General features: G+C 37.7%; 3 protein-coding genes and 2 pseudogenes across 4 annotated transcripts; 3 read left to right on the top strand and 2 right to left on the bottom strand.

Moving 5' to 3' along the window:
• The first annotated feature begins 15265 nt into the window (after window positions 1-15265).
• On the top strand, window positions 15266-16289 carry LOC143529905 (putative receptor-like protein kinase At5g18500 pseudogene; annotated as a pseudogene).
• Window positions 16240-17613, top strand: LOC143529890 (synaptotagmin-2-like). The gene is made up of 4 exons (XM_077025573.1): window positions 16240-16251; window positions 16345-16575; window positions 16794-17114; window positions 17208-17613. The coding sequence occupies exons 1-4, from the start codon at window positions 16240-16242 to the stop codon at window positions 17343-17345; spliced, it is 702 nt and encodes a 233-aa protein (XP_076881688.1). The 3' UTR covers window positions 17346-17613.
• Window positions 17614-35462: 17849 nt separating this feature from the next.
• LOC143529906 (uncharacterized) lies at window positions 35463-37802 on the bottom strand. 2 transcript variants are annotated; one of them, XM_077025588.1, is made up of 5 exons: window positions 37724-37802; window positions 37041-37309; window positions 36730-36968; window positions 36502-36650; window positions 35463-35692 (listed from the first exon to the last, which is right to left on the bottom strand). In XM_077025588.1, exons 2-5 carry the CDS (start codon window positions 37217-37219, stop codon window positions 35480-35482), a joined length of 780 nt encoding a protein of 259 aa, XP_076881703.1. In that variant the 5' UTR covers window positions 37220-37309; window positions 37724-37802; the 3' UTR covers window positions 35463-35479. The 2 variants fall into 2 exon arrangements, with proteins under 2 accessions (XP_076881703.1, XP_076881704.1); XM_077025589.1 differs by lacking the exon at window positions 37724-37802 and having other exon boundaries at window positions 37041-37384.
• Window positions 37803-39042: 1240 nt separating this feature from the next.
• Window positions 39043-41091, bottom strand: LOC143529907 (GDSL esterase/lipase At1g74460-like). The gene is made up of 5 exons (XM_077025590.1): window positions 40825-41091; window positions 40042-40172; window positions 39713-39952; window positions 39392-39641; window positions 39043-39303 (listed from the first exon to the last, which is right to left on the bottom strand). The coding sequence occupies exons 1-5, from the start codon at window positions 41060-41062 to the stop codon at window positions 39062-39064; spliced, it is 1101 nt and encodes a 366-aa protein (XP_076881705.1). The 5' UTR covers window positions 41063-41091; the 3' UTR covers window positions 39043-39061.
• Window positions 41092-53696: 12605 nt separating this feature from the next.
• Window positions 53697-55299, top strand: LOC143529922 (geranylgeranyl diphosphate reductase, chloroplastic-like; annotated as a pseudogene).
• Window positions 55300-72089: the final 16790 nt, after the last annotated feature.

The raw sequence follows: 72089 nt of genomic DNA on the forward strand, positions 1-72089 counted from the left end.
CTACCTGATGGTGACGAGGATTTGGGTGTTTGTACAGATGCCTCGCATCGTGGGTTAGGTTGCGTGTTAATGCAACGAGGAAAGGTGATAGCTTATGCGTCCAGACAGTTGAAGGTTCACAAGAGTACTTATCCGACGCGTGAATTAGAGCTAGCAGCAGTAGTGCATGCTCTTAAGATATGTAGACATTATATGTATGGTACCAAGTGTACTGTTTACACCGATCATAAGAGTTTGAAGTACTTCTTCTAGCAGAAGGAGTTGAACATGAGACAGAGGAGATGGTTAGAGTTGATAAAGGACTACGAATGTGATATCAAGTACTACCCTGGCAAGGCTAATGTGGTTGCTGATGCGATAAGCCGTAAGAACGAAGAAGTCATTCCAACAGTGAAGTCGTGTAAGTTGATCATTAACTCATATCTCTTTGAAGAAATCATCAAGGCGCAGTCTGAGGTGCTTACAGATGAAGGATTAATGAAAAATGAAAGAATATTCGGGCAACAAGACGAGCGGATAGAAAACACTCACGGAGTTAAGATTAGGTTTGACCGTATCTGGATTCCACGCCATGGAAATCACATAGGTCGAATCCTAGATGAAGCTCACAAGTCGAGATACTCGATTCATCCGGGATCCACCAAGATGTATCAAGATCTAAAGAGAGAATATTGGTGGCCGGGTACGGAGAATGATGTAGTAGATTATGTTAGTAAGTGCTTAACTTGTTTGCAAGTCAAGGCTGAACGCCAGAAACCTTATGGAAAGATGCAGCCTTTAGAGATACCAGAATGGAAGTGGGAACACATCACCATGGGTTTCATAACTTAGCTATCCCATACATCTAAACATCATGATACCATTTGGGTGATTGTGGACCGTTTGACTAAAAGAGCTCACTTTCTGCCTATACGAGAGGTCATCTCATCAGAAAAGTTAGCGAATGTGTTCATTAAGGAAGTCTGGCTAAACATGGAGTGACGTTGTCAATAGTGTCTGATATAGATAGTCGCTTTACTTCGAGATCTTGGAAGAAGTTCCATGAAGCTAGGGGAACCAGACTGGACATCAGTGCGGCGTACATCCTCAAACAGATGGGCAGTCTGAAAGGATTATCCAAACCCTTGAGGATATGCTACGTGCTTGTATTTTAGACTCTGGAGGAAGTTGGGATGATCATTTGCATCTGGCAGAGTTCTCCTATAACAACAACTACCATTCAAGTATTGGTATGCCACCGTTGGAGATACTATACGGTAGACGTTGTAGAACCCCTGTATGTTGGGGAGATATTGGTCAGAAGGAAATTGGAAGTTTGGAAGTTGTGCAAGAAACCTCTTCAAAGTTTGATCATATCAAAGCAAGAATGAAAGCTGCTCAAGATCGTTAGAAGTCCTATGCTGATAAGCGGCGACAACCGATCGAGTTTAACATTGGTAACAATGTGATGCTCAAGGTCTCGCCGTGGAAGGGAATTATCCGTTTCAGGAAGAGGTGGAAGCTAAGTCCAAGGTACATTGGACCGTTTAAAATTGTTGAGCGTGTGGGTGAGGTAGCTTACAAGCTAGACTTACCTGAGAAGCTAGAGGGAATTCACTTGACCTTTCATGTTTCCCATCTGAGAAAATGTTTGGCTGATGACACGTCGCATGTACCATTAGTAGACTGTTGGTGCATGATGTCAGTAGTTCAGTGTCGAGTGTCTGTAATCGTGTTAGTTAGATTTGAGTTTTGTATGTAAGCGAAGTTACTAACAAGTTCGCTTATATGGGCGAACTTGTTAGACAAGCGAAGTTAGGGACAACTTCGCCTGAACATGCCAGGCGAAGTTGTCGTGTCTATATAAGCTATCTTGTATACGGCTTATTAAAAAAATCAGAGTTTATTCGTGTATTCGAGTCAGAGAGTTTTGTATTCAGTGATCATAGTATCACGTGTTTACGGTTGGAATACAACGTGTGTTTGGTTATCGTATTGTGTGTTAGCTCGTATTGTTTTCTATACTCGTAACGTCATACGTAGGGATTCCGCACCTACGTAGTACGCGATATCTCGTGTAGATCCGGCTGGGAACCTACAATTGGTATCAGAGCATTTGCTCGATTGTGTGGTTCGGGATTATCACGAGGGTATAGAAATCGTTATGTTCGACTATTCGCGGGACGAGTTTTCTGAGCTTTTGTGCTATACTCTCCTCCTACAATCATAAACAACCCATAACACCTTCACAAACCTCGAAAAACCCAGAAATCTAATCTGCAGAAAGTTCGTGTTCATCAGGCGAAGTTGCCGTCACTGTTAGTAGGGTTTCGGCGAAGATATAAGGTTAAGCGAAGTTATCCACAACTTCGCCTACCTCTTCAAGTTCGCTTACCTCAAGCGAAGTTATCCACAACTTCGCCTACCTCCCAAGTTCGCTCAACTTAAGCGAAGTTTTTCTCAAGTTCGCCAATCCGGCGAATTTAAGAAAGTGAGCGAAGTTACAAATTCACGCGAAGTTAAGTTTTAAACGAAGTTATCCACAACTTCGCCTACAGTGCTGTTTGAAAATAAAATTTTTATTTTCGGATTTCTTTGAGTTTAGAAAAGGATGTCTTCGATAAACATTATCGAACTGGTAAAGATGGAAGTAGAAGCGGGTTCGGCTACAAAGGCACCTAAGATGCTTAAGAAAACTGATTATGTAGCGTGGAAAGATCGTTTTGAACAATATGTCAAGTATCAAGATGCCAAGATGTGGGTGTGCATACAAGATGGTTACATTCCACCTACTGCTGAGTATGAGGGTCGTGATCAGATCAAGAAATACAAAGAGATGGAAGAAGAGGAGAAGAAAATGTATGAGGCCGAAAGCAAAGCTCATGCAGCAATTACAATGGCTCTTCCACAAGAGATACTTCACACCTTCCGAAAGTATAAAACTGCTAGAGAGCTTTGGGAAGCACTTGAGAACCGGTTTGAGGGCAATGTGGGAATTCGTGCATCGAAAATTAAACTTCTAAAAACCCAATTCTCGGTCTTCAAGTATCTGAAGAATGAATCACTTGATGATATCATCAGACTGAACTCAGCAACTATTCAATTGCTTACAAAGAAGGTGAGATTGTTGAAAAGCTTCTTGATGCTCTCCCACCGAAATGGGAGATGTATACTGTGTTGATGAGAGAAGACAAAGACTTTGCTGACTATGACCTGGAGACAGCAGTTAACAAGCTAAGAACGTTTGAACTGAACATGGTACGAAAGGAGACACCTACCGATCAGGTTCAAGATCCGGGTATGTATGGTGCAAAGGTTAACTCTGGATCAAGTTCGAAAACTGAATCATCTGCTTATTACTCTAAGGGAGAGTCAGGAGCTAGCTCAACACATGAAGGACATGTATCTCTCAACATGAACGGTGATGTGTGCTTTGTAGCTGGAGGATCAAATGCTTCTCAACCTCAAGCGACCAAGAGTAGTTTTTCCCCAAGTGTGTCAAACAACAACTACTCGAAGATGCCCATGAGTGTTAAATCTGCTGAACAGCAGTTTGCTCTCTATGCATCTTTTATTGCTTCGTATGAGAACTACATTCAGGGTAAGATTGTTGATCCTGCAATTTTGGATGAAGACTATGATCAGATCGATGCTGATGGATCTGCAGTGGCAGATGGCTATGATTGTCAGAAGGGTGAAGAGGTTCATGAAGAAGACTGGCCAGAAGTTTGTCGGAGAGAGGCCAGGGTTTGATAAGTCGAAGGTACGCTGTTACAACTGTCAGCAGAATGGCCACTTTGCAAAAGAATGCAAAAATGAACGTGTAGAACGCAGTCAAAACAGATCTACACAGCAGAGTGGTAGTGGTAATGACTATAGAGCCATGATTTCCAGACAGAATGAGGAGTACAACTGGAATCTGCATGTTGAAGAAGTATTTGAACAGGCCAATTTGGCAAACATCGAAACTGCAGATAGTGAGAAGAAGGGAACTGGCGAAAATGAAGCTTACATGGCAGATGTAGCAGACCAGCTCTCCGAGGTAAGTACCGAACTCCCTTGTACTAAGTGTGAACATCTGTCTGAACAACTGACAACTATTACTGATCAGTTTGTTAGTTTGGATGCGCAATTTAAAACTTTAAAAGAAGATCATCATTTCACTAAAGCTAGAGAAAATAGTTACAAAGTAAAAATTAAAGCTAGTGAGAAAGATATTAAAAGTCTTAAAGCAAAGCTTGCTGAAAAAATTCAAGTGATTGATCTTAGCTATGAGGTTCTAGAAGAGAAAACCAAACTAATAGCTGAAAGGGAAAAACAGATAGCTGATCACCAAGTAAAAGGGGTGGAACTTAACAGGAAACTTGAGCAATTCAGAAATTCCTCCGCTATACTTGATCACCTTGTCAGTGATCAAGGTTCCCCAAAAAGGGGAGGAATTGGTTATCATGAAGTTCCACCACCTTTCAATCATAATTACACTTATGACCCTAGTAATCAGAAATTTGTTGATGTTGACTATGGTCAGACAGTTCCAGTTCAAGTTACTACTAAAGAACCAGAAGTTAGTAAGACTGTTGCAAGTGTTAAGATTTCTGTTCCGAGTCCTGTCTCATCTAACTCAGACAAGTCCTCTGAGTCGTGTGAGACAAAACAAGAGGAAGTGTTACCGAAAAGTGGAGAGAAAAATAAAACACCTGAAAAGAAGTCTCCACTAAACCCGTATGTCCCACCATATGTGAGACAAACGGGCAGTAATACAGCCTCAACATCTAAGACAACTATTGATAAGAAAGTTGAACACAGGAGTTGTTTTAAATGTAATCTAATAGGACACCTTGTTGCTGATTGCCCTCTGAAGCAGAAATTCAGAGGTGTGAGAACTTCAAAATCTAAGAAAAGAACTAACGGTAATCAATATAATGGTAAAAATGAAAACCCGTCAAATTTCAGAAAATGGACTAATCCAGGTTTTCAAAAAAATAGATCTCAGTTTTACACTGCTAACAACCAAACCTTAAGTAATAATTCTCTTAATTCACGAAGGTTTGGATGGCCTCATAGTCAATCCACAAGAAGGTATCCTGTTAGGACTCACAGAAATTATTATGATACTAACTTTGGACAACCAAGGTACGGAATGTATCGACCCCAGATTTTAATCATCTGCTTTAATCGTGCAGGAACAGTTGAACAGGGCTGCCAACAATCAATGGGTTGTGGATAGCGGCTGTTCCCGGCACATGACGGGTAACAAGAAATTGTTACACGACTTGAAACCTGTTCAAGGAGGAAGAGTGAGTTTTGCAGGAGAGAGCGGTGGAAGAATTACAGGAATAGGGACGGTGTCGAATGGAAAGATGACTTTGGAGAAAGTAAACTTTGTTGAAGAACTGAAGCACAATCTGCTGAGTGTTTCGCAGATTTGTGACAAAGACTACACCGTACATTTTACAAAGAATGAAGTGATTGTGTTGTATCCTGGTTTTAAGATACCAGAGGATTGGATTGTTATGAAGGCTCCAAGAGTGAAGAATACGTATATCATGGATATGAGATCGACTGAGATGGCCACAGAAGAATCGTGTCTTCTGTCAAAAGCAACTGAATCGGAGTCCGAGTTGTGGCATAGGAGAATGGGGCACATTCATCTTCGGAAAATGAACTACCTTGTCAAAAATGGGCTTGTGCTGGGTGTTCCCTTGAAGAATTTCAACTTTGAAGACAAATGTTTATCATGCAAAAGGGAAAGCAACACAAGAAATCCCATCACACCAAGAAGGTCAATTCAATTGTCAGTACCCTAGAATTACTTCACATGGATCTCTTCGGTCCCGTGAATGTAAGAAGTCTAGGAGGAACATCGTATTGCTTGGTGATCACTGATGATTTCTCTCGATATTCCTGGGTATATTTCCTGAAGTCAAAGGATGAAACAGTGCAGATGGTAAAGAATTTGATTACCAAGGTTGAGAATATCATGGGGAAACGGGTTAAATTCATCAGGAGTGACAATGGAACTGAGTTCAAGAACTATGAGATGGAGATCTTCTGCTTACAGAAGGGGATAGAACACCAATACAGCGCACCGTATACACCGCAACAAAATGGAGTGGCTGAGAGGAAGAACAGAACTTTAATTGAAGGAGCCAGAACAATGCTGGCTGATTCGAAACTTCCCGTGGTGTTCTGGGCTGAAGCTGTTGCAACAGCCTGTTATATCCTTAATAGAGTGTTAACTGTTAAAAGATTAAATAAAACTTGTTATGAACTTATGCATGGGAGAAAGCCAAACTTGAGTGGTCTTGAACCATTCGGGTCCCCATGTTCGATATAAAAGACCAATTCTAAATTTGGTGAAGTAGCCGACGAAGGAATCTTAGTCGGATACGTTGTTGGGACTCCCAACAGACGGGTCTTTAATACATCGAACAGCAAGGTTGAGGTGGTGTGTAACACTGATATCACAAGTTACAAATCACCAAAACCAAGCTCGGGACCCGCTGGGGTTTTCGACTATGATAGACTTTTTAAATCTTTTAACATACCTTATCTGGATTTTGCAGAAGTTGAGGAAAGAATTGCTACAAAGATGATATGCGATGAGGAAGACACTTTGGTGCAACGACCACAGTATGATGAATGTCAGCCTTCCTCGTCAAATGCTATCAATACCCCTGCTGCCTCTACTGAAGAGGAATTCATCAATCCGTTTCACTCTCAACATCAATCACCCATTGATGAGCTATCTTCGAACTTGGAAGATAATCTGAATGTCAGTTCGGTTCCGACTACGAGAATTCACAAAGATCATCCTTTGGAGAACGTGATAGGTGATCTGTCCGCCGGTGTACAAACAAGACAAAGCTTGAATGAGCACACATGTGTTTACTCAAGCATTAAAGAATCAGGCATTATCAACGAATGCTTGTACACCTGCTTCATCAGCCAGATTGAACCAAAGAACTATCAATTGGCTCTTAAGGACAGCTCGTGGGTCGAAGCCATGCAAGAAGAGTTAGCTCAGTTTAAGAAAATGGAAGTATGGAACTTGGTTGCAAAACCAAGAAATGTGCATGCGATTGGCACGAAATGGGTCTTCAAATGTAAGAGAGATGAGAAAGGGATTGTTATCAGGAACAAGGCGAGACTGGTTGTTAAAGGCTTTAATCAACAAGAGGGGATTGATTACAATGAGGTGTTTGCTCCTGTGGCAAGATTGGAAGCCATTCGGCTGTTTTTGGCATTTGCTGCTCATAAGGAGATGAAGGTCTTTCAGTTGGATGTGAAGAGTGCGTTCCTAAACGGTAAAGTCGATGAGGTTGTGTATGTTGAGCAACCTCCGGGTTTTCCTGACCCTGACTTTCCCGATCACGTGTACAAGCTAAGTAAAGCGCTGTATGGACTACATCAGGCACCTCGTGCCTGGTATTCAACCTTATCAGATTACTTGCTTGAGAATGAGTTTGAAAGAGGTAAAATTGATAGCACATTGTTCTTCAAGAGAAAGGGTAGCGACTTTCTGCTGGTGCAAGTCTACGTGGACGACATTATCTTTGCTGCATCAAAGGTCGCCATGTGTCAGGAGTTTGAGGCCGTCATGAAGAAGAGATTTGAAATGAGTGCTATGGGTGAACTAACTTTCTTTTTAGGATTGCAGGTTGATCAGAAGAAAGACGGGATGTTCATTCATCAGACGAAGTATGTCCATGATGTTCTCAAACACTTCAAGATGGAGGACAGCACTCCATATGATACTCCAATCTGCATCAATCACAAATTGGGTGCTGATTCAGACAACGATGCAGACGTGGACCCAACCCAATATCGGGCAATTATAGGTTCTTTAATGTACTTAACTGCTTCTAGGCCTGATATAATGTTTGCTGTTTGTCTTTGTGCACGCTTTCAGGCAAACCCAAAAGAATCTCATTTGAAGGGTGCGAAGAGGATACTGCGGTATCTCAAAGGCAAGCCGAATCTGGGGTTGTGGTACTCGAGAGGAGGAGACTTGGAGCTAGTCGCTTACACAGATTCTGATTATGGAGGGTGCAATCAGAGTCGGAAGTCTACAACTGGTGGATGTCAGTTTCTTGGTGGAAGACTAGTGTCGTGGCAATGCAAGAAGCAGACCTCAGTCGCAATTTCAACCTGTGAAGCAGAATACATGGCAGCATCCAACTGCTGCTCCCAGGTTCTTTGGATTCAACAACAGTTGCGCGATTATGATATGGCTGCTGTTGCTGGAGCAGGTGGTGCAGGCGGTGATGACGGAGGTGATCACTAGAGACAGTTCTTCCCGGGTCATAACATGTACATTACATTAGACCCGGAGGCGAGCGGAGTTGATGATTTCCACGAAATCATCACATTTCTTTTACGCTCGAGGATATTCCACGCGATTACAACAACTCTGCCAATATCCTTGCCCAATATTGAGGATGTTTGGCAGACCGTGGAATACGACTGCAGAGTCGAGCCCCCGGTGATGCGCGCAACAGTCAACAATCAGATTGTTCAGTTCTCTTCTGAACGAATCCGGGCGGCTTTACGATTTGGGAATGAGACAAGGGATGACCCAACAGAGTTTGTAGCTCCTTTCCGTGATGGAGCGTTTTTGAGAATGGGATACTCTGGTCCCTTGGGGGATACGCAGAGGAGGAAAGGCTTTTTACTTGACCAGTGGCGCTTGCTCATGCATGTTATGATCGTTTGCATGTCAGGGAGAAAGGCGGGCACTGATGGCATGGGCGCGACCATGCAGTCAGCGATGACTGCTCTGACTTACAACAAGCGATTCAGCTTTAGTCAGATGGTCTTTTATGAGATTGATCGTCAAAGAAGAGCGATGGCGCGTGAGCGATTCATCATGTATCCAAGATTCCTACAAATGATCTTGAATCATGTTGCTCCAACGCTTCCTCAGCGCCGTCCGATCCGATATGTAGAGAGTGTGAACAAACGGATCTTCGCCCAATGTAGATCCTCCAGTGTGAGAAGCAAACCTGAGCTCCGTCCTCGACATACTCCACTCTTTGGGTACTTGATCAACCCGGGGTATGTGCCTGCTCGAGAGGATGAGTTTAGGGACCCGGCACCACAACAGGCAGGAGCACCTCAAGCTATACCTGCTGCTCCTGTTGTGTCACCGGAGGAGAACGTGGACCTTGATGCAGAATTTGGTGGTCAAGGCTTCTTTGATATGGATCGGGTGGATCCAGAGGAGATCGTACATGTCCCGGTTGAACGTGCTTCGACTGTGAATGTTACTAGGACAGCTGCTACGGTGGCTGGTTCTGATTCTGATGATGAAGTGGCAGAGGCAAGAAGGATTATGGTAACTCGAGAAAGACTACATGGGAAGAGAAAGAGAACTGTTGATGACAGCGAGTCAGATTATGAAGAAGAGGTACAACAGTTGATCCGGAGGTCAAGAAGGGAACGGATAGGTGCAGGATCGGGAGCCGGTGAGAGCTCTAGGGTGGTACGTTTCACTCCACCAGCACTATCCGGTATGACAATGGTTCCCTCATCACTACAGGTTGCAAGGCCAAGCGCTACGGTTGTTCCCGTGGTGGCTACCTCATCTACATTTGGCCTCCCACCCACTACTTTCCAACTTTCGACTCCTGAGATCGTTTCATTGTCGCCTCCGACTGTTACTCCATCGGAGGTTGTGGCACAATTTATAGAGTCGACTGTTGTGGCCACTGCAGGGCTATCGGTGAGGATACCACCTGCGGTTACGTCTATCTCTACTTCTGAGGTCCCGGTGACATCGGAAATCCCTCCTCAGTACACTCAAGATATATCACATTTGAGGTTCGATTTCGATGCAACCCTATCAGACTCTGAACGAATAGCAGCACTGGAACGGGTCGTGGCAGAGCAGTCAAGGATTAATCTTATCCAGACCCAGGCTATTCAACGCCTAGTTGCAGAAAATCAGATGCAGTCGTCCCTGCTGGTACAACATGGAAAAATCATAGATGCTTTCAAGGAGTTCTTGGCATCTCAGGGGGAGACGAGCTGTAAAGGCGATGAGTTGAGGACAAAGAGACGAAATGATAGAGACGATGATCCCAATGCATCGAAAGATGCAGGTGGTGAGATGCCAAGAACTGATCAAGCTCTTGGAACTTCCACAGCTCAGGGGGAGTCGACAACTGCAGCTGGTGGTGATGATGTGGTGGTGGTGGACGTAGAGGAGATGGATGATGGTTTGGTTGGTGATGATGATGTACTACCGAGTGATGTGATAGAGAAGATTGGTGAAGAGATTGTGATTGATACAGAGATAGAAGATGGAGAGATAGTTGAGGAAAATATTGAGCATGACATTCCAGATGTTGAGAAAGCAGATATGAGTAAAGAGATGGCAAATGATGAGTCTGAATGGGAAGAGCAGCCTAGATGGAAGGAAGGCTATGCTCAGTGGTTCGTCAAAACGAAGAAACCGGCGGTCCCTACAATGTTTAAGAAGAGTTACAACATTAAAGGCTATGCTGAAGCGAAGAAAGGGATTATATGCTGGATATATGATGAGCAGTTGAGGCTCTTAGTGATTAAAAGAAGTGACGATAATATGGCTAGAGTCATTGGGAAAATTGTGTGGAAAGAGAGTATAAAAGAGAAGAAATTTGAGCTGTTGAAGCCACAAAAGGGAAAACTTGTTGAAGACAAGGATAGAGGTTTGAGAGCTGATGGAAAGCCTTGGATGATTATGAAGTATAAACCGATTCGGTGTTTGAAAGAAGTACCGATGAAGCTAATGCCCAAGGATGTGCTTAAAGACCTGAAGTGGTGGTTTGTAGATTGTGAGACAGCTGAGGCAGTGATGGAAGACGAAGATGAACAAGAGCTGCTTAGAGTGTACGATCCGATGCACTTGGTAAACTTATCGCAAGCTGATTTGCAGGTGTTGAATGATAAGAAGATATTTTATATTCCTGCTTGGAAAGACGAAGCGAGGAAATATCAAAGAGTTGTCTCGGTTTGTGTTCGAGAAGGAGTGCATGCTTGAAGATAGAAGATTGAAGATTACAAGACACGTGTTTGAAGTTAAAGAGATGAAGCTACTGCCAAGGGGGAGTCTGTTGGTGCATGATGTCAGTAGTTCAGTGTCGAGTGTCTGTAATCGTGTTAGTTAGATTTGAGTTTTGTATGTAAGCGAAGTTACTAACAAGTTCGCTTATATGGGCGAACTTGTTAGACAAGCGAAGTTAGGGACAACTTCGCCTGAACATGCCAGGCGAAGTTGTCGTGTCTATATAAGCTATCTTGTATACGGCTTATTAAAAAAATCAGAGTTTATTCGTGTATTCGAGTCAGAGAGTTTTGTATTCAGTGATCATAGTATCACGTGTTTACGGTTGGAATACAACGTGTGTTTGGTTATCGTATCGTGTGTTAGCTCGTATAGTTTTCTATACTCGTAACGTCTGTAGGGATTCCGCACCTACGTAGTACGCGATATCTCGTGTAGATCCGGCTGGGAACCTACATAGACATTGAGGTTGATGAATATTAAACTATATAGAACATCCCGTAGATATCGTCGACCGCAAGTTGAAGCTGCTTCGTCATAAAGTTATCCCTTTGGTGAAAGTAATATGGAAGCATCGCAAAGGATCGGATACCACTTGGGAAGTAGAAGAAGATATGTGTGAGTTTTTTCCTGATTTGTTACTGTAATACTTAGGTTTCGAGGACGAAACCTCTTTAGGGAGGGAAGACTTGTAACATCCCATTTTCCGTTTCGGTTAATAAAATAATAATAATAATAATAATAATAATAATAATAATAATATTTGATGTTATGAGATGGGCTTGTGTTGGGTTAAGTAAAATGGGTAATGGACTTGGGTTAATAAGGAAAGGAGAAAGACCATGGGCTTAAGCCCATGACTCATAGTATATAAACCTTAATTAACCCATAATCCATTCATTTCCACTCATTCCATACACCATCAAAAACACACACTTAAGCTCTCTCTCATCTTTCTTTTTCTCTAACCGAAACCAAGAGGGAAAACCGAGCATCGATCCGAGGTAATAACATTTGATATCATATGGATCCAAACCCGCTAGACCTAGTCGTGAAACGACGAGCCAACACCCTAAACTGTTAAAGTCACGAGGTCAGGATGGAATCGGGTATAAACTGATCAAAAGATGAGCTTAGGGGTCACCCTAGCTCATATCTGGATCGAACGGGACAAAAAACGATGAAAAACGAGTGAGATATCGTTTTTCCGGCGAGATCCCAGTTTTCCAGCGATGATGGCTCCGGAAAAGCGGCGCCGGAAAACGGCGTACGAGGTTAAAGGGAATGTTAGAGAATTTTCGATTATTCTCTGACCTAACCCTAATTCGTTAACGGAAGAATAACAGATTAACAACAATTCGTTATGCCCATGAAGAATAACGAATTAACAGCAATTCGTTATGCCCATTCGTTAAGGAGAAATAACTAATTAGCAGCAGTTCGTTATGATCATTAGTTAAGGCTAGTTCGTTATAAAGTCCAATTCGTTATAAAGGCCAGCTCGTTAAAAAGGCCAGTTCGTTATAAAGCTCAATTCGTTATAAAGATCCATTTGTTAAGAAGTAACGAATGAACCTCATTCGTTAAGGGGCAGGATAACGAATTATACTTTGAAGGAATGACAGAAAGGTCCCTGAACTTAGAATACAATGATTTAATTACAAAGAAGCTCTCGAACTTTATGAATTAGCAAATAAAATAATAAATTAGAATTGTAATGAAAAATAGGGGTTGCCGCCCCTAGAACTCCGCTGCCAGGGGCGCTGCCCCCTGGACCCCCGTTCGTTGAGGGTTATAATTAAACTAGAAACGTGATATGGGTAGTAATAGTAAATTGATACGTGTAATTGTTATACAGTGAGTCGCGCACAGCTAAAGAAAGGAATAATCATTAACGTTGAACGTAATAGAACGCAGGTGAGTTTCTAGACCCATTTCATTGTTATGTTTTCGGGGTTGTGTGCATACTTAATATAAATGTTAATACATTACCTTAAATGGTAAGTGTATGCTTTGGTGATTGATGTGATAGTATGTATGAATGTTATGAATATATGCTTGTCGGTACGTGAACGATCTTCGGATATTGCACGTATCGCCAGGAAAGGTGTGTCTTATATAAGATGCATGAATGATGTATGAATGAGTAAGATAATATATGAACATATATAATAGAATGTATGTATGAAGAAACGTAGGAATGGTAAATTAGATAGAGAATGAAGGGACCAGTCCCTAATAATTTCTGAGATAGAGAATGAAGGGACCATACCCTAATAATATATGAGATAGAAAAGGAAGGGATCAGACCCTAAAAATATCTGAGATGGTAAAGATAGATTGTGTATGTATTATGAATGTAAGAAAGACAAAAGGAAAGTATGTATGTACGAATGAAAGAAAGATAATAGGCTAAGTGTGTAATGTATATCTACGGATACGTATATATAAATATGTAAATGTATTGTATGTTGTCTGATTAACTAGAACTCACTCAGCGTAACTTACTTTTAGTATGCACGCAGGTAGGTAGGATGAGACAGCTGATAGACATGTTTTAAGTTATGTTTTAAAGACAAGTCATGAATGTTTTGTAATGAATGTTTAACGTTTTATTTATTCCGCGAATGTTTTAATTAACACTGATATTTAGAACTATGTTTATGAGTAAATCTAACGCTAAAGTAGGGCAACGGGACCGGGGCCTTACATGGTATCGTGGCGATAGATGATAGGTTTGTAACTTGTTGTTGGTGGTGATGAAACATATATGGTAGGTTCGTTTTTGTACATAAAATCCTTGAATGTTATAAATGAACGTTAATCGATGTCAATGTAATGTTTTGACGTCGTTAGGGTATTCGGTTATTGTTTGACACCCAACCCATTAGAGACAGCACACCTCCCACTTTAACCGCACCTCTAGATAGATTTGAGTTCAAGTGGCAAAGAACCTTCGATGCAACTACTGCACAACCAAGCCTGGCGCAACGTGCCGGATCGACCACTAGTTAAAAAACAATTGGAAAAAAAATAACACTAGAAGAAAACCAGGCAAGGGGTGGGATTTGAACCAGGACAGCAACACCAATCACCGAGATTTAACTAGCTCAACATCAACCAACATGCTACCTATGCATTATATGTCTGTTTTACCAAATATATTTCTAATATTAGAATCCTTAAAAGTAGTTGCAGCTAGGGTGTTCTTAGGTTTGTTTTTCGGGTTTCGGTTTTTTCGGGTCGGGTTTATCGGGTTTCAAAGTTTTAAATCTTGACCCGAAACCCAACCTGAATCTCTCACAGGTTTTTCGAGTTTGGGTTTTTTTCTGTTTGGGTTAATCGGGTTTTGGAGTATCCTAGAAATCATCACCATCATCATCGTACTCAGTAAATCTCACCAATAGCAAAGCTATATAGGGTCTGAGTATCCTAGAAAACAAAACAAAAAGAAAAATAAAAACTACAATGCTAAAACTAAAATAACATATTATTTTTTGCTCGTAACTCAAATAATTAAATAATAAACCAACATAACTTAATAAAACAATTCAAAAGAAGAGTAAAACTAACTCGAATCATAATCGCCTTCAATCGGGCGTGATTTGGTTGCTCAATTACGGTTACTATTAGTAATAAACGGAAACATAAATTAACAATAAACAATCGATCCATAGTAGTTGGAATGATAGCAATCAATTAGGACCGTATTCTAATAACTTTAGTTGCTAAGACTAAGCCTATTATACCTAAAAATGTATTTAATTTCAAAACTAAAAAGTTTATTCGAGTTGACCCGAAACTTTTAAACTGAACCCGAGAACCAACCTGAATTTCTTCGGTTCGGGTTCGGGTTAGCCTTTTCTCGGGTTCAGGTTTTTCGGGTCAGGTTAGTTCGGGTTCGGATACGAGTTTTCTCGGATTGAGTTTTGGATTTCGAATAAACCTGACCGCCCTGGTTGCGGCAATGAGCATTGCTATTTATCTATAGTATAATTAGATAATATTCATAACAAACTGATAACATAGAATAACAAATTTCAAATAAATCTTAAGAATAGTTTAATATTTTTGTCAACTTGTTATCACATGTACTTATCAACCCAATTTTAAAAACAAATTAAAATCTTTAGATGATCCGAAATCAAATAAACAAATTCTTTCTCCTAAAAAAATCAAGATACTTATCTATTGTTAAAGGCATTCCCCTTCAAAGTCTCCGTCTAAAAAACTAAATTTGAAGCTTTTTATTAATTTTGCTGTGTGTTTCTCTTCAATCATCAAAATAATGTCTCAGATATCCCAGTTTCAACACCTCAAAATAGAACTACAAGCTATCCAATCTGCAACTAACAAGTTTTCTGATGACCATTTCATCGGGTATGGAGGATTCGGACGTGTTTATAAGGGAAAACTTGTTCTATCCACGGGTGAGACCATGAGCTTTTGGATCCTGAATCCGGGCAAGGGGATTCCGAGTTCTGGAAAGAGATCATGACGCTTTCCTTTTATAGACATGAAAATATCGTCTCTCTTTTAGGGTATTGTGACGATCATGGTGAGAAGATCCTGGTGTACGAGTATGCATCAAAGAAGAGTCTTGATTCTTATCTTGCCAGCGACTATCTCACGTGGGCCCTGCGCCTTAAGATATGTATTGGGGCAGCTCGTGGACTAGCGTACCTCCATAACCCTGCTGAGACTCAACAAAGAATAGTGCATCGTGATGTTAAAAGTTCAAATATCCTACTAGATGATAACTGGAATGCCAAGATATCAGATTTTGGCCTCTCCAAACTTGCTCCTACAAACAGTCAATTCACAATTATGTTATCCAACCCTGCAGGCACACTTGGGTATATTGATCCCCTGTACCAAGAGGAAGGGATACTAACGAAAGAGTCGGATGTGTATTCTTTTGGGGTGGTGATGTTCGAAGTGATGTGTGGGAGGTTATGTTTTGGCAGCAAAAATCTACAGCCTTTAATAGGATTGGTGCGAGAGTACTATGAGCAAAACAAAATAAATGAACTTGTTTATAGTAATATAAAGGATGAAATAAATGCAACTTCTTTGAATTTGTTTGTGGACACAGCTTACCGATGTATAAGCAAAGTGCGTAAAGAACGCCCATTGATGATCGAGATCATGAAAACACTTGTAAGGGCACTTGACATTCAAGTAAGTTTTATTTGACTAAACCATTTGGTTTGATGTTTTCCTATGTGATCTGATATCAGTATGTAAAAACATGTGTAGTAACAAAAGAACAACCCCTTGTACAATCGTAAACTATAACATGATATTACTTTATTCAGGAAAACGCAGATGAAGAAGCTGTTTATGGAGATGGAATCTTGAATTTGAAAGTGCTTAAAAAAGAGGATGAAGGAAATAAAAATCAGTTTAAAGTTCCTGATAATAGTTACTTGATACTAGATATGGGTGATCGACAGACGGTGAAATGTGGATGGGATGAAGTTGTTACTCTGTATGTGGAAGAGTTTCATCATCAATGGTTAAATGTATTTCTTAACAAAGTGGAATCGGTATGTTTTCTGGAACCAAACGAGTATAATTCTTTTGATAGCTCCATCTTAAATAATGTCAAATAAAATCCTAAGGTTAGTTAGACGATTGTTTGCTATATGCTAAATCAGATGTAATAATACTTTTCAAACAAGTCATGTATATATAATACCTATAAATCAAAATCGAATTATGATTTACGACTTGAGTAGCTAAAAGATAGTTATTTGATTTCTAGGTAGAGAAGCATCGTCATCTAGGAATGGCTATTTTTAGACTGAGTGATCTTACTTCTGAAATTCCAGTAAATTGGTCCGACATGATATGGATGAATATTAATGGTTGGTTCGTAGGAAACATTACAGTCGAAGTGTTGTACAAAGCGATGGCATATACCCGTATTCCGACTGTAAGTAGATCAATTCAAAAAGCTCCTGTTGGGACCCCTAAGGATGGAGGATTGCTTGTCATCATCATCCACCGTGCCGATTTATCACATGTAAAGCACAAACATTCTTCGGTTACACTGCTTTTCCATGGCGAATTAAGAAAAACCCCGGTTTGTTTTTTGTTACGTATTTGCAAGAACTTCTTAATTTTCACTACTCGTCTCTTAAATTGATTTCTTGGGGTTTGATTTGGGGTTTTGCAGACTATGATGAGTACCACCAAACCAATATGGCTACAGGAGTTTACATTCATCTTAGAACAGCCACCAACAGATGAACATTTGCATATAGAAGTCAATGATGATTCATGGATGGGACTAATTCCTGGAAAGGTACAATAATCATTAACTATCGCTACGAGGCTTAATACGTATTTTAATGCAAAGCAACGCCTTTTTGCCATAGGGATCTCTTGGGTGCGTCGATATAAGCCTTGCGGGTGTCATTAGCAAGAAATGGACCAGCGAGACATACGCACTTACACCAGGTTATAAACCTGGTGATGGTCATTACGTATACAATAGTCTTAAAGTGGAGTTGCGTTGGAGAACTTGTGATTAAATAAATACATGTAATTAAATGACAGCCAAGAAGTTGGTACAAATTCTTATATTTTATCCACAGTGGTAGCTTTTTGGGTTTAACTATTACTGTTAGAGCTACTTCTGTTAGTAGTGTAAAGGTTATGGAAGAAAGATGGAGTCATCCCGATTTGGGTTTGCTACAAAGAAGAAAAAGGATGGAGCTTATTAATTACTATCTATCTATAACCTATATAAATGAAGACATAAAAATCCTACGTGTCGTGATGTGGTCATTCCCTATTTTTTTGGAGTCACCAGATTTGCTTGATTTTTAAATGGAGGCTTCTCATGCATTTGACCCGAATTCATAGCTATGGGTCTTACCAAACCCAGATATTCCTTAAACGGGTTATAACATCTCATTAAATTAAAAATTATTCTCACCAAATTGTTGATGTAAAAACCCTATAAAATAGAATATAATAAAAAGTAATATCTTATTTATTTTAAAATATATATATATATATATATTATTTAAATTAAAAAACCAATTTGATAGTAAAAGAAATAAACGGGTCTTGGGTCTCATCAAACTATAAGTATATTATTAACTTTCATAAATATTATTTATAATTAAAATACCAATTTTATAGTAAAAAAAATAAACGGGTCTTGGGTCTCATCAAAACCATATTACTTTCAAACGGGGTTATAACATCTCATTTATTTGTGAAACAATTTATCATCAAACCATAAGTATATTATTAACTTTCATACAATAAAAAAATATAAATTCAAAAAATAAATAAATATTAAAACAAACAATATAAAACACCCCGTAATACAAGGGATAAAAACTAGTACAAATATATATAGATATGTGTATAGAGATGCCTTGTATTGTAGGTTATCAAGAAGCCGATCTTGGTGATGAAATTGAAAGAACTGATAAAGGGTTGAGTGAGATACAGATTGAGACAGGTTGTAAATGCATAAAATACAATTTATATATCAAATATAAGAATAACACAGACTAAGAGGTCTAGTGTTAACTTTTTTGTAGTGTTCATGTGATCATCTCGATCTCCCTTTTTAAAATTAATGTCAAGCTCTTCTATTGTCCTTAATGAAAATAATGCATGGTTCGTCTACGGGTAGCAATTGTGACACGACCCAAATCTAACATGAAAAAAACAAGTTTTGGGTCGACTAACACATCCCATTTAAAAAACGGTCGGGTCACGTTAACCCGTTAACTATTAAAAACACACTTTTATAATCATATTTTTATTTGTGTTTTTTTCGTTCTCCATTTTTTTTTAAGATACACTTGTAATTTTTAATTCATTTTCAAGACTTTTAATAATTTATAAATAATATAATATTACTCATTTACTTTACCGACTTTATATTATATCAATTTTGTTTGTATTTTTTATTTTGAAAATGAGTTAAAGAGGTCGTGTTCGGGTCGACCCGTATTTTTACGTATGCAGATTAGGGTTGAAGACTTTGAAGCGCGGATTGCACATTTCAACTTATCAACATTTTAATCCACCAACCCATCAACTCAACACAATTGACACCATTAGGTTTGCCACTAGTAAAAAAGATTGTAATTTATGTGTGTGATTAAATTGTTTTGTTTCTTTCATTTTCATTATTTACCCTTACACTTTATTGTAATTGTTATAATTAGTTTAGTTCTTTTCTTTGATAATGACGTATATATAGCTTTTTAACTTTAATAAGGTTTTAGTTTTAGTTTTCACTAGTTTAGCTTATACTTTGTTATAGTTACCAGTTAGACCCTTAACTTTTATCTTTTACCTTTTACACTTTACTGTAATAATTATTTTAAAACGGGCGTGCTTCAACGTTATTTGGTATTAGATGATGGCCGATCCACAATATCATAATCGTATACTTATACATAGAGGTGCACAACTCGGTTAAACCATTAACCGGTTAATATGCTAATCAGGTTTTTTTGCGGGAATTAACAGGTTAGATCGGTTTTTCGGGTCGGGTAGTAACCGGATTTGACCCGAGAAACGGTTTTGACCTGTTAGACCGGACCAGTTAACCGGTTAATAACCGGAAAACCCCCGATTTTTATAAAATAGTAATTAAAAAAGTCGGTTAACCAGTTAATAACCGGTTTTCAAATCAATAATATAAACCGGTTACTAACCGGTGGTTAGGATCTGTTAGTAACCGGTTAGGATTGGACCGGTTAGTAACCGATTATGAAATCGAGTACAAACAGGTTAACCGGTTTCTGTGTGCACCTCTACTTATATATGTATTTGACCTAATCTATAATAGGATAGGATATATGATTCAGGATACAATACATCCCCTCTATTCATAATAAGATATTTTATTATCATGGTAAGGTTAAAATACAAAGTACAACAAAAATAAAAAGAGTAAGTAGAAATCTAATTCATTGATCTTAGATTTGGATGGTGGAGTTTAATTTAAAAATAAACATTAATGAGAAGGTCATTAAGGTAACAACCTACTTATGATAACTTTATCTCTTCACAAAGGCACATGTCAATTTCCCGTCATTTTAAAAAATCAACAACTTTTTATATGACATTTTTTTAAAAGAAAATTATCATAATAACAAGTTTTTTTTATCTTTAATATGATAAAAAAAATTCATCACAATTTTTTTTATTTTTATATAAAGAAAACGTTTGTTATTATGGTGAATTTTTTATTTTTTTAAATATCATATGAAAAAGTTATTAACGTTTTAAAATGATGGAAAAATTAATATGTGACTAATTGCATGTGGTGGACGAAAATGTATTACTTTTGTTGACACATGTCAATTAATTATGATTTCTCACACTATTTTTTGTTGCTTTTTGTATAATAACTCAACCCTTATTATAAATAACATAAAATAAATATCATATATAAAATTAACATGAATAAAGCACGAGTTTTAAAAGAAATTGATGAAAACTCCATGGATCCATGGAAGTTGAATAAATATGTGAGAAAAAATTGTTATTATTCACATTTTTTTCTTGTTTATATCTCTTAAACCTAAAAATATCGTTCATTGAATTTTACCACATTCATCATCTCTTACACTCAAAAGTATATATAAATTAATTTAATAAAAAAAAGGTAGATCTGATATCGTTAAAGATATAAATATTTTGATTATATTGAAATAAATACCTGCATATTTTTAATTAATATAATTTATGTAATTAGTTATTTGATAAAATGGTGGATTGATATGTTTTGATTTCACTGATATAAATATGATTCTATTAAAAATAGAAGAATAGTTTGAGTGAGAAATGTAGACAAAGAATGAATCTCCAAGTGTCCCAATTTATTTTGATTTATTAAACAGGTAGATACACTATCGACATGGTAACATCCAGCGAAAATAGCTACACAAAAAAATTGAAAACGTAAATTCCATTTAATAGACTCTTTGTGATATGGAGGACATGGTTCAAGATAGGAGTTTGTGAATACATATAACAGTTAAGGATATTGGGGGGGGGGGGGGGGTACTTTTGCATCTTCGTTTTGTCTTATGGGCTTTAGCCATGTCTTCGGTAAACTTTACATGTGATTATCTTCTGGTATCTATGTCTGGTATCTATGTCTATATGTGTTAAATGATATTAAATATGCTCTATGATATTATATGTTTTTGATGTTAATCATTTATTGTTGGTACATGTATGTTTTCTAAGTTTCCGGTTTTGGAGCCGGGATTCTTTAGAAAGCAGTCTCTCTATCCTCCAATGGATAAATTTAATGTTTGCCTATACCCACCCTCCCAAACCTTACCAACATATAGCTTTTGCTATTTATGGGATCTACTAGGTATGGTTGTTGTTATTGTTGTAAATCACATTTAAAAGTCGATAATATGCCTATAATCACTAATTGAAGCGATTAAATCCCTGGTCGTGGTTAAACCACATTAGTTACTGAAAAACAAGTTTAGAGGGACATAGAAGCAACATGAGTCCTCGACATAGGCTGCCCTATGGCAACGAAGTCGCCATAAACTTTCTCATATTTTTAGGTTAGGTCACCCTATTTCGACAACATGTCATTGGGATAGCTTTAGACAGGAAATAGTGAAAAAGAATGCACCATTTTGAAACCCTGTGGAGACGACAAAAATCGTGCTATAGGTGTAAAAGAAGGCGCCTAACCCTGTAGCGACGATATGTCGTCGCAACATCTCCATAGGGTTGATTTGTAGTAGTGAATAAATTGTTGGAAATTTTGTGACACAAATAATTATTATTGATATTAAATATTAACGTGTTCAAATGACGTAAAGACGAATGCGACATCGATGCTCTAAGGCGTGTGTTTGAGACTATAAAATTGGTTTGTCCTACATTAAGTGGAGTGATAAACTATTAATTATTGTAGTATATAAGTGGGAGGGTTCACAAGAATGTATTCTTGTATGACTATACACATTTAGTGGCAATTGCAAGGGTGCAAAACACCTAACGCGTCCAAGCCTAGCACGGGACCGGTTGAGGAGCGACATGTGTAATGTGACGTTTTAATAACGGCACTTTGCACTTAATTAGTTCACCTAGATGGCCTGAAATATGTTTAAAGAGACCTATGTTTAAGAGACACCATCATCCACCTCCTTTTGTTTAGTTTTCTGTTTTGTTTTTTCTTCTGTTTTCTAATTTAGTACAAGGGTGTATTAGAGTGCTGTGTGTTTCCTTATACTGTAATCTAAAACATAGTGACAATTTTATTTATGTATTGTGTGTACAGTTGGCCTATATAAACTAATTAAATTATCTTCTTATAAACTTCCCCAAATTCTCAATGAGGATGCAGTTGTCATCAGAAAAGGTGGCTGATTCTATAGCTTCAGCTTCTGCCTTTTTAGGTGTTAGAAGCTGGTTTTCCGTGAGACACAATTTTGATGGTCGAAGAGAAACATAAAACAAACTTAGTATTTTAGATAGAGAGCTCAAAGGGGAAATGTATATAACAATAGGCAAGCATCATAAATTATTTCTTCTCACATACACAATACACTTCTATTAATTTGTTTCAAGAAATAATTTGTTTTTTTTTTTTTGTGGCAACATGATTTTTTTAACTTTGTTTGATAGGCCGACCACATGGTTACTTTGAAGATCTCAAAATTTTGTCTTAATTTCTTATATTCTATTACTTTGTGCTTAGATCAATTTAAAATTCTCGTATTCTGTAGTGAAACTTTGAATTCCATCTAAAACAATGTAAGATACTTATCTATTGTTTAATACATTGCCATCTAAAACACTTAATTTGAAGCTTTTTGTTAATCCTGCTTTCTGTTCCTCTTCAAACATCAAAATAATGTCTCAAATAGAACAGTTTCAACACCTCAAAATACAACTAGAAGATCTAATATCTGCAACCAACAACTTTTCTGATAATAGTTGCATCGGGCGTGGAGGTTTATTTTTTTTTTTGGGGTGGGGGGGGGATAAGGGAAAACTTGTTCTTTCCACGGGCGAGACCATGGTTGCTTTAAAGCGTTTGGATCGTGCACACGGACAAGGTGATTCCGAGTTCTTGAAAGAGATCATGACGCTTTCCTTATATAGACACGAAAATATTATTTCTCTTTTAGGGTATTGTGATGATCATGGTGAGAAGATCCTCGTGTACGAATATGCATCCAAGAAAAGTCTCGATTCTTATCTCGCCAGCAACGAGCTTGCCTGGGTTCAACGCCTTAAGATATACTTCATCGTGATATTAAAAGTTCCAATATCCTACTAGATAATAACTGAAATGCCAAGATTTCAGATTTTGGCTTCTCTAAATTTGCGCCTGCAAACAATCAATTCTCATATCTGTTAACCAACCCTGCAGGCACCCTTGGGTATATAGATCCGCTCTATCATGAGATAGGGTATCTAACAAAAGAGTCGGATGTGTACTCTTTTGGTGTGGTGTTGTTTGAAGTGTTTTGTGGGAGGTTATGTTTTGGAAACAATGATCTTCGGCTTTAGTAGGACTGGTGCAAGAGTCCTATGAGTATAACTGTTGGGTTTCAACGGTGGTTCGGAACAAAACGGTCAAGTAATTTTAAACCCGTTTTAGTTAATAATTTCGTTTTGAAAGATATTAATCAATATTAATATACAAACTTATATAAACGAACTATAAAAAACACAGCGGAATGATTATACGAGTAACGTGAACCAAAAACCGAAACCCAAAACCCGGATCCGATTACAACGTTACACGAGTACGAATAAATCAACCAAACCATAGATTAGAGTTTATAGATATACCTCGGTTATCGAAACCGGGTGAGACACCGAGGGATAACGAACTATGCTATACGAATACACAATCAAACCACACAACTTTCCGGTGATAGCAACTGCTGTGGACAGCGGCGGCGCGTCGGAGGTAGCGGCGGCACTTCGAAACAGCAACAACAGCTAACAGTGACAGTGGACAGCAGCACATGCGACCGTAGATGGACGGCGGTGGTGATTCCGGTGGTTGGGGAGTGACGGCGGGTCAGGGAGGCCGTGGCCGGAGGTGGCGGCGCCGGATTTGAGCAGCGTTGGTGGTTAAGATGGTACAGCAACAGCCTACAGCCAAGTAACACAGCTGCTACGGTTACCGGGAAGTCGAGACAGCCGTAAAATGGATTGCCGGAAAAGCGGGTCGCCGGAAAACGGCTGTGAACAACAATGGTGACCGGAAACAGCAGCATAGACAACAGTAAGTGACTACGGTGGTGCTCCGGCGAGGTGTAGCAGCTGGGGAAGGGTGGCGGCGGTTTTCCGGTGGCCGGGAAAACGGCCGGCGGCAGCTGGTGGTGATAAGGAGGCTAGGGTTTTTGCTTTTGTAAGGTTATCTATATTATTAATATCTTATACTATATATAATAATATTATTAGGGTTTAATCAAATTAAACCAATTGGGCTTGAGCCTAATTAACCAAACAAAGCCTTTAACCATCATCCGGTCCATCTAATTGATTGTGTCGGGCCCAATTAACATTTAAGTGGGTTTTGTATTTCGTTACCCCCGGTGTAACTCATACCGGGTCACATTCGGGTCGGTCCGCGTTGACTTGACCCGAACCGACCATTAAATCCAACAGTCTCCCACTGGATGGATGTGGGTCAAGTATCACAACGCTAACAGCCAGAGGCGTTCTAGCTACACATAGCTGTCCCCAACCAAATATGACATTTTTAAATCCATAACCAAAGTATCTTGGAATACCTTATTGCAAGATAATGAATTTATAGTAATCGTTGTCATCTATCATTTCTGTATAAGACATTAATTGAACAATGAGACATGGATCAAATCAATCTCATATAATGTTCAATTATTGTAGTTCTCGATATAGAGTCAAAGTGGTCCAATCAAACACACAGTAAGTTTGGGTGAGGCCTCACACTTTACCAGTTTGAATCAACGAGGGCGCCAATATGTCTTACTGTTACATTTTAATGTAAGAGTACAGAATCCCATCTTGACTACATACAACTCCCACTGAACTCCAGAACATTCCCAATCAATGCCTTTATAGCTGGCAGTTACGCAACAACGGTTGACATGATCAAAGAATATTCCTCGGTAAACGAAAGTTCTAATATGTATCTCAGGTCTAAGGATACTAAATGAGCATGCTATTATCAAAACATCTTATGATCAAGATCCATGAAGATGATTTGATGCGAGTTACATCCAACGTCATTCATAATGAAGTCTGTGAGTTTGGAAGTCAACTGCTTGAGTCCAAAGTCAGAATAGTCTTAATTCAGAATCGTTCCCACGAGTCTGATCGACTACGGATAATTTAGAATACAATATTCACGGATTAAACGTAATAAAATGAACACAGTTGTATTACTCAACGTTTGCATTTAACTATTAAATCAAAAGTGAACTTGAAAGTACAACTGTTTAAACGTTCATACGTCCAAATACTAAATCAAAATAAATCACTAGCAAGTCTAAGCCTGATAGCATCTCTATGCTTGTCATGAGTCATCGGCTTAGTGAACGAGTCAGCCAGTTTTTGATCTGTGTCCACTTTGCTTATTATGATGTCATCTTGTTCCAGTATTTCTCGTACATAGTGGAACTAAAAAATGTGCTTGGCCATGTGATGATAATTGGGCTCTTTGGCTTGAGCAATAGCACCTGTGTTATCACATATTATGTCGATTCTTTTTCCTAAACTTGGAACTAGATCGAGGTTGGCTATGAATTTCTTCATCCAAGCAGATTATGAGCGAGAAACATCTCGGTCATTCTGGAAGTTAGCGTCAGTGTAATACCTTACAGTGAGCTCCTCTTCCACTCCTCCAAACACGCTTACGAGACGTTTGGTCTAGTGCATAATATAGCGTATATGACAGAGCCAATCGCTGAAGCATATGAAATTGCTTGCATATGCTTCATCTCAATGTCCGTTTCTGGAGATTGCGATTTGCTAATACGGTTCCTTTAGCAATGGAACAACTCCTATCTTGGAGTTGTCCATTGAGAAGCGTGTCATGACTTTGCTTATGTATGTACTTTGACTTAGCCCTAGAAGCCGCTTAGATCTATCTCGGTAGATCTTGATTCCCAGAATATAAGCAGCTTCACCAAGATCTTTCATTGCGAAACAAGATCCCAACCAGTGCTTAACATCGTTAAGCATAGGAATGTTGTTTCTAATGATCAGTATATCATCCACATACAAGATGAGGAATGATATAGTGCTCCCACTAGCCTTTTTGTAAACACAAGGCTCATCTTCATTTTTGATAAAATCAAATTCTTTGATTATTCTCATCAAAATGTAGATTCCAGCTACAAGATGCTTGTTTGAAAATCCACTTGCTCCCTATTGCCCGACCTTCGGGGGGTAGCTCAATCAAGTTCCAGACTTGATTGTCATGAATAGATTGCATCTCAACGTTCATGGCTTCACGCCTTTTCTCAGATTCCGGATCCAAGATTTCAGATTTGTAGTTAGTAGGTTCGTTGGTAGATTCGGCTACTAATATGAGTTCGGGACCATCTAAATGCCATATGTATTTAGAATTTGGTATGGGAGTCCTACTACTTCTGCGAACGCTCGTGTTTATGTCTAATGTGTCAACAACAACTTGTTGATCAGACATTCCAACTTCCTCAGCGGTTAATTGTGGTTCTTGAATTTCTTCAAGATCGACAATGTTATCTCCAGTTCCTCAATTGAGAAATTCTTTCTCGAGGAAGTGGCCTTTCCTCTTGATAGAAATGTATTTGTATCAGGATGAAAGAAGTAATAACCGATTTGGTTATTGGTATTTGACGAATGCGGGAGGCGGTTATAAAAGCGAAACTCCAAAAGGAGAGAGGCAAGTTAGTTCTACATATCATCGTTCGAACCATGTTTAGCAAGGTTCGATTCCACCTCTTGCTCACGCCATTATGTTGGGGTGTGCCAGGTGGAGTAAGCTGTGAAACAATTTCACACTCTTTTAGATAAGTGATGAACTCTGAGCTGAGATACTCTCCACCTCGATCTGATCGAAGTATCATAATGGTTTTACCAAGTTGGTTTTCCACTTCGTTTTGAAACTCTTTGAACTTTTCAAAAGTTTCATGCTTGTGTTTCATAAGATACACATAAGCATATCGACTATAATCGTCGATAAAAGAAACGAAGTATCTTTTATGGTTTCTAGGCATGGTTCTAAAAGGTCCACATACATCAGTATGTATGAGTCCTAACAGATCCCTTTCTCGTTCACTTTTATAAGTGAAGGAGTCTTTGGCGAGTTTGCCAGCTAAGCAAGACTCATAACTGTCAAAAGGGTCCGGTCCTGTGGATTCAAGAATCCATTCGGATTGGAGTCTTTTAACTCTTGCCTTGCATATGTGGCCAAGTCGGCAATGCCATAGAAATGTATCATTGATGCCAGATCTGATACGTTTTGAAAGATTATATATACGTTATTATTAGTTTGAACATCAATCTAATATATATCATTTCAAGGTTTAGCCTCAAAATAAAAGATATCATTTAAGTAAGTAGAAATAGTCATGCCATTGAAAACGTACTTAAAACCTTGTTCAAACAACAACGAAAGTGAAACGATGTTTCTGGTCAAACCAGTAGCATACAAACAATTATTCAAATGAAAACTAGGCAAGATGGACAAGTAAAATGAAAAACTCCAGTTGCCAGAACTGGTACACTCTTCTCATCTCCAACGATAAGTTCCATACTGCCTTTATTCAGTTTCCTCCACTTCTCAGGCTCCTGCAAGACATTAACGATGTGGTAACCACATCCGGTATCAAATACCCATGTGTTGCTAGAGACAGTGAAAAGTTCAATAACGTATATGGAAATACCTCCATAAGAGCCTTCACCATTGGCTCTTTTCATCTTGATCTCATCAAGGTATTCTGGACAGTTTCGCATCCAGTGTCCCATTTGGTTGCATGGTAGCACTGGCGCTCCGCAGGGGGCGGCGGTGGTATCTTTGGAACCCCTTTGTTAGCATTGGTGGCACGAGGGGCAGCAATGGTAACATTCTTCTTGCCTTTACCCTTATAACCCCTGTTCTTAGGATTAGGCTTCTTGACACCAGCAGATCGAATCATCAGAACTTGATTGGTCCATGAAGGAATGTTCATCTCAGCCGTCTTGAGCATGTTATGAAGCTCCGGCACTGTCTTCACCCAGCCATTAATGTTGAAATTCATTACGAACTGGTCATATGAGCTGGGGAGAGAGTTGAGGATGAAATCAGATGCCATCTCATCAGGCATGGGATAATCAAGTTTCTTGAGCTGATCGATGTGCCCCTTCATCTTAAGAACATGCGCACTGACGGGAGACCCTTCTGCCATCTTGCAACTTATGAGTTGTTTCATGGTGTCGAAACGTTCTTGACGGGCTTGTTTCTGGAACATGCCCTTGAGTTTCTCAAGCATCTCATAGGAACCAAAGTCTTCCAAGCCTTTAGCAAGCTCAGAAGTCATGGTGGCTAACATAATGCAGGAGAAATCAGCCGAGTCATCCTTATGCTTCTCAAGAACTTTTCTAGCAGCGGCTGTGTTGTTTTCAGGCTCAGTTGGAACAGGTCCATCGAGAACATACAGGCACTTTGCCATGGTGAGAACAAGTCTCAAGTTGCGGTGCCATTCGATGAAGTTGGTACCGTTCAGTTTATCCTTCTCAAGGATAGTCTTAAGGGCGTAGGGTGAGTTTTCATTTGACGACATCTGATTAATTTAAGCAAAAGTAAATTTAATTAGTATTTTCGACGTTGTAGTCCCATTATTAATGACCCAATAACATTAATGAAATAGGAGTGTGAGAATCTGGCTTCCAGTTATTAAAGGCAGCTGTAGCACACAACATTAATAAGTGATTAGGCAAACTGACAACGATTGTCAATTGTGAATAGAGCACAACTCTCGGTTATGAGGCCTATGGAGACAACGATTGTCTGTATAGATACCTTTAGCCTCATCTTTGCCCACTTTAAGTCTCCAGACAGCTTTAGCACGTCACAGGAGAGTAAAGTAATAGTTGTCCTAGTACCGTGACGTGTGAAAGGACCGGATGTGTCAACCAAACGCTTTTACCTTGATGGGATAGGCTAGAAAACAAGTGTGGTGCTGTAGCTCCAAACACTCGAAATTTTGCAGTATGCCTCAAGTGTGACTTGTAGTAGGATTGGCATAAACTATTGGTTTTAAATTGGGATTAATTATATAATTACCAAATATAGTAAAAGTTAAATTTTACTGTATTTATTATCGGGACGAATTGATGAACCCTTTCATCTCTCAGGACACTTAGTTTTAAATAACCTATTAAAACTAAGTTTGTCGCGATACGGCTAACCAATTTTAAGTCAATAGAAAATCTATTAAGTTATTAGTTTTGGAAATCAAAACGCTTTTAATTTGCAAAACATAATTGGTTAATAAAATGTTTATTTTCAAAATTATTTGGTATTAGGTCGGTGATATTATAATCCTATTATAAACAATCCAAGCAACCACAATAGCAAATAATAATATGTAAATCCTTATGGCCAAAAGGTGATCGGTCTTGCTAGAGCCAACTAGGGAGACCGATCGGGTCAAGGGGTTCACAACACAAAACAACCACAAGGATGGACTTCTTCGTGCATCCCGTCATCTTGCCCGAACTCCCATTAACTCCAAGAAATCCTTGAGCTTGTCCTCGGTTATCTTCGCGTCTTCTTAATTACAAATTTATAAACTAACAATGATTTGCCTTATTACAAATTTGAACCATCTTTATGGCCAAAAGAAAACCGAAAAATAAATAATAACCGTTTACAAGTTTTGAACCATCCATATGGCCAAAAACAAGCTCAACAACCAAACACAACCAAACAAACATAGGTTGGGGCCGGATTTACATATTCAAAATAAATAAAATTTTGGGTCGTTTTGACTTGGTCAAATAAAATAAACAAAACTTTGACCAAATGTAAAATCACCCGAAAATAAATCTAGATCAAAACTTTAAACGATTTAAAGTTTAAGATGTAGATACAGTATTAAACGAATCGGTATCGACTCGTACGTTGTAACCGCGGCTCTGATACCACTGTTGGGTTTCAACGGTGGTTCGGAACAAAACAGTCAAGTAATTTTAAACCCGTTTTAGTTAATAATTTCGTTTCTATAGATATTAATCAATATTAATATATAAACTTATATAAACGAACTATAAAAAACGCAGCGGAATGATTATACGAGTAACATGAACCAGCTATGTGTAGCTAGAACGCCTCTGGCTGTTAGCTAAACATTGGTATGCTTTATCCACAAACAGCTTGAAAAAGGATATACTTATTTCATCCTTTATATTACAATAAACAAGCTCATATATAGTGTTATATGTTGAATTTAATGGTCGGTTCGGTTCGGGTCAAGCTCATATATAGGATATACTTAAAAAATCATGTCCAAATTCATAAAATCTGGAGGTTAATCATTGTTTTGCTACACACCAAACTGGATATGGTAAAACTTCTTAATCATTTTTTTGTTTCGCAGGTAAACAAGCATCGCTTTGTGGGAGAGGCTTGTTTGAGATCAAGTAAACATACTCCTGAAATTCCACGGACTTTTGACGTACACGTAAGTTGCCGTGGTAATTATATTGGCGATCTCAAAATTTAAGTGTTGTACAAAACCGACTGATATTAAAGATGCAATTAGTTCAGTTCCAAGGGCTCCTATAGGGACACCTAAGGATGGAGAATTGCTTGTAGTTATCAACCACGTTGCCTATTTACCTTCTGAAAATTTTGCGAAAACTTCATTCATCTCTTTGCTTTTCCGTGGCAAATTAAACAAAACCGTGGTTAGATTTTGAATTGTTATTTGTTAGAAAGATCCTCATATTCACTATTTGATCTCTTCCAATAATTTCTTGCATGATGTTTGGATTTGGGTTTTTGTAGTCTATGACGAATGCCTTGGAGCCAACATGGAGACAAGAGTTTACATTTATGTTAGAACAGCCACCAATGGATGAAAAATGCGTTTAGAAGTCATTAATAATTCGTGGTCGAGACTAGTTCCTGGAAATGTAAGATGTCCGTTAACTTTTTCTACGAGACTTATAATTTGTTTTTAATGCAAGCGCAATGCTTTTTTACCGTCAGGGATCTCTTGGGCGTGTCGATATAAGCCTTGCGGATGTGGTTAATGGGAAATGGACCAACAAGATATATAAACTTGAACATCTTTTCTTGATGATGGTCGTGTACGGTACAATGAACTTATGGTGGAGATGCATTGGAGAACCTCTAAATAGATAACCACATGTAACGACGGCCAAAAAGTTGGTAAGGAATCTAGGGATGCTTCATCATATGCTTTGTCACTAAGATCCGTCATCTCAAATAACGAAAATTACCTAAAATCCAAACTAACACTTCAATATCAGACTCCACTATTAATTTTATCAAGTGTTCAATACAATTATGCATTGACAGCTTTCATCTAAGGTCCTTCAGAGATGTAGAAGGTGACTCAACATCTAAGGGTTATCGGATTCACTATAAGATCTCTCATTTTTTCCGTTTCTTTTTCAAAGGCATTCATATATAATCTACATCTCTTTTTATTTCAAAGACATTATATATATATATATGAAAAACTAACATTTACCCTCTCTCACTATTCTATTCATGAAAAGGTAAGTTTTGAGCGTCCCTTGTGTTCTATGATCAAAACCAATCACTCTTCCACATGAAATCAGCTATGCCGGTGAATGCCTTCTTTTGCTTCGTTATGGTAAAACATGCATGCTCCAGCGAATTCTATAAACAATAACAAAGAATATGATGGCGGAGGAGACTGGGCTTCGTTCTTCGACGATGGAGGCAAGATAGTGTTTCATTGCTCTTCCAGGCATGCATGGTTATAGTCAGTTCACTTTATCCACATAAATAAATTTGGAGAAAATATGTTAGCTTGGTTATGCATTATTGGTAGTCTTACAATCACTAATCACTACTCACTACAAGTCGCTTTTATATTATTCCATCTTTTTAACTTTAAACATTTTGTTCCTCATTTCTAGGGTTTCAATTACCAGTTGAATTTTTGGGGCTTTATTGATTTCACTCAATTTGATATTAAACTTTTTTAGGGTTTTGAAGCTGCGAATTTAGTTTGCTAACTGAAAGAAAATGCTACAAAATTAATTTAATTCCATGGTTATTTAGAAGTTTAGTGGTGATAATCGATTTGCCTCTTCATTTTTGTTATTGTTGATTATCAAACAACAATCGAAACGCTTAAGGTATTGCTGAAAACACCTTTTGTCGTCATTTTCAAAAGTGTAAGACCACTTCTTCGTTGTCTTTCCAGATCCCTCGACCTAGGATAACTAAAATCCCCTGTTTGATTTTGTACTTTAAGCTGACATCGAGATGTTTTTGGCAGGATTTCGAGCAGTGTTCTTTGCGAATAGGAAATTTAGGCACCCATCACCCACACTTTTTTGTAGAGAACGTCGATTTGCAGGTACTATTTCATCATCATCATTTAAAATTAGTTTTTTGGAAAGTCTATTGTGTTTTCAAGGTAGTTGCTTTATTGGTTTTTAGTTATGATGTATTTACTGCTTGATGTGTGTATCGTAAATAGTAACATTTTTGTGCAGATGATGAAGATGAGAGATGGATACAGCAAAATGGATAAGCTTTCAAAAGGTATTGAAGCTCCGATTTCAGTACATATAGATTTACATATATCTAATTGCTACTTGCATTGTGATTATAATATAACAACACTAATTTAACTCCTTTTTTTTCTTCGTAAAAACTTAAATGCCTTCACACTAGAATTTTGCTTATATTTGACTTTGTTAACTTTGAACTTTGTATTAGTTTTTTGTAGGCTTACTACTTGTATATATTATTAAATAGTTAAGCCCAAGGGTCTTATAGTCAATGTGTTACTTTGTGAATATGCACATTGGTAGGAAACATAAATTACAATTGAGGTAAACATTCTTTAATTAGAAGATAATATTTTAACTAACAATTGTTTGTGTTTTTAAATCTTCAAATTTTAGGAATGCAACATGAATCTCAATCATTGCGGCCTCCATCTACTATGCAGGTCAGTTCGCCTGGTATGGTTCTCAACTTCACAATACTTCTTTTATATAAAAAAATGATTTTTTTATTGTGAATCCACATGTGCTTACATTTTATTAAAGTTCCTTAGTTACCAGTCAAGTATTGCTTATATCTTCAACAATTACATATCAGATGGAACACCACATAGTTGACTAATTTCATGTTATAGAACTTTTAATGACCAAAAGGATATTAACAAAGAACATTTATACTAACAGGCATAAATTATTTTTACCTATGAGTCCACATTAAATATTTTTTTTTGTTAGAACCAGACAAATTTTCTAAACAATAGTATAAATTTTACTGTTTTTTAAGAACAAGCCACATTTCAAGATTGTGTTTTGCTTTTTTTTTTTTTCTAATAATAATTATGAATCTAAATTCATTTTTAGAAGCTTTATAGGTGTTCCCATTAAGGGTTTTTTCTGTTACTATTTTGACCTCTTATACGCAGATTTGGGTGACCCGCTGTAGGCAATATGACTTTTGCATGTATGCTTCTTAATCCATGCTCTTGCTGTATTTGTTACGATGGTTGGTCCTTCGCGAGTCGGAATTCACTAGCCATTATGCCAACAGTTAAAGATATCAGATCAAATGACACTGGTCGCCTTTGAGTTAATTTAATCAGGCCGAATGACTTGAAGAGGTCAACATGCGGGCAATGCAATATAGTTTTATTTCAGTTTTTCCTAATTACTAGAATTAAAGTTTTCCTTTAACTCTATGTAATTCGCATAACCGAATCAGCGAGATCATAGTGAAGTTACTTACATTGACTTAGCGTTTCAACATTGCTGTTTTATCAAGCGTTTACGCCTCCGCAGCAACGCGCGGGTCAAAAATCTTGTATATATTTAAAAGGCAAATGGAAGTTGTCTCACATAAATCACTCACTATTATCCGTTTCACAAAGAAATATAGAAAGAGAGAAAATACAACGACCGCCACCAGGAAGCAACACAACACCGGTTTTGGTTAACAGTTGAAACTTTTGCGGCATTGACAGTTGAAACTTTTGCGGCATTGACAGTTGAAACTACTATAAATTTGTATTGTACATTAACCATTTTGGTTAATGTACAGCCAGATGAATGATTAATTTGTTTAGACGTTTAGGCAAATCATTGTATACTTAGACCCCCGCGAAGCGCGGAGTCGTTTACTAGTTCATATATAATCTACATGTCTGACGTCTATACTCTATAGCTGTTCCGACTATAGGTCCAAAAACATTTTGCTCATCAAGCAAATTTAATTAAACCGTTAAGGCATCTTGCCATTTTGGTTAATTTTATATGTGTTATGTACTTTTACACAATTTAATGCACTTAATTTGTTTCATCAATTACACATGTCATAGCTTGTCAAAATATTTCATCAACATGTGCTTTGTTCCGTACTTGTTTATGTAAATACGAGATCATGAATTTAGTGTTATTATTTTGCTCTGCTAGTAAACTGTGAATGTGTAGATTGTGACCAAAGACCTAAGGTTTGCTTTCATTGCACAGGGATACGAGATGGTAATCTGTGGTTCATTTGAACTTATTGCCACCTTCTCCTTTGAACTAATCATGTTATAAACAAATTAAATGAGTCAGCTCAGCTTGAAAAAACGAACTAAAATTTGAGCTTGAGCCAGCTTGAATATTTAATATTTTTTATTTTTTTATTTTTGAATTTTGCACATATGGATAGACATTAAAAAAACCAAAAAAAGCGGGTGGGTCTTTTTGTGCCTATAAAAGTTAGTTGCTTAACTTGAGTGAGCTAAACGAGTGAAATAACCACCACTTGTGCTCGAGTGAATTTATACGAGCCAGCCCAGCTTGTCTATGTCATGTGAGCTTCGCGTTGCAACTATTTGAACAACCCTGCTTATTACGAAACTTTTGTTATTTCTAAGTTTTCAATTCATGCATAGCTCATATTTACACATATATACGAGTGTATCCTGCAGCAGTATACATATAAACTTTTAAAGACCCAATTAAAGATTAAATAAAATTATTCTAATAAACTATGCATGCGTCTCTGCTTAGAAAAACAAAATGCTAATCGTTTAAATTACTTGGATTAAACATTTTATTACAATTTAGATATTTTAGTTTCCAAATAACAAGATTAACTTTGGCAAACTTGTGTAGATACAACTCATCTCGAGCACGTGTTGCATAAATGTTTATAAAGAATACGATATAATCTGCAAATCCACGTCTCATGGCTTAAAAAGTTGACAAAAATGAATATCATATGTTGGTCTTACCTGCAGCCTCTAATTCCTGGTTAGTTAGTAATCGGGAGGTGGGAGTAAAATTCATTTTTGATGGAGGTTTGACTGCTTCAAACTCAGTTGACTCAACTGAAAAACAGTTTCCTGCTGCATCAATTGTTTTACTGATGAAATCGGACCTTGAAATGTAGTCCTTCATGGGGCAGATGAAATCAAGATGGTCCCTAGCCTAAACACAAAGAAGAGAATAAATGCTTAGCTTAACAAGTAATTAAGCAATTAATTTCAGAATAACACATCGCATAACAAGATTGCATATAGCTGGATAACGGGTCAATTCTGTTACAGGTCAAAATCAATTGGGCTGGCCAACAATCTATTTTTAGTTTTATAAATCACTAGTGTGTTAATAATGATTACAGTTGGACTACGCATTGGTTGGTTTTGGGCTCAAATCGAACCATCGACCGAATTTTCAGCTTTGAGTATAAAAACCATTCGATTTAGGCTTACACAATGGGTTCGGTTCAGTTTCGGTTTTTGCCATTTGGGCTTAAAATTTTTGGGCCAAAAAATGGTCTAAAATAATGAATTTCTGCCAAATATCTTTTTCAATTAAAATGGTTAAATAATCATTACACATTTAGACTTAAAACTTATCTGCTACACCGCTTGTTCATTTTTAAAAAATACTTAACATTCCAACAAAAAGAAAAAAAGAATCTATAAATTCAATAACAAAAGTCAGATTTTTCGGTTTCTAATACTCGGTTCGGTTTTTCGTACATGCAAACCCGAAACCGAACCAAAAATTCGGTTTTTAAAAAACATAAGAACCTATTGGTTCAGTTATTTCGGGTCAGTTATTTATAATAAAGTTCTGGTATTTCGGTTTTCTGCACAAACCTTCAGTTCACAACACCAATAGTTTAATACACTACACACACACATTATATGTATATGTGACTTTTAGCATTGCAGTCATATGGGCAGCTATAAACTAATACAAACAGATGACATAAGTTATAACTAACATACCAGTCGATATTCAGGAGCCCGTTTAGGAAGCTTAAGATAGGACATGTTACGAGTCTCATAATCCCACAAAAAAGACGTATGATGAATCCACCGGTTTTTAGTAATCGATTGTGCGTTGCCACCAAACTTCCGTAGACCAAACACATAATCTACAAAAACAATTAAAGAAACACCATGCTCTAAAATAAAAGAAACTAACTAACCAAATTATGACTCAAATCTTCATACCATTCTCGCGAAGTCTGAAATCAGCAATCCCTTGAAACACTTGACTGTATAACAAACTGCTCCAAGACATAATAGGCCGAGGATACGGTTGTACATCCGGCACATCATCCTTGTTACATATAAACGAAACAAATATCGTCCCGACGTCAACTATTACGGTCCCACCGCCAGTAAATCTTCGTATGACGGGAACATTATCTTCTAAAACAGGTTTGATTTCAACAAGTTCAGCAGGTTTCCTAATAACAGGCTGATGTCAAACAATAAGGTAACTGTTAGTTATTAGAGTCATGGTTAGTTGAGAGTGTTACCCGGAAACACCCATGACTATGTTGGGTTTATCTGTCCCGTCATTAATGATGCACCAGTTGTCTGATGAGGTCCGAAGAAGACACTCTTCAATCTCCAGTTGTTGCAGGATTGGAACTCCTTTCATTCTGAGAACATTCATTAATGGAAGCCGAGCGCGTGCAACGTGTTGTGTAGCCATTTTAAGCGAGTTTTCATGAACTGATTACACTTTTTCTTCTGGTTTTTTTGTTAATTTGAGATTGTAGTAATCATTTCCGGGTGCAAGGAACTGCAAAACAGGCATAAAAAACATTAACAGGTAAGAAGAATCGGTTGCTTGACAAATTAAACAATTTAGCAAAATTCATAGATTCCACTTAAGGGTGAGCAAACGGGTCTTACCCGACCCGGACCCGATTAATGGCACCTGGGGAACCGACCCTACTGTGATATAACTGATGGGTTCGGGTGGGTCGTATGCTCACCCGTAGATTCTTCCAGTATATGTTAAGGTCTGCAAGTGTTGCATATTGTTGAAGTGGTCATATACCAAAATCATTAAGCAGATATGAATGAACAATCAACCAGTTAATATAACAAGAATAACATTACAAGTAATGAGAAATCGTCCAGTAAGTGAAAATAATGAAACCTAATTAACATAAAAATAATTAGAAGGATTAGAGAGAGATCTAACATTAACATTGGTCCACTGCTGGAGAAGCTAAAACGATACGGTTCAGTTGTGGCAGGTGAAAACCGCCGCCAAAATTGACCGAGTGTGAGCCGGCTAGATTTGACTGGTTGTTTGTGTGGGAGAGGTTGGACTCTTAATTGTTAACGATTTTGATTGACATTCATGTATGGAAAAAATCTGTATTCTTTAGTTTTAGGAAATTTACGAGATATTTTTATAACTTTGATTATTATTTATCAAGTTTCGATGTGCCTTGTAATTGAAAACCATGCTGTCGTAGTAATTTTACTAGAAACCGCAGGTAAAAATAAAATAAAATAAAATAAACCGGGTTCTAATCTTTACCTGGCGGAGGCAGCGATTAGAAGGCGTTGTCGGGGTCACCTAGCGGCAAGATTGAATTTCCGGCATGTTTTTCCGGCGAATCTCACAGGTTTTTCCGGCGACGGTCATGAATTTCCGGCGAGAATAACATCCCCGTCCCTTTCCCCCAACATGTTTAAAACCATGTGTGATATAAAATATTATTATTTTCTTCACATCTCGGCGACAAGTAAACCCCGCCCCCGCCCCAAATCGCCCACATATCGCCGGGGGGCGGTGTTTGCGCCCTTCCTCGCCCCATTTCGCCCCCAACCCACGCCCACTACACATGGCCTTATCTAGTTTATCAAACATGACTCACTTCCATGAGAATATTCACATGGTGCCCAGTCACCACTCATCACTCAGCTGTCATGAAGTTCTAATGAATGTGAGTCATGTGTGGCTCACTCCCTTCATGTCACGATGTATAATAATACATACATACATACATACATACTCTTATATCATACATACATACATACTCTTATATCAAACGTGTTGTTTGTTATCATAATTGTTGTGATTGATGGGCATACAAGGACCATCCACGAGAAGTGGCACTAACATGAAATGAGAGGCAAAGGACGACTCACTTTTCACGGTGGGAATCCGGGATCACAAACAGCCATGAACATGGGAAAGAAGAGACTGACTGGAGCTGTGAAGAACCTAGGCCTTCCACCGGTTATAGATGCTCTAAATGGCATCATATGCATGACTGTCAGTGATTTGATCACCTTAAGACAACCAATTATGATTTAATTCATAAGTCAACAACTTGGATATATTGATGAAATCAAAACTACTTAATTGATTAAGGTGGGCTTGGGAGTTGGGTCGGTTCACAACAATAACAATCGTGTATATGTTTTTTTTTTTTTTTTTTTAATCACCAAAAAGATTGCATTACAAGAACAAATCAAAGACTCCCAATGTTTTGTTACAAACCATAAAAAAAATAATTTAGTGACATGTTGATTAATCGTCCCCAGGTGCAGTAGTCGAAGATGGGGACACGCCATCAGTTTGATTGATCAGCTTAAACCCTAGTTTTCTTATAAGTTCATCAGCAATCAACTCATTAGCACGATCCGATGGATGGTATTCGTCCCAAAATAGATATTTACTTCGGTCTTTACATAATCTTGACGCCGGTATACATGTCAAAGCAGGTCTAATCTTTCCAAACGAGCAACAAGGCGAATCAGCATTGTTGAACCCTACAACCATGCCATTTCAAAACGCAAACACAATTAGCGACAGTTAAATCCTAGAAGCACCCGTCAAGAAAATTAACAAGAAGCTTACCATATTTACTCGGATTGGTAATAACATTATTAACTACATCATATGCATCCCCAAATTTATAACTCGCATTCGGAAGCTTTGCTGACAAATCATCCATGAGTTTAGCGGTCGCTTTGTTGAAGTTTAGAGCAAGCGTATTTGTTTTTTCTTGACACTCGCCCGAACTACTCAACACCCTTTGAAGAGGGATGCAACCCATCGGACCTAACCCAAAAACCATCAACTGTCTCGCCCCCATTCCATGCAATACCTACAAAAAAAGGTCCTTTAGCGACGACAAGTAGTCACAAATCTTTAGTCAATGAAGGAGTCATCATTTACCGTAAGTTGGGCACCAAGAGTTTCCATCAAGTAGTCAATGTAGGAATCATCATTATACGTCCAAGAATCAGAGTAAACGGGCATCAAGTAGTTGTTAATAAAATCGTTGCTACCTAACGCGACAACATACTTAGCGCCCTGAAAGAATTCAGTCGATGCTTCGTTGCCAATTTTGTCGCGGATCAAAGTTTGAACCCCGTTGAATAACTCGATTTGCTTGTACATTGAAAATCTTTGAATCTGTAGAAATTTGACCACCCTTTAACCATATGTTTCAACTATAATGTACGACTCATGAAGATACGAACATTGAGTTAATTTGGACTTACAAATAAACCGCCAGTTTCGTTCAAGATCCCACCACCTCCGGATGCGAAATTCACTCCATTGGCGAGAATTACATCTTCGGATAACGAGGGGTCGAGGAAAGCTGGTGGTCGAGGAAGCCCTATCTTATCACCTACAATAAAGACATGCATGCGGTTATATATTAAGCTCTTTGACTTTCACGTATCACAACAAATTAAAGAACTTTCACTGACAGACAAATTCGTTATTTTTTCCCTAGTGAAACACACCGAACATGAAAATATATAACTTGATTTGAGATAGTGAAGTACATCGTGGAAATCACCACACTGGACATTTTCAACACGGGCATTTACAATTATGAGAGTTTACATAATTGAAAAGAAAATGAGTGTTGGAACCTTTTTTTTCAATAATCGCAAACAATTGTGTGTATATATTATGCTCGTTTAGACTCAAGAGCCCGCTTAAGTTTAATAGTGAAGCTCGGGTTTGGGCTCATTTATTGAACGAGCTTGTTTATAAGCTCGAGCTCAAAGTTCGACTTGAATCGAGTGTTTATTAACAAGCTGATCTCGAGTAGCTTACCAACGGCTCTATATGTTTACACCCGTACAAAACAAACTTTATCACACATGATTAATGATTCTGTAACCTAAAACAAAGGCTGTAAATTGGGTTACTGATGGATAGATAACATCATCTTATTTTGTTACATTACCTAACTAAAGTTTAGAATGAAATTACTGTCCTATGACTTGTCTACCTTTAGCGACTGAAATAACATCATCACTTTCACGTACCTATAATATCCGCGACAGTTCGGCCATTGGTGAACCTGCCATTTGGCAGTCCGTTATCAAAGTCAATCCCGTACCAAGGTTGTGCTGCCTGAGCAAAACTCTTGGAAAGCCGATTGTTGTTTCCGTTATCAGATAACGAGTCTCCAAATATGAACTGCACAATCTTGCAATCGTACCCGTCGATCAAACCTGAAAATACCGACGTTAAAACCACCACCATTGTCACAATTAACTTCATTTTTTTGTATTAAGATTTTCTTCTTGTTAATATCATGCAGAAATGAGGGTTTTTATACATGAAAATCATTTAGAAAGCGTGTACGCAAGTCTTTGACTAGGGAGAAGTTGTGCTAGCTACTTTTATTTTAAAAAGGTTATTTCTTGTTATTACCGATTATACTAAAGTACCCTTTAATTAAATATTAATTAACGGTAGTTTGTGGTTAAAAAGTTTAATTTATAAAAAAAGGAGGTTTTTATTATCTTGAACAAATGAAAAAGGTCCCTTGGTCTATTTTAATATTTCAGAATCCCTAGCCGGTTTAAAACGCACATCTATGAAACTAAAACTATGGGCGAGATCCGATACAAATAAATTAACATACTAAACATACAAATAACTAAAGTAATTACAGTTTTGAACCAGAGTAATTATGTTATAAAAAAATAATGTAATAATAATTACTCTAGTTCAAAAATTATAGTTTAATAATAATTACTCTTGTGTTAAAATAATTACTTTCTAACGAAAAAAATCAATTTGTATTTGATCTAAACCAATTAAAACTAAACATAGATTAATAGCACAATTATGATAAGTGTACCAATTAGTGGTGTCATTGTGCCCGGTTAGTAGGTAGAGTTGTTTAATTCTTACATGACATATATTTTTATTCGTGTAATAAACATCAAATCTAATAGACACACATTTAAAATTGTGTAATCTAAACATGATTGTCTAACAAATTTATCTAGCTGCGTAATGTTTAATTTTTATTTATTTATTTATTAATTTTAAGTTTGTTGATGATAGAACGAGGTTTTTCTTTTTTATGTGGGGTGAAAGTGCATGGCGTTTGATAAGCTAACTGTAACTACTGCAACGACTTTGATATTTTCATAGTTGGCGTTATGTTGCTTGCCAATATATTTTTATGGGTGTTCACCAACTTCATGATTTGGTGGAATTAAATTTTATGTGATGTTAAGAAGTATATTCATTTTTCGTATTATTTTCCTTTATTCTTTTATGTCAAATATTTCATCATTAGATTGGCTGTTCACAAGTCGAGCCACAGTGGTTTCGAACTCGAGCTTGAAACTAAACAAGGTAGCTTAGCTAGGCTCTATCTCGGTTTTAAAGTTAAACGAGCCTAAGATCAAGCCAACGAGCCGAGTCATAACCCGACCCGAGCTAAGGTCGATTTTGGCTCGGTTACAAAAATGATCTAACTCAACTCAGGTTGTTTTAAATAAAGTTTTTTTAGGTAAATTTATTAGAGCTTTTATTTAGCGAGCCACAAGCTTTTTTAACAGCCCAAGATTGCATACACTTAAGAGCATGCTCAACCCATCCCCTAAAGGCCTAAATATTTGTAAAAGGTTTGTAAATTATAGAATACAGTCAAAAATGGTTATGAGTAAAGGAGAGAGAAAAATTAGTTATTTTTGTAAATTTTGAAAAACTTGTTTGCCCTCATTTTTTTTAACATTTGTTTAAACTGGTTGTGATCAGATGAGAAACTATAATGATAAAGATATAAAAATGTATTATTTAATAAAAAGTAAGAGATAAATATAATGTTTTTAGTTTAATTATAGAAAGAGTGCGAGACGGGTTGAGAATGCTCTAGCTCTCAACTCGTAGCCCCCTGATCACTAGTTATTAATGTTGCATTGGTTAAGTTATAATTTTCTTTATCCCGCAAAAAGTGTTTTAATTTCCATTAAAACCACATCAAACTAATTTTTACCATGTTGACTCTTATGGTATTGTTTTACGTAACTCGTTTTAGATGTCAAAATTACTTTGTTCACCTAGCCAATGTTGACTCCTATGGTAACACTCGAACGATATAAACTTCAAACCGGCCACTTGAAATGGCCAACACGATTCGATCTAGACAGTCTAATCAATTTCTAATGGTCTATAAAGGCCCTTATAAATAGTTAGAAATGTATATTACATCCTTAAATCAAATTATAAAACTTAACATAAATGTCAAAACTTACTAATATCATGTTGGTTCGTGAGTTTTATGATTTTCTTTGTCCCGTGAAAGTTTTTCTGTTTTCATTTTTACCACATCAAGTAAACGGAATTATTTTTACAATGCAGACTCTCATGGTATTGTTTTTAAGTGATTTGGTTTAGATGTCAAGATCACTTTGTCCACTCAGCTGTTGACTCTTATGGTAACATTCGAACCTTATAAATTTCAAACCTCGATTTACACGACCTAACCAATTTCTAACTGCTAATGGAAAGCCATGATATAAATTGATAGAAATGTAGTTTACATGTTAGTGATTTTAGTGTAATTAGGGATTAACTTATTGATTAAGTTAATTGTAATATGAATCTAAATAAGTCGGGTGCGGGATGTAAGCTTATTTGATCATATTATAATTTATAGTTATATTGGTACTTAATTAGGGGTGAAACCCCTAAGTCATGGGGGTTTCAAAGGGGGCAATGCCTCCTTGGCGGGGGTCCGGAGGCAGCGCCCTTGGTAGCACGGTTCAAGGGGCAACGCCCCCGGCTGAGTCCAAGAGTCGAACTGCTAAGTCAACTTGAAAATTTTCATTTTGGACTTATATTGATTCATTAAAATCGTATTAGAAATTAATTTAATTAATTTTTGTTATCAATTTTAATGAAACAAAAGGAGCGTCCATTTAATGTTTTGAATTTCAAAACATTAACCATTTATGATAACTGCAGAGCAGTTATAACCCAACCTAATATCACCCATCTTGATCATATGAAAGATATCTCTGGTTTATCATAACATACACAAATTCATACTTGATTCTTGCTTTCAAATCTAAGTTTCATCCGGTCAAAATATTTGGGATTCACAAATAATTTTAATATGATAGTGTTTACACAACTCTCAGATATCCAAAGATTTGCAAAAATTCCCCAACATTACATCCTTAAATCAAGTTTAGAAACTTAATATAAATGTCAAAACTTATTTGGATAGATTAGGTAGAATTTCTTTAATATTCTAAATTTTGAAGTGAAAAAAGAAACTAGGGTTGGAAACGGTTGATCCGTGGTGGGGCAGGTTGGAAGATGGAGACGAGGGCGCAAACTAGAAGATAGAGATGTTGCAATAAATAAGGTTTTTTAGACATTTTGATATATAAGTAACTAATAAAATATTTTGTTTCATTTAAGTCACTTAACTTTTAAAATTATTCTAATCTTAGATATTTTACCTGAGTGACTGATTATTTAGGTTTTTACAAAGTATTTTAGCTGAATATCATGTTATTTAGATTTTTTCAAATTAATAAAAGAAATAAGATAAATCATAAAGACACGATTCATACTACGGTTTTAACATCTATTAGAGTGGAAGGGGCACTCATGGGTATTACCCATGCGTCGATCAATCACGCACTGCCATCTCATTTCTACCCTCTTGTACCCATAAATCACAATATCACTGGCGACACCTACCCACAAATACCCTAAAACATTTATATGTAATAATAATAATTAACACACATTTATGTTTTCCAACATTCATATATTCTTCCTGGCAAATGTTTGCCATGAATTGCAATTTGGCAATCTACCCACATGGGTCGGGGTGGGTTTGCTTTGTGGGTTGGAACCCATGAAGCTTACCCTTACATGTGCCCCTTCCCCTCTTATCTAAACCCTATCATACTTGTGGGGGCGTTCCTTAAATACAAAATTGGAATACGCGATGATTTGGATACACATGCCGAGTTTGTTGTTAGACAGGCTGTGTTGATAGCAGAATTAGGAAAAAATGCTAAGCATGTGCCGAGAATCAACAAGTCTTCATTCTAGGGCTGTGTGAACTGTTCGCCGCTCGTTCATCGCGAGCTCGAAAATTGCTCGAAAAATACTCGTTCGATTTTGGCTCGGTTTGGAGTGAGGCTTTCGGCTCGGTTCGATTTAAAACCAAGCCAAGCACGAGCAAAGCCTTGCTGGTTTCGTTTCGTTCGTTTTTCTCGAATTATTTTTTATTTATTAGTTTTATATATAAATTATATGTGTGTGTATATATATATAAGTATATTTTTTTTAAGTTTTGTAAATTTCTCTCTTTTGTGTTGACTTCAAAGTTTAAATTTAAACTCTAGGCGCTTGTTTTATATATGTTTTGTTGTTAACTTTGAGTTTAAGACATTTTAAAGCTGGAAGTTTAGACGGTTTAGAGTTAAAAGTCTTAAATTAATGATATTTTGAAGTTTTATAAATCTAAAACTGAAAACTTTGTATAAAATCAATCCGAACCAAGCCGCTCGGTTTCAAACCAAACCAAGTTCAAGCATCAAAATATCGCTCGTTTCTTTAAATTCAACTCGCTCGGTTCGGCTCACTTTCAAACCAAACCGAGTATGAGCAAGCCTGCGTTCGGTTCGGCTCGGTTCGTGAACAACTTTACTTCATTCCTTTTGCTTTTGATATATTTGGGTCCCTTGCCATTTAAAAATGGGTGGCGGCGTAGCTTGCTGCCCGCTTACCTGCCTCTCTATCGTAATTAAATTATTTTGTTCAATATATAAAAGACTAGCCTTTTATTCTCTCAATACACAATATTTTGGTTTATTTGGGATAACGGATCTTAGTTGATCTCAGTTACAGACTTATACATACGTTATCAAAAAGTTTACAGACTTAGGGGACCCGGGACACCGCGTGAAGAAGAGCCATCACGCGTGATGGCACCCTCAACACCGCCACCGGTGGTGTATCACGCGCGTGATGGCTCTGTTGAGTGATGGCCATCACTTGCATGATGGTGTGTTTTTCGAGGAAGATGACTGTTGAGAAGAGGGGAAGTAGCCGTTGGGAGGGGGTGGGGGTAGGGGGGTTTAAATAAAAAAAACCAATATAAACCAAAACCATAACATAAACCAAATCCAACTCAAAACCAAATTCAACTCAAAAACACTCTCAAACTTCCCCTTCATTCACAACAAAAAAAAATATGGCATTTCCGAAACACTAGATGCCCTTAGACACCGATAGCTCTTCGTCTTCGGACGATGACATTCTCGAATGGTTCCCGTTGCTATATAAAGAACTTGAAGGCCGAGCCGTCCAAAGAAAAAAGTGGTGGAGCGTGATCGTATACATGCCCACGACGTGCTAATGAACGACTATTTTGTGGAGGAGCCGAAATACAACGACGAGACGTTTAGGGAACGCTTTTGTTTGCCGAATTCTTTATTTTTAAAGATTGTAGCCGACGTCGAAGCAAACGAAGAATGGTTTCAAGAATCTTACGACGCGAGAGGCAAACGAAGTTTTACGGCGCTTCAAAAATGCACATCCGCTATTCGTCAACTAGCGACAGGTAACCCACCCGACCAATTCGATGAATACTTACAAATGTCCGAGAGAACTTCACGTGAATGTCTACAATTCTTTTGTAACGCGATTACAAAATTGTATGCCAAAGAGTTTCTACGAAAACCAACAAGACAAGACATTACACGTCTTTACGCCGCACACGAGACTAGATGGCATTTTCTAGGGATGCTCGGTAGCATCAATTGTACACATATCGAATGGAGGAATTGTCCACGGGATTTGCGAGGGGCGTATGTTAGGGGTGATATCAAACGAACGACCATCTCACTAGAAGCGGTTGCGCCAAATGATTTATGGATTTGGCATTCTTATTTTGGTGTTCCCGGCTCAAACAACAACATCACTGTTCTGTACACATCACCGTTGTTTCAAAGCGTAACAGATGGCACCGCACCTTTCTGTCCGTATTTTGTCAACGGGAGATATTACAGAAGTGGCTACTATCTCGTCGATGGTATCTACCCGCACTGGTATGTTTTTGTGCAAGCCTTTTTGTTTCCTGTCGAGACCAATGAAAAGGCGTTCAAGAAGTTGCAAGAATCGGCAAGAAAAGATGTCGAGAGAGCTTTCGGTGTTTTAAAGGGTAGATGGTGCATACTTAGTCGACCGGTTCGTGCAATGAAAAAACCCACGATCTCTTGCTACGTGTATGCATGCATCATATTACACAATATATTAATAAAAGAATATGGAAATGCAATTTCTCCAGATTGGGTACCGGATCCTCCGACTCAAATTCCCGTTCCCGATGATGTCCAATTAGACTTGTGGGATGAAGATATTCACTATCGGTTGAGATGGGATCTAGTTGAGCTTATAGGTTCTTTAGGGTTGGAATTCCCGGATTCAGACGAGGAGTTGACGTTTATTGTAACTTTTATTTTTTAATTCTAAATTGTTGAATTATGTTCTAGTAAACTATTGTTTTTATTTTTAAGTTCTATTAAATATTGTTTTAATTTTTTAAGTTACAAAAAAAAAAAAAAATTCCATCACACCCCATCACACTATATCACCACCCCTAGTAAAAAAGCATCACATGTGATGGATTCTGGGTTAGTGATGTGGCACTATATGATTGGGTGGGGTGTGTGATGAGTGATGTCACCACATCCACCACCCCTCCGCCCCTTATACAAAGTATTTTGTTCAAATTTTTTTTTTCTCATGTAAATGATTGTAGGGTCTGTTGTTTGGATTGGAAAAATCCTTTTATGCTTCTTGAACCATGTCATTATAATGATCCATTATTGAATTTACCTTGTCATACGTGAATCGTGATAATAATGGTGTTAGTGTTAATGATTATTTCTTGAATTTACTTTGTTTTGGCGACGATGATAAGGATAGAGTTGATATATTTCTATTGAAGATTGAACATGTTTAAGAAAGTCCACAAAAGTTGTATCAAACCTTTTAAGGAAAGTATATATCGGCCTAAAACAAATGATATTAAAACCCTATCTTCAAAAGAAAGACGAATGTCTGGTAGAATGACAGTAAAAGGTAAAAGAGACCCTTTATAGAAAAGAAGAACAAAAATGCCGGAACTGCAAAAAAAAAAAGACTTCTAAAACTGCCAAGAAACTAGATTTATACATCGGGTCATACACGAACAAGAAAAAAAACCCACAACCAAAGGTTGCGACAACAGAAGGTAAAAAATAAAAAATGTGACCCGTGAGAGGGAAGACTATATTTCTTACTCATTTTGGTGCATTTTTGAGTATTCTGTCTCTTCTTAGATATTTTAATGTATTTTTGACCCTTTTGGACGTATCGAACTCGTTTCGCCTATTTTTACCATTTGGGGGGGGGGGGGGGGGGGGGTTAGATTTAGTTTGACATGTTAAAGTTTTTGATGTAGATTTAGTTTGACATGTTAAAGTTTTTGATGTATTTAGATCGTTTGAGCATTCTATTGGTAATTGATTACCGGCTAAAGTTTTAATTTTATAATTATTTACTTATATTATTTCATGATAATTAAAAGTTTCTTTTTCTTTTCTTTGGTATGGGAGCAGTTTATAATTTCTATAGATTTAAATTTTAAATATCAATAGATATTTTTCCAACTAATATAAAAAACATATTTTTTATTGAAAAAGTTGGTGGTTTTTTTTACAATTTGTTTGCCATTTTTAGTTTATTTTGTTTTATTGTAGTTTTTTAAACCGTAAACTAGTTTTTTAAACATTTTTTTGCAGTTTCAAAATTATTTTTTTGGCAAACTTTACAAATTTTTGCAATTTTTAAAAATATTAGGCAACATCAACATATTAAAAAAAACCATTCAGGTCAAAGGAAACTCTGAAACAAAATATTTTATAAATTATCCGATTTAAACTATTTTAAAACATAGTTATTATTTCTCATTAATTAATGGCATCAATTGATTTTTGAAATGCTACAAACTTAAGTCCAAATAGATTTTCAATTTATGTAGATAAATGGTAATTTCGTTTTCATTTGTTTTTTAAGTTTAGATTTTGCATGTCTTGTTTTTTCTATCAAAATGTTATTTTTTATATTAGTTATTTTAAGTTGAAAACAATTTGGTTAACTTAATTAAAAAGGAAGAAAAATATAGAATGAGTGAATTGTAGAAATTTTCACGTTAATATGTAGATTGTGACAGAATGATGTGACGCTGATGTGGTGAAGAGAGATGGTGAAAAATAGGCTCTGGTAGGGTTGTTCACGAGTCGAACCCGAGTCGAGCAAAGGTGAGTTTGAGATCGAAGTTAAACGAGACAGCTCAGCTAGTCTCGAACTCGATTTTGTAGTTAAACGAGTCTAAGATCAAGCCAACGAGTTAAGCCATGACTCGAGCTAAGCTTGGGACGAGTTGGCAATACTACCAACCCTGAATCTTACATTTACAATAACCTTCTATTAATATTTTTTTAAAACTTTTTTAACTCTTAAATTTTGTAAATCATGAGTTCATGACCATTATAGAAAGTTTCAAATCCAAAACATGTGTAAATATTATGACTTTGTATTACAATAAGAGAAAATTAAGATTTGACTCCCTGGAAAGTATCGACGGGAGACCCTTGGACCACTGAAAACTAATTTGCGCTTGTTGTGCCCATATGTTTTTTATAATGCTGAGATGCGTCTCTACTGTTAGTTGACCGTCAGTTGATTGTTGGATGACAAGGGTATTTTAGTAATCTTCTTCTAATAAATAAATAATAATAATAATAGTAGTAATAATATGTTAGTAATAGATTAATAATAATAATAATAATAATAACAACAATAACAACAACAACAATAATAATCATATAATCATCGTAGCACCATCGCCATCATCATATTAATAACAATAATAATAATATTAACAATGGCAGCTCATCATCATCATATTCATCATCGTAGCACTATCTCCTGCGCCAGCACTTGTTTCTCCGGCGACCCCGAAGCACACCATCTTATCTCTAACATATTTCTCTCAAATCACCACCCGAAGCACACTCGTTTTCCCCGGCACCGCACTCGTTTCCGTTTTTCCGGCAACCACCAATATCAAGACAAGCGCAATATATTAATACAAAAGGTTAAGGGAAACAAGTTTTTGTCACCGCGACGAAGAGGTGGTGTGGAGATGGCGGCGGTGACAGGGTGCGACGGCGCGGGTGTTAATATCGTCGGGCTTCGATAAATAAACGTACCTGAAGATGAAGCAGAAGCGCAAGTGAACACCGTGATGACAAATTGATTATAACTTGATTAAATCTTGGAGTTGGAATCGTGATATGATTACATGAGAATCAATTGCCTGGAATTAAAACTTAGGAACCATAATTATAATCGGGGAAGATGAAATGATAAAAGTGATAATATATAGTTTATGTTGTATAGCTATACACGAAATTTTGGATGCTTATTTTTAAACTGAATTGAAGTCTTAGGGGTAAAAACGTAATTTCAACATTTTATAATAGGTCAACGCTTGGTCAACTGACGGAAGGAACATAAAAAGCGCGCCGGAGATATATAGGGGCACAACAAGAACAGATTAATTTTCAGTGGTCCAAGGGTCTCTCGCCGATATTTTCCAGTAAGTCTAATCGTAATTTTCTCTTACAATAAAAATATTTTATATTAAGGGTGTGTTTGTTTGAGATCTGAATGGATTTGAAGTTTGATTCGCTCAGACTTCAGATCATTTGTTTCATTCCAAGCTCAGATCTGAATGCTGAATGAGGCTCTGAACCATTCAATTTTAAAATATCGCTTAATGGAAACTGAATGAGAAGATGACCTAATTGTCCACACATCATTCATTCCTTCTGGGTGACCGACTAATGCACATCACCACCATCATCGCTCGATTTCTGCGTGATTCCACTCACAACCAGGTACGATTTCTGTCTCCCTACACTCGTCGATATTTTTTTCCTGGTCAATTAGGGCTAAAAATTGGTCAATTTGCAGATTAATTGGTCAATTAGGGTTAAAAATTGAAACATTTTTGTGCTAGAAATATGGTTCAGGTTTTGGGGTTATTTTGATTACTATGTAATTTGGAGATATCTAAAACCGAACCAGGGATGGATGCTGAAACAAAAATCGGTGGTTTGTGAATGAAACTGAAAAAACTGATCTGTAACCGAAATAAGCGAACCCAAACAAAAACTGGTGGTTTGTGAATGAAACTGAAAAAATGGAGTTTTAACAAGTGTCCGTTTAAGCGAATACTGATCTGTAACCAAAATAAGTGAACCCAAACAAAAACCGGTGGTTTGTGAATGAAACTGAAAAAATGGAGCTTTAACAAGTGTGCGTTTAAGCGAAAACTGATCTGTAACCGAAATAAGCGAACCATAATTATAATTTTCGCAGCGTTTTGACAGCTTCTTTACTGAATTTGTTAAAAATCATATAAAATCAACCGAGTGTCCATTTAGAGTGTTCTTATATGGTTGGAAACCTTGAAGAGTCTAGTTTCTGTAGAATCTTAGAACAGAGAAAAGTAAGCTCATTTAGTGGGTAAAATTAGTCGATGAACGTAGCTGCGCAGAATGCGTTGCACAACAAAATTAGTTATCTAAAAATAAGTTAAAGGCGGATGTTTATACAGGCTTGATCAATAACATATATTGCTGAATTAAATTGATTCCATTCACTATCGGAGGGTGTGTTATCGGTTTAAAAGTACAAGTAAACGGTTATGCAAGCTCCTACATTAAAATTAGTAAACGGGTCGTTTTGGCCCGTTACATTTGTAAAGTTTATCTTACACAATCTTTAGGTGAGAATGACTTAACTATTATAGTATGTATTTTACAATTTGTAGGTAGAGAGGTTTAATTTTTTTGTGATTCATTTGGTTTTTGTAATTACTTTATATAAAAGTTATTGTGAAATACTACTTGTAAACACTACCTATGTAATTTGCTTGAAAATTAATTATTGATCATCTATTGACATGTAAGTTTATTTATTTGACAAATTCAGTTTATTTATTTATTTTTATTTAGGAGAGAAATGATGAGAATGTTGGCCAGCTTTTGGATACAAACCAAACATCATTTGTAAGCTGTAGCAGTAGCAGTTGATCAACCTTCGGGGTAATGTTACTCTATACAAGTCTTGCAGATTTTTTTCGCAATTGACAATTTTACAGGTTCACATTTATCATGTTACTTTGTTGACTTTAGCAATAAGATTTATAAACATCAATTCACTTAACTCTCATTTCAATACGCTTTCGTATGATTTTGCTTGACTCAGCGCTGTTTATGGTAGAACATATATGTTGAACCATATCATACATTTTATTGTTTTTGTTTTCTGAACTCCAACTTTTCAAATATTATATAATGGTCACTATTAATTATTTGTTATTATATCATGTTTATATGAAGCCTAGAGCTGGTTCTAATTATGATATGGACTGCAGGATGTTTTCATAACAGAAGCTTCAAGACAGAGAAAGTATGGCTGGTATATTTGAGATCATCAGGGTTGTTGCTTGAAGTTTAACAAATGAATGAAGTTATAGGATTTTGTTAATTTAAGGTTTCAGTTCTATCACTTGGAAGGGATGGGGTATAGGAAGTTGAATTGTAGTTTTGAGTTTGTTTGGCCTTGACGTAGGTGAATTTTATGTAGAATGTTATAAGGATTTGTAATATATTGGTGATAAAAGTTAATATAACACTATTAAAGCTGTGTTTTGTGTTTCGTACATGATCTAATTGCCATATTCCAAGTCGTATCCGTATCCCGCATAGCGCGGTTCCTACTAGTATATGCAAATATGCAATAGAAACGGATATATTTCATTCAGTACAGTTATTATGCGCTCTGACTAAACAGATATATTTCATTCAGCACAAAATAGTACTAAGGTGTAAATTAGTCATTCTATACAGTCATTCAGATGTTCAATCAAACAACACTTACTGGTTTAGCTCTTACTGGTTCAGAGCCTCTTAATCATTTAGACCTTTTAATGATTCAACACTTACTAAACAGCCCTAAGTATCATAAATTAAAATGAGCCATTAAATTTGAACTGAAAGTACCAGAAAACATACCATAAATTCAGAGAGAAAGTGGTTGTCATAAATTGACAAACAAAGTACAAACATAGTGAAGTACCTTAACTACGTGGCTCTTTCCAGACCACTCTCTCCTAAGTTGAACTAAAAAAGTATAAACATTTTACAATTTAGTAATTAAGAAAACTGTTTTTTTTTTTGTGTTTTAATTAACCTTTCATCAAACTTACATCACCTCTTGTATTGGATACATTTTAATATTTAACAACCGGGTAAATATTCAAATTTAGTTAGGCTCTGTTTGTTTTTGTCTCTTTTCTATGAATAGAGGAAAACGTCTGATTCGGTCAGACGTAATCAGACGTGAGGCTATTTGTTTTTTTTCTGGCATTAAGAGGTTCAACGTCTTAATAGCATCTGAACCAGTAAGAGCTTTTAGTGGGTCTGAAAACCTCTTAACCCAAAAAAAACATACGTTTGTCTCCGGCCTCCATTAACTTCTAACCCGGAGACTAGGCTCCATCTCCGACGACTAGAGGTTCGTCTCTAGCCTCCACCTTTTAATGATTCAGATTTCAGACATTTGAACCAGCTATTAACATTCAGATATGATATTTACATTCAGACTTAAATCTCTAAAAAAACAAACAGGGCCTTAATCTTTGCGTTAATTCAGTCTTTCAGACACCTCCTATCACAATTTTTAGGGACAAAACAGTCATTTGCAGGAAAAATAAGCAACTTATCTTCCATTATTCACAACAAATCTGAACCGTCCATCCTCTTACTTCAACGGTCTCAACACCCACAGTATCTAAAATCATATCCTCAGAAATCTTACAAAACCAAACACGAGACTTCACTTCACTTGAACTCACCACCACAAACCACCATGGCTTCCGTCGCACTCAAATCCTTCACCGGACTCCGCCAGTCGGAAAACCACCATTCCACCAAAACCCTCTTCTCCAAACCCCTCCCTTCCACCCATCTCCACTACCGCCGTCTCAACGTCCTCGCCGCTAAATCCAGCCCCAAAATCACCGGCCGCAACCTCCGCGTCGCCATCATCGGCGGCGGACCCGCCGGAGGCGCCGCCGCAGAAACCCTAGCCAAAGGCGGAATCGAAACCATTCTAATCGAACGCAAGTTGGACAACGCCAAACCCTGCGGCGGTGCAATTCCGCTCTGTATGGTCGGAGAATTTGACCTGCCATTGGATATTATCGACCGGCGAGTCACCAAGATGAAAATGATATCTCCGTCCAACGTTGCCGTCGATATTGGTCGGACCCTTAAACCCCACGAGTACATCGGAATGGTCCGCCGTGAGTCCTCGACTGTTACCTCCGTGACCGCGCCGCCACCGCCGGAGCCACCATCATCAACGGGTTGTTTGTCAAAATGGACAAGCCTACGGACAAATACGCGCCGTATGTTATTCATTACAACGAGTACGACGGCAAAGCTGGGTCTGTTGGTAAAAAGGTTACGGCCGAAGTCGACGCGGTGATTGGCGCTGATGGCGCCAATTCCCGCGTCGCAAAGTCCATCGACGCCGGGGATTATGAGTACGCGATTGCGTTTCAAGAGCGTATCAAAATCCCCGATGATAAGATGCAGTATTATGAAAACCTAGCCGAGATGTACGTCGGGGACGATGTGTCCCCGGACTTCTACGGCTGGGTTTTCCCAAAATGTGACCACGTGGCGGTTGGTACCGGCACGGTTACACATAAACCCGATATTAAAAAATTCCAACTTGCCACGCGCCTACGTGCACGTGACAAGATATTAGGAGGTAAAATAATCCGTGTGGAAGCCCACCCCATACCTGAACATCCCCGCCCGAGGCGACTGGCAGACAGAGTCGCCCTGGTTGGGGATGCCGCTGGGTATGTGACTAAATGCTCTGGGGAGGGGATTTATTTTGCGGCCAAGAGTGGGCGGATGTGTGCTGAGGCGATCGTGGAGGGGTCGGCTAACGGGACACGAATGGTGGATGAGTCGGATTTGAGGAATTACTTGGAGAAATGGGATAAGACGTACTGGCCGACGTACAAGGTATTGGATATATTGCAGAAGGTGTTCTACCGGTCGAATCCAGCGAGGGAGGCGTTTGTGGAGATGTGTGTGGACGAGTACGTGCAGAAGATGACGTTCGACAGCTATTTGTACAAGCGGGTGGTGCCCGGGAATCCGTTGGACGATTTGAAGCTTGCTGTTAATACCATTGGGAGCTTGGTTAGGGCTAATGCTTTGAGGTAGGAGATGGCCAAGATTTAATATATTTACAATTTACGTTGATGGTTTTGTAATAATCTTTTGAAGACATTTTAATTGTGCTTAATATATGTGTTTCATTATCATTTACATTCAATTCTCAGTCAAAATTAGACAATCTAATTGTCTATCTCGACGGTGTGGTATACTATAAGCTGCTTAGGGGGCTGTGTGTTTACATCTGAATGAAACCATTCAGATGTAAACATCTGATTCATTTAGGCTCATTCAGATCTGAATGAACCAAATAGCCCCTTAGCTAAGTCCACATTTATACCGTTTTTTTATAATTTATAATTTTAATTTAAAAATAAACTATTGGTCATGGTTTTTCTGTTAGTATAGAACTTGAGGTTCTCATAACATCAATGAGATGTCGTAGGACCCAAATTACGCGGCTAGTGTATCCCGAGGAAAAGAAAATCATAAGTGACGTCGACAAACAACTATTTATTTGTCACTTGTTGGCAAGTAAGTAGCATTTTATTAAAGAAATCATATATGCACTTATTTTTAACAAAATCAAATCCCTAAAATTTGTAGTGAATGGACCACAAATTGGTGATGGGAGTGTGGATACATACGACAACCATTCATCAAATCAAATGTCACGAATGATCATATTATCGAACATTTCCTATCAAGTTAAATATCAAATAACACAAACAAAAGACAAGTCACGAACTGATCATCACACCACCATTGATGGTGTTACGCCATTAATGTTCAGATAGTTATTTCTTATGAGTATGAGTTGGATAAAATTAGCATAAGACAAAATCAGAGTATCGTAAAATTGTAATTATAAGGAATATGTGATTAATGATTTCTAAGTATGGCTGACAATTTAAGACACGACAAGCCAAACATGAAGTTAAACGAGTAAGTGATTGGAGTAAGCAAGTTCGAGTTAAAAAAAACCCTAACAAACTTCCTATCAAACAGTTCACTGAACGTTCTGTTCGTTTACTAGCCTACTTTTAACCATTAAATTGAATTTGTTTTCCTTTTAAACTATCAGGTGCGAAGGCCGTTCCACATTTCCAAATTCCAACTTTCTAGTCCATGACTCCATGTTGCCATGGGCCACTCTAGCAGACACCAACCCCATTGTACAGGGCCCGCCCAACGTGAAGATTTACGTCGAGTAATCACCGCCCACTTAATCACTTAGGATATGTTTTGTTGGAGGTAATGGAATGAAAGGGGAATAGAATGGGAGAATGAATGGAATAAACAAGAGAATGAAATGGATCATTACCATTCTTTTGTCTTATTTGGTTAAACTATGGAATGAAATGAATTATTAGTTAATGTTGTTTGGTTTCCAAAAAAATTGTAGGAATAAATAGAAATAATAAAAACACTCTTATCTCAAAGTAATTTTTTACAAAAAAAAAAAAAAAAAAAACTGTAATGGCGACGGTGGTAGTGGTAGCTCCGACGAAGAAAATGGTGGTGGCGACGGTGGTGGTAGTGGTTATCAGGTGGTAAGGGCGGTGGATGTGGTGGTCGTCGTAGGAGGGGTTGCGGTGGTCAAGAGATGGTAGCATTGGTAGGGTGGTGGAAGTCACGTGGTGGTGGCCAGGTAGCGACAGTGGTGGTGGCGGTGATGGTCAGGCGACGACGGTGACAATGGTTGTGGTGGTTACGGTGGCAATGGTGGAGGTGGCGGTGATAACGCTGGTGGCGGCGGCGTCGACGGGGGTGGTGGCAGAGGTGGTGGTGGCGACGATGACATTGGCGGTGGTGGTGGCTGTGGTAGTGGTTGATGTTGTTAGGTGGTCGTGTTGTTGAGAAAGTAGAGTGAACAGGGAATGAAATGAAAAAAAGGAGATGAGAAGGAATGGTTTTGATGGACCAATCCATAGCTTGTGAGTTCCAGGCAACAAACAATGAAGCAGAGTACGAAGCTTTAATCGCAGGTTTGCAATTAGCCAAAAGCATGAGGATCAGGTATCTTCAAGTTTATGTAGATTCTTTATTGATAACTAACCATTTTAATGACTCATATGCTGTTAAAGGTGAGAAACTAATGAAATATTTAGATGTTGTGAAGGAGTTATCGAAATCCTTTGAAATATTTAGTATTACACAGGTACCGAGGGAAGAAAATGCTGGGGCAGACGCCTTGGCAAACTTAGCCTCATCTTTGAAGATTCCTGAGGATTTGAAGATCCCAATAATCCACATTCTCGCGCCAGCAATAGGAGAACAGGAAGTTGGGGAGACAACAAATGATAAAGAAATTGTGCTCTGGGATCCTTTATCCTCAAACAACAAAGGATCATGGATCCATCCTATCAAGAATTATATTCAGACTGGAGAAATTCCAGCCACAGAAAATCCCAAGTCCTTCAAATTCAAGGTATCCCAATATATTTTGTTAAATGATATGGTATATAGAAAATCTCTTGTAGGACCATATTTGAGATGCATTGAGGATCCTGAGATCCAAGAAGTACTCAAGGATTTTCACGAAGGAGATTGCGGCAATCACACAGGTGGAAGAGTGTTATTTTCCAGGATACTCAGAACTGGATACTTCTTGCCAACGATGAAGAAGGATGCAGTGGAGTATTCAAGGAAATGTGATGCTTGCCAAAGACACGCAAACATCCTTCATCAGCCAGCGGAGCCTTTATATCCTATATCCTCCTCATGGCCTTTCATGAAATGGGGTATGGATATTGTAGGCAAACTACCAAAAGCACCAGGTGGAAAAGTCTTTATGCTCGCTATGACTGACTACTTCTCCAAATGGATTGAGGCAGAAGCATTTGTAGAAATCCGAGAAAGGGAAGTAATATCTTTTATTAAACGAAATATTATAACTAGATTTGGTATTCCCGCTGAAATTGCTTGTGACAATGGTTCCCAGTTTATCGGGAAGAGAACCACTAACTTTTGTGACAGTTGGGGCATCAAAATGATTACTTCGACTCCGGTTCATCCTCAAGCCAATGGTCAAGCAGAGTCTAGCAACAAGATCATCATCAACAATCTAAAGAAGAAGCTAGGATCCAAGAAGGGAAAATGGGCTGAAGAACTTCCTTATGTTCTTTGGGCAGACAGAACTACACCTAAAAATGCAACAGGCCAGACACCCTTCTCTTTGGTGTTTGGATCAGAAGCAGTAATTCCCACAGAAATGGTGGTTCCTACTGCGAGAACCAGCTACCGTGATCCTGAAGCCAATGAATAAATCCTTCTTGAAGATTTGGATACTATAGAAGAACTCAGAGATCTAGCAAAAATCAGAATGGCAGCTTATCAACAAAGGGTAGCTGGGGTATATAACAAAAATATCAGAATCAGAAGATTTCAAGAAGGAGATCTAGTATTGAGGAAAGCCTTCCAAAACACACAAATCCGGCTGATGGGAAACTAGCGCCCAAATGGGAAGGACCTTATCAAATTGAGTCAGAAGCAGAAAAGGGGGCATATCATTTGCTCACAATGGAAGGCAATAGGTTACCAAGAGCATGGAATGCCATCCACCTCAAGAAATATTTTTTCTGATCAGGATCCACTATCCTGAGAGGATATATTATCCAGTAAAAGGATCTAGGATCCTTAAATCGGTAACATCTTTCTGATCTGTTATTCTTTTTGAATTATTATTATTAATTTAAGGATAATTTATTCTTAACACTTTTCCAAGTTTTGAGTAACCATGCAGGATTGTAATGATTAATTTGATGTTCAAGAGGTTGGCCACCTCTTCTTTGCATTTAAGGTACTTTACTATTTACCTTGGCCTTGCCCACGTTTGGATATGACCCCCGATAGTCATATCCCCTAAGGTTTAAAGGTTTTCACATTTCTCACGATCGCCAGTTGCGCACGCTATCCAACATATAGTTCGGGGCAGCGGGACCAGTACACGCTTAGTGGCTGACAATTTCGTTGTCTCCGGCTATATGGAGGATCCTACGAATTATGGTAGTCGTACCATACCTCTGGTTCATAACGTTTTCACGTTATCTCACGTTTGGGCTAAATCCCGGTTTGGGCGAGTTCCCAGATAACATCCGTATCCTTGGGCCAGTCCCCAGTTTGGGCTTGTTCCTAGTTTATTGGGCTTGTCCCTAGTTTATTTTTTGGGCTTGTCCCCAGTTACACGGGTTTGTCCCCAGATTACACGGGCTTGTCCCCAGTTGCACGGGCTTGTCCCCAGTTTATTTTTTGGGCTTGTCCCCAGTTTGTTGGGCTTGTCCCCAGTTACACTGGCTTGTCCCCAGATTACACGGGCTTGTCCCCAGTTGCACGGGCTTGTCCCCAGAATATTTGTTGGGCTTGTCCCCAGTTTAATGGGTTTGATCCCAGTTAATAATATGAATTATTTGCAGTGAATTTTCTAAGTTCTTACTGAAGATCAAGAAACTAAGGATCTCAGATCCTAAAGCTACTCTTGAAAGGAATATTAAGAGTTCAATACTTCTGGTAACTTAGGTCTATCTAGACCTTCTGGTATGATCTTTATTGGTTAACTTAAGTTTGATATTTATTGCAATAAATTTAGATATTCTAGTTGGAAAGGTTATTCGTTTAAAGTTATTTGATTACTAAAGTCTTTAGCTAATTTCGGGATACTTTATCCTAAAATTTGCCCTTTGAGAAAATTTTTCTTATATAAATTTTATCAACTATTAAAGATGTCTTATCCTAAGATTTATGATTTAAAGATATTCTTTTATAAATATTTTTTCCTTAAGGGTATTCTATTCTAAACAATTTTTTTAAGGATCTTTTATCCTAAAAATTTTTTACTCAATATTATTTATCAAATTATTAACAATGCTAAACTTATATGTAACAAGGTTTTGAAAATAAATAACAAGAAAATAGTCAAAAGATTTATATTAATTAAAATAAGCCCCAAGGACTTATCCAAAATTCTTAACCAGGACTTCACCATACGAAAAGATGGACCATCCATCCGGGTTAAGTAAGAGTTACTAACAGTTCAAAAGTGCAGGAAAATTAAAAACATGGGGCAACAAAGGCTTCATCCCCACAAACAGAGGATCCCTCCACCTTTGTCACCCTCGCACATTGTCTTAAGGATCATAGATCCTTTATCCTAAATACTATTATTTATTACAGACCATAAAAATTGTTCATAAAAACATTAACACCAAACAAAAAGTGGGCTCGGGCCTTGTCTTTAATATCCTTCATTGCCCACTTAAGCTGCATCTTCAACCGCAACATCACCTTCTCCCTTGCCAGATTCAACCGCCTCCTTGACGCCACTGGTTCCAGCCTCGGTGTTCTCAACCATTTCTTCATCATCCTCACCACCAAGTTCGTCAAGAGCAGCCTTCCATTTCTCCACATCCCAGGCCGACTTGTCAAAAGCAGGATCACCAGCCTCCTTCGCCATCTTGATCCACGCCTGGAATACCGACCTGGCAGCCCACACCTTGGCTTCATCAGTCGCCTGCTCCACTGCCTCCTGACGTTGGGCTTCGGCTGAGGATATCTGATCCTCCAATTTTTTTTTTTGAGTTGGATCATAGCTTTATCCTTAGCAACCACAGCTTTCCCTAACTGATGTGTTGAATAACACACTTATATTTCCTTACAATTTTATGATGTTTTAATGATTTAATATCAAATTTATGTAAGTTTAGGGGGTTAAGTGCAAAGTTTTACAAAGTTGAAATGTTTTGTGTAGGTTATGGAAAGATGTGGAAAAAAAGGCAAGAAAAAGAGAACTTGGAGGGTTTAAGTGTCAAAGTTTCAAAGTTTAATCAAGGCCCGGTCCAAGCCCACAAGTTAGGAGCCTAATATAATATTATATTAAGTTAAAATAATGATTATTCAGCCATTCATTCAGCCAATACCCGAAATCACTAAACCCTAACCCCATATACCAACAGTCCGATCGGACAGGCTGTCGCCAGCAAGAAAAATAAGAAAAAAAGAGAAAAAGAGGCGGCTATAGGGGCTGTTGGCGGCTGGAAATCAAAGAGGAACCCTTGGGCAGCAGCTAGGGGCTTCAAAACACTCACAAATCTCAGCCATATTGCTTAGTATACATCCTTAAACTTTATTTATCTTTCAAGAACCCTAACTATCTTGATTTGGTCTTTTGATTTGAATTGTTTTGCAATTGTTTGATAGTTTGAGTTATAATTGATTGAGTTTGGATCTTGAATGAGTTTTATAACGTTTATGATGATGTTTGTGATGTTTTTATTAAGTATGCATGGCTGTCCAAAAGTGATGAGTAGCTAAACTTGTTTGTTCTACCTAGGATAGATGATTGTTGAGTGGTTTTAACTTGTTTAATGGATTGTTAATGTTCAAGACTTATATTATTGATGTAAAGTTTAACTAAACCATAAATTAGATTGTGTGTGATGGCTGAGTTTTATTTGTTATTACTTATAATTCTCTTGCATTAGTTAATTGAATCGGTTTTGATTAATTGATTGCTTGTTAAGCTCTTTACTTGGTGTTTTGGGTTTATTTGCGGGATGCGCAACCGTAGGGATAAGTGGGTAATATATCATCTAAAATCAGTTAAAATACACCTTCTTTGAGACCGAGAGGTGATAAGAAGTAACATTTTCTCGTTGCTTTTACTTGTTAGAATTAAGACCGCGCGGGAGCGGGTTTTGTCTTGTCAAGTTTGAGTGTTTATGTGCAATTAGTTGGTTTAATTTGGGTTAAGTTAAATTGTTCCTCTATTCTTGGTTGCGTAGTATTCGTCTCCATTAGGATAGTGTGTCGGTGAGACCGAAAGGTGAGTCGTCATTTGAACACGTTAATAATTGTTTTTCCGGTTTGTTCTTTAAAAATCAACTAAAATAAGTTAAAGTTTGTTAGAGAGACTGAGAGGTAATTTGACTTTCTTAAACAAGTTTTAGTTGTGTCATCTTTTATAATCGGTGTCTTGAATATTTTCAATCCGTTGTCTTGTTATTTCTTTCAACATGAGTCATTCCTAGGTAGACGTTTTTATTCATTGAATTTAAATCAAAGTTTTCTTAAAGAGTTTTGTTAACAGTTTTCTTTTAATTAAGTTAAGTAGTTAAATAAAATCTTAAAAATTAAATAAATATTATTTTGGTAAGTCTTGGTTAGAGTTTTCTTAATCATAAACGTTTTCACGTGTCTTTGAGTTCGACATCCGGACTTCCTTGATGCTATACTATTTATGATCGGTACACTTGCAGGTTTTGTGTGGTTTCTATAGGATTTTCGTTTTTATAAATTTAAAGCTTAATTGTGATTCGTTCTTTATTTGTATTATACATTTTCACACATAAATATTTAATAAAAATCAAAAAAAAATTGAAAAAAATTCAAAAACACAAAAATATGTTTATTTCTTATGTTTTTGTTTTCTGTTTTGTACGCCGCTACATGCGAGCGAGTTTAAGTTGTTACAGGTATTATTATGCGCATGGTAGCTCTGATGGCGTTTTGGAACTGGTTCACTCGAGGTTGCGGCCGCGAATGAAATGCTATACGGTCGTTCGTTCGAGTCATACACAGCTGATGAAGAATTTGCATCTAAACCAGGGGAGTAACCCGTTCTCTATTTAATTTCTGTTCTTTAAAGTTTTTATTTTATGCTTTACGTTTTGTATTTATTTTATTTCTTTTCCTTGTTCTCATCGAGGACGATTTCATTCTAAGTGTGGGGATGGGAATTTATTTTACTTAGTTGTTTAAAAAAAAATTAAAAAATTTTAAAAATAAAAAATTTTTCATTCGTTTTTCGTTTTCGTACGTTGTTCAAGTTTGATAAAGTTAAAAAAAAAAAGAAAGAAAAAATGTCCCTTGTTTTAGTTTCTTTTGCGTTAAAAGTCGAAGATGATGATTTTATTCGGAAATCGGTTTTTTTCAAACTACTAATAATATGAGATAAATAAAAGAAAACGCACTTAACTTGGGATGTGTCTGTAGGCTCAGCCTTGAAAATGAAAGGGCAAATTTGATAAAACGGTTAAACGGATCCTGCCATTCCTTAAGGATCCGGGATCCTACCCTTCGTGACCCACGTTGAAAGAAGATCAGTTCCCCCTGGTATTGAGTTGCGTTTTACGAAGAAAAACTGATTCCTCCACACAGAATCATTTAGCGTGGCTTTTGAGATCGGATGGGGCTGTCGGGGTTTGGATTTAAAAATGAAACGGGTAGAACCGAAGGTAGTGAGGGTATACAAATATGACAACTCAAGAAGGCCAAAATCGATTTTTTCCTCCTTGATGATTCTTTCGATAGTGCTAAGAACTCTCCACATCATCGGCATAGCTTGTATGTAAGATACGCCGGTAGAATCGAAAAAACTTTGGGTAAAAGGCGGAAAAGGGTATTTATAGCCGATAAGAAAGGGAGTTGCCGGAAAGCAGACCCAAACCTTGGAGTAAACATCGCATCTAACGCTGGATTCGTAGGGACGGAACAAGGTTTCTGAAGGAAACAATGTACGAAAATTGTCAACCTCGGGATCCGTAAGCTTACAAATTTTAGAAGATGGGTTGGCGAGCAGACATTGGGGTTCCATTTCGACTAGTTCGGAACCACCGGAGGACTGTTAAGAAGGTTTAGAAGGGGCCGGAGAAGAAGAAGAAGAAGAAGCAGACATGATTAAAGAAAATAAGATAGAAAGGTTGAAAGAATACCTGATGCGTCGGATGAAGGTGTGTATATAATCAAAGATATAGGGCAGCATATATAGACGGTTATAATTAACCTTGGGGGATAAATGGTAAATATTCTGGCAAAACCATCCCATCTATCAGTTTTCACATTGATTTTGAATTTCAAAATGACAGCTGTGTTCCACTATCACCCGCCATTTTGGGGGTAATTTGTTAGGCCACGATTTTTATACTGATGATCCTTTATCCTTAACTGTCTTATGGATAGCTTATCCTTGAAATATACATCAGGATATAAAGGATCGACGATCCTCGGTATTACTTGTTTACTAATGATTGCATTTAGTATGGTGATGTGTTAAACAGGTATAGCAACTTTAAGACGTATTTGTACGAGTTGTCCTCAAGGGACATCCTATGGCTGGAACGTGGATCCAGGATCCTACTTCAATGTAACTGTTAATGGATGATTTTATGTGAAGATGAACGTGCAAATATCAACAACGGCTATGAGACTCATTCTTCCGCTTATCTCGCTACTGGATAGCTATTGGCACGTGGTCAAAGGTCGTGGAGCGGCTAAGTGGAGGACTTCCGGATAGATAGGAAATATTGTTATTGTTATTATCTTATTTAAACGAGATTTGATCGAGTAGGTAAACACATGTACTTACACACACACACTAGAGCAGAAGCAAATACTCTCTCTATGCACTAGCTTTCTTTGTAATCTCGATCAAGTACTCCATAAACACTTGTAATCACATTTTGTTCATTAATAAACTTGACGGTGATAGTTTTCACCGTCCGAAGGTTTTTTGTGCCGGAGACCACGATAAACACATACTCATCGACCAAAGGTTACCTTGTTGATCATTGACTAAAATTGCTTCGACCAAAGATTATCCTATTAATCCTTGACCGGAGTTATTTTACCAACGATTACCTTGATAAGTTTTGACCGAAGTAAGACTATCTTGGTTAAGGGCTTTTTCCCTCGTGATCAAATCATTGTGTTTACCAATAATACGCTCATACACTCATCATTCCCACGTTGGCACTATACCTCACTTAACAGATTTGGATACAAGATCCTAGCTCAGGAGGTATCCAATTTCCCCCTTAAACCGATGCAATAATCCGTCATGTGGCCAAAATCATCGTGGAAAGCACACCATTTGGACTTGTCTCTGAAGGTGGTTGACTTTTCGTTCTTTCGGGGCCACCTTGCTTTCTCACCTAGATCCTTCATGGCACAAATCAAGCCTGAGTGTCTACTGAGAAGCAGTATTCTGAGATGCTTGGGTAGTCTTCATCGTCGTCTTCTTCTTCAGCCGATCGGACGTTTTGATTGTTGAATTTGGAGTAGGGTTTCGAGTTGTTGTTCTTGAACGAGAACCCTTGTTTCTTGTCGGATGATTCTTGCTTTGTTTGGTTCCCCAGACGATCTTGGATCTTCTTGTCATCTTCCAACCGTATGAATATGAGTGCCCTCTTTCTGACTTTATCTAAGGACCTGCAAGGAGTCATCACAAGATCATCATAAAAGGGGGATCCCCTCTGAAGTCCCATCTTGAATGTTTCAACAGCAGTAGCCATGTCAAGATTAGGGATTTCCAGAGCTTCCCTGCCGAACCTCGTAACAAAATCCCTAAGGGATTCATCACTAGGTTGGATAACTCGGTATAAATCACTAGTTAACTTCTCAAATTTCCTACTACAGGAAAACTGACTGTTGAACAAGTTAACTAAGTGTGAGAAAGAAGTAATTGAAAAGGGAGGAAGACTTAGCAGCCATTTTAATGCTGATCCTGTCAGTATGGATCCGAAGCCCTTGCATAGGCAGGCTTCCTTGAGTATCTCAAGAATAGGATTGATCTCCATCCTTTCTCTATATTGTGCCACATGCTCCTCAGGATCAGTGGTCCCATCGTAAGTCTTCATGTTGGGGGTCTGGAATCGCTTCGGGATTTCAGCATCACAGATAAGTGGGGCAAATCTGGATAACTTGTAGCTTCCCTCCGGTATCTTGGGGATTGGACGTATCACCCCAGGAACACAGAATATCATATCCTTGAGCTTTTGTAGTTCATTGGCCATAGCTTGGTTGATACCTGCATCCTGCATGGAACCACGGTTAGCATCTAAGGATATACGATCAAACAAGTTACCTCTTTGCTAGGTGAAGGTTGGCATCCCGGATGAGTAGTTGAGATAAGAAGCATCTGCTACAGAAGTTGGTCCTCCAGAGGCTATGGTCTGCATGGGAATTATATCTCCTTCACGGACTTCGGAGGATCGTTGATGTTGAATTCCTAAGGATCCTTGATTCTGAAAGAAGGATCCTTGAGGTTGGGAATTATAGGATCCTTGGTGACATGCCCAGAGGATCCTGGTTGAAGGACGGATGATCCTTGTTGGAAGTATGAGGATCCCTGAGTTTGCTGACCCATGGATCCTTGTTGAAGGATAGATGATCCAGGCTGAGACAACGAGAATCCTTGAGTCTGTTGGCCCATGGACCCTTGTTGAAGGATAGATTATCCTTATGTGAACTGAGCCAAGGATCCTGGAGTGGTGAAATCCAGCATCCTAGGCATCAAGGGAGTGTGATCCTCCGCTGGTCTCTTAGTCTTCTTGAGATCTTCTATCTCACGAAGGATCCTCTGGTTGGTCTTGTTCTGCTGCTCCATGTATGCTTTAACCTGCGAAAACATAGATGAAATATCATTGTTAGTATTAACCACTGGCGTAGTGGTTATCGAGCTCTGGAAGACTGGTAGTTGTGTCTTGCTTCCAGCATTAGCAGCCCTTGGTGCTCCCGTGATTGGCGGAGGCATCGACGGCAAAGTTCTTGATGAGAGGGGAGCCAAGGACGGCATGGTTGATGAAGCAGAGGTTGATTGAGAGGCCATTGATAGTGATATGGGTAAGAAAGGTTGAAATTGATAGGAAATAATCTGGATTATAGCATCAATTGCCCCACGGTGAACGCCAATTTGTTTTAGATAAAAATTTGCTAAGGATAATGTATCCAAATCTGTTATGTGAGGTTTAGTGCTAAAACGATAACATCGAATATATAAATGAAATAGAGATGAACACCGAGATTTGTTGCGAGGAAAAACCCTTTGATCTTGTTCAGATCAAAAGAAAAAAACCCCGGGTGATGACAACTCGTCGATCACCAATTTATTAATCACAAAAAAGGTTTACAATGGGTGGAGTTTATGATCAATGAATACAATGAATGCTATGTGTGTGTGATTACAGAGAACTTAGCAACTAGAGTATGTGCGAATGTGACTATCTGACCTAGCATTGATCATAAACTCGATATATATAGAAAAATAACTACTAACTAATCTCCTATAAATCCGCCATCTTCCCACTATCTTCATCCATGACTTTGACCACGTGTTTGACAAGTCCAATAGCGAGATATCCGGTGGAATAAGTCTTGGAGCCGTTGCACTTGATAAATATCAACCTTCATATAAGAAACAACCGTTAACAACACCAAGTACCGAGGATCCATGATCCTGACATAGCTCTGGAACTCTTCGGAAGGATAATTGATCCAGACACGTCTTCAAGAATAACATATCCTCAATACTCAGTTATTTGTGACCCAACAAGAAGTCCTATAAATCCGCCACTTCTCCCACTAGCTTAGTCTTCAGTATTGACCACGTGCTGCAGGTGCCTTTTAGCGAAATATATGGTAGACCAGGTTCTAGAGCCGTTATATCTATCAAATATAAGACTACACATGAGAAACAATCGTTAGTAAATAATAAATACTGACAATCCTTGATCCTGACAGGATCTGACTAAGGATAACTGATCCAAGAACATATGCCAGGATAACGTATCCACAACGTCAAATTTCCATGCCCTAACAGTACCAACAAGGAGTATGATTGTTAGATAAATGATGTGAAGTACGCCTAGAGTGTTCTTATGCTATGATGTGTTTATTTTATATGCCAGGTAAGTGTATGCAGGTACAAGAATGGTACGTGAGTTCCAAGTCTGACGTACTAAGTTAGGATGGCAAATCCCTCTATCTTCCGTCGGACATAGACTTGGCATGTGATGGCGTAGTTAAGGACTGTGGGCCTTATACATGTTATAGATGATAGATGAGAACGTAGTTAAGGAATGTGGACCTCATACGTACTTCAGATAGGAGCCAGAATAGGAAAGGACTACAGACCTTATACGTGCTGTAATTGTATTGTGGTAGCATAGGGGAGGACTGTGGACCTCGTACGTGCTATGAATTAGGATACAACATAGGGAAAGACTATGGACCTTGTACATGTTGTTAATGTAGGATGGTATTGGGAAGGACTGAGGACCTTGCACGTACCATAAATGGTGAGCATAGGTAAGGACTGCGGACCTTTTACGTGTTCACGACTTTGAGTATAGGTATAGACGGTGGACTATGATCATACTCTCGGTGTAATGAGGTAAGTGATAGTATGTATGTATGTATGATAGAAAGGTAATTGGTTAAGTACGGATACGTATCTTCGGATATGTACGTATGTATGATATGTGTATGTATTGTATGTCGACTGATTAACTAGAGCTCACTCAGTGTAGCTGCTTTTTAGTATGCACGCAGGTGAGTAAGATGAAGCAGCTCGCTTGAGGGAAACACGTGGAATTGAATAAGAGGCTGGCATCGGAAGACTCGAGACGTTTATGTTTAATGTTATGATATTTTGAAAGACAGGATGTTTATTTTAAGACAAGTTAGGGATTAATATGTATGTTTTATTGAAAGTTTTTATATTCCGCGTATGTTTTTATTAACTCTGATTATTAGAACTATGTTGATGAGTAAATCCAACGTCCAAATGTGAGGCACCGGTAACGGGGCCTTACAATGTTCAGTCTACCCGTCCCGTTGAAGTTGTTTCAACCTCAGCTACAATGTCTCAGTCTACACTAATTCTTGCTCTTGTAGACAATTTGGGTCGTGCTGATGTGCCTGGTGGTCCTCTTAATAGAAATGTATTACCTGTATCTCCTCAACTGGCTGCAGCTAATCCATTACCTCAAGTCGTAGATACAACCGACGAAGCTCTTGTTGAAGAAGTTTTTGACTCGGATGCTTCTAATTTGTTGGCTGACAACAATGATCCAAGTCCCATTGAGCTTGTAGTTGATCTTCATCAAGAGCCTAGTGTGGTTGAATCTATACCTACACCTCCTCCCTCAAACGATGATGCACCCACTATCGCTAAAGATGCTGTTGCAAATAAAGTTCCTCCTAGTGCTTCAAACACCACTGATTCCACTCCAGTTACAACAATTCATGTTCCCTTCATGGAATATCTTTGGGATGGTCCTATTGCTTTAGAGCATGTGGTTGATCAACCAGAAGAAATTCAACCAGCCACTAATATTCTAACCAATGCCCCCAAAGATTTGTCACCCCATTAATAGCATGTCAGTTGAATTACAGGTGGATCCAATTCCTTAGATGAGCAATCACAGATCACATCCTACTAAGAACATCATGGGATCTGCATCTTCCGACATTCAAACAAGAAACAAGTTTAGAGCTATTAACAAATGCATTTTTGCATGTTTTAATTCTTAGGTTGAACCTAAAGACTATCGTGTTTCTCTTAAGGAGAACTCTTGGGTTGAAGCTATGCATAATTGTAAGTCCCGAATCTGGATCACTAAAATTATGTTATCAATATAACAAGTATTGGTGCGAAATACCAATACTTGGTGATTCAAGAACATGAGTAAACAATAAAGAGTAACACGGGATTGCTTCAAAACACACGTATATTAAGATAGGTCGGGTGCTTAAGCGCTTACAATACACGATACCAAAACAAGTGAATGAACAACCTTTTCCCTATAAATGACATCAACTATATATAGGGAAACCAAAACACTAGCCCAAAGCCCACCGAGATCCATAAGGATCTCGGTTTACATTCATAGCCCAATATGATACCCAATAAACATATAACTAAGTACAAACCACCAAATATGGACCCGATAATCCCCCCCTTGGTTTGTAGCTTCGTTCTTGTTTATTTCACTTCAGACTAGCCTAACCGAAATCCTTATGTATTACACCAATGCAATTCTTCAACTCTTCTTCGTTTACATCACTTTAGTCTTGATCATGTCGTGGCCTTTTGATATGCGTCAGTCAAGCCAATTTATGACCCAACAATCTCCCCCTTAGACTGATGCTTTCAAACTTCAGAATCTTTACTCGAACATGATCAGCAACTTCAGCATTTGCATCCAATACTCTACCATCTCCCCCTTTTTGACAGCATTATCCAATTTGAATCTCAGATATTTCATATGCTTCCGTTGCGAGAAATCAGGCTTGAAAGAACAATCAACTTTGACAGAAAGATCAACCACAATATTTTGAAAACAATTAAATAATACAAAATAAGACAGACATATTTTTGTAAATTTTTTTTTGTTTTTTTTTAAATTTTCTTGAAAAGACTTGAAATGAGATCGTACCCGCTAAACCAACTATAACACAATAACCGATATCAGATTTTATGAACTGAAAACTTCAAACGATTTCTTAACACATCTGTTTCGACAAGAGTAATCAAGAAGTAAAGAATAAAATAAATGAACTAAAAATAACAAATAAAACAAATTTAATCACTCGGTCTTCTTGTAATTTAGCTAAATATTGGGATCAAATTTCAGTTTTTGATAAAAATGCCGCCTTTATGAAAAGATCCGAACATGGAATCATATTGTTTAAGGTACTTTCACAAAGATTCATGTTCAGCGTTATTATGAATAAAGAAAAAGGTTGATAGCAGGTATAATGAACTTAGCATGATTTTCATTGCATCAGTGATATGAATTAAGTTCAATTCGGCATAAAGCTTAGATGGACATCACTCATGGACCTGTGATGCCTCCTATTTCTTCTCAAAGCGTATTTGGCTTTCCCCAGATCACCCCAATTTGACTCCAACCCCCTAGTGCTTGATAAAATATTTTTATAGATAAACAAACAATAATTTAAGCTTTAAGGTTGAACGTTGGACTTACAAGCCATCCGGACTTACATGCCTTTCATTCGAGACATGACAGGACTTACTTTTTTGCCCCCATCTCTGTAGTTCTAGTTTGACCCTTTAAGCTTTTGAAATACGAATTTTTTTATTTTTGCTTGACAATAATCCTTTTTTTATTTATTTTTTTATTATATATTTCTCTCTCTCTCTCTTTTTGTTTTTTTTTTTGTTTTTTTAGCAAAAACTTAGAAACATAATATTTTTGGTGATCAATACACTAACAGGCTCGTGTATGACTGGGTAATTGCTTTTCTGCCTATCATTTGAAGAGATGTATATGGAGACATGCACATTTCTTCAAAATGACTCTCCACAGTAAGTTTAGCATATTTAGTTTATATCACTTCAACTTTTACGCATCATGGGAATCTATCATACAAATCAATGACTGTTCGAGAGCCTTTTAAGCTTAATAACTTCACCCGTTAGGCACACATAAACAGTTTACCTATTATTTTTCAAAGGTTGGATCAATTTTCATTTGAAAATATTATGAAGCTTCTAAAAAACTGATAACTGAATAATCATATCCCTTCCCAGAAAGTTACAGAAGACACACATATTAAGAACTCAGTCACCCCGGTCACTCTTCAGTTTTCAGGTAAATGGTTATCCCGTATGACCACTAGTGGTTAACAGGACCAAAACACATATGAAAATACGTGTCCCTCCAACTTGGAATTACCGACATAATTTTAAGTGAAAGAATTCATAAAACAAAAACACATCACAATCGCCCCGGATGCTTTCAGTCTTTAGATGAATGGCTATCCTGTGAATCTACAAGTAGATAACCGGACCAAACATATACAAGTATATGTTCTTCAAACTTGAGCAACCGACATAATTTTAAGCAAAAGTGTGTAAAAACATATTTAAAATTTTAATTTCATAAGAACGCACGCACACTCTTTTTGAATTTTTTAATTTGCCCCCCCCCTCCTAAATTTGTGCAAATTTATAAAATATGTACAAATTTAACCTCAAAAAGACTCAATCGTCGAAACGTAGTATTTAATATAAAATTTTATGAAGTGTGATCAGCCAAATGATGTACTATCATTTCTCATGCACGTTCAAGTCATTTTCTCATTTGGGAAACAAAATACATTATACTTGAAAAACTATACGTGAACATATTTTTGTATTTTTT

This window comes from Bidens hawaiensis, unplaced genomic scaffold, assembly GCF_021521415.1.
Source record: "Bidens hawaiensis isolate Kalapana, Puna unplaced genomic scaffold, B.hawaiensis_p1.1 tig00008762_1, whole genome shotgun sequence".
Taxonomy (NCBI): Eukaryota; Viridiplantae; Streptophyta; class Magnoliopsida; order Asterales; family Asteraceae; genus Bidens; species Bidens hawaiensis.

Coding starts and splice junctions, on each gene's coding strand:
- LOC143529890 (XM_077025573.1), top strand. Junction 16,576..16,793: donor TTCTTAACAAAGTGGAATCG/GTATGTTTTCTG, acceptor TTTGATTTCTAG/GTAGAGAAGCATCGTCATCT. Junction 17,115..17,207: donor GCGAATTAAGAAAAACCCCG/GTTTGTTTTTTG, acceptor GGGGTTTTGCAG/ACTATGATGAGTACCACCAA.
- LOC143529906 (XM_077025588.1), bottom strand. CDS start 37,219: ATGGCTACACAACACGTTGCACGCGCTCGGCTTCCATTAATGAATGTT. Junction 36,651..36,729: donor TTTCAGACTTCGCGAGAATG/GTATGAAGATTT, acceptor TTGTTTTTGTAG/ATTATGTGTTTGGTCTACGG. Junction 35,693..36,501: donor GGGCTCCTGAATATCGACTG/GTATGTTAGTTA, acceptor CTTTGTGTTTAG/GCTAGGGACCATCTTGATTT.
- LOC143529907 (XM_077025590.1), bottom strand. CDS start 41,062: ATGAAGTTAATTGTGACAATGGTGGTGGTTTTAACGTCGGTATTTTCA. Junction 39,642..39,712: donor CTCTTGGTGCCCAACTTACG/GTAAATGATGAC, acceptor CTTTTTTTGTAG/GTATTGCATGGAATGGGGGC. Junction 39,304..39,391: donor TACCAATCCGAGTAAATATG/GTAAGCTTCTTG, acceptor GCATGGTTGTAG/GGTTCAACAATGCTGATTCG.